Source organism: Neltuma alba, unplaced genomic scaffold, assembly GCF_004799145.2.
Source record: "Neltuma alba isolate B1F8T4 unplaced genomic scaffold, ASM479914v2 tig00012416_pilon, whole genome shotgun sequence".
Lineage (NCBI taxonomy): Eukaryota > Viridiplantae > Streptophyta > Magnoliopsida > Fabales > Fabaceae > Neltuma > Neltuma alba.
Genome location: NW_021636907.1, coordinates 1 through 72,089, shown reverse-complemented (window position 1 = coordinate 72,089; position 72,089 = coordinate 1). Strand labels below are relative to the sequence as shown.

General features: G+C 34.6%; 5 protein-coding genes, 1 long non-coding RNA gene and 1 pseudogene across 7 annotated transcripts; 4 read left to right on the top strand and 3 right to left on the bottom strand.

Annotated features, from left to right (window-relative positions):
• Positions 1-3,973: 3,973 nt before the first annotated feature.
• On the top strand, positions 3,974-6,180 carry LOC114726964 (cytochrome P450 81E8-like). Its single transcript, XM_028913673.1, has 2 exons — positions 3,974-4,864; positions 5,572-6,180. The coding sequence occupies exons 1-2, from the start codon at positions 3,974-3,976 to the stop codon at positions 6,178-6,180; spliced, it is 1,500 nt and encodes a 499-aa protein (XP_028769506.1).
• Positions 6,181-29,957: 23,777 nt separating this feature from the next.
• On the bottom strand, positions 29,958-38,742 carry LOC114726953 (uncharacterized). Of its 2 annotated transcripts, none has more exons than XR_003738544.1 (3): positions 38,658-38,742; positions 30,605-30,667; positions 29,958-29,987 (listed from the first exon to the last, which is right to left on the bottom strand). It is a non-coding gene; the product is annotated as an uncharacterized LOC114726953 (long non-coding RNA). The 2 variants fall into 2 exon arrangements; XR_003738543.1 differs by lacking the exon at positions 38,658-38,742 and adding an exon at positions 31,449-31,476.
• A 2,272-nt stretch (positions 38,743-41,014) lies between these two features.
• LOC114726963 (uncharacterized) lies at positions 41,015-41,689 on the bottom strand. Its single transcript, XM_028913671.1, has 2 exons — positions 41,573-41,689; positions 41,015-41,425 (listed from the first exon to the last, which is right to left on the bottom strand). The coding sequence occupies exons 1-2, from the start codon at positions 41,687-41,689 to the stop codon at positions 41,015-41,017; spliced, it is 528 nt and encodes a 175-aa protein (XP_028769504.1).
• A 5,803-nt stretch (positions 41,690-47,492) lies between these two features.
• On the top strand, positions 47,493-50,108 carry LOC114726961 (cytochrome P450 81E8-like). The gene is made up of 2 exons (XM_028913670.1): positions 47,493-48,389; positions 49,500-50,108. The coding sequence occupies exons 1-2, from the start codon at positions 47,493-47,495 to the stop codon at positions 50,106-50,108; spliced, it is 1,506 nt and encodes a 501-aa protein (XP_028769503.1).
• A 1,468-nt stretch (positions 50,109-51,576) lies between these two features.
• Positions 51,577-54,392, top strand: LOC114726973 (cytochrome P450 81E8-like). Its single transcript, XM_028913681.1, has 2 exons — positions 51,577-52,470; positions 53,641-54,392. The coding sequence occupies exons 1-2, from the start codon at positions 51,577-51,579 to the stop codon at positions 54,247-54,249; spliced, it is 1,503 nt and encodes a 500-aa protein (XP_028769514.1). The 3' UTR covers positions 54,250-54,392.
• A 1,966-nt stretch (positions 54,393-56,358) lies between these two features.
• On the bottom strand, positions 56,359-57,555 carry LOC114726960 (cytochrome P450 81E8-like). The gene is made up of 2 exons (XM_028913669.1): positions 56,923-57,555; positions 56,359-56,439 (listed from the first exon to the last, which is right to left on the bottom strand). The coding sequence occupies exons 1-2, from the start codon at positions 57,553-57,555 to the stop codon at positions 56,359-56,361; spliced, it is 714 nt and encodes a 237-aa protein (XP_028769502.1).
• A 7,533-nt stretch (positions 57,556-65,088) lies between these two features.
• Positions 65,089-67,027, top strand: LOC114726972 (cytochrome P450 81E8-like; annotated as a pseudogene).
• The last annotated feature ends 5,062 nt before the right edge of the window (positions 67,028-72,089 follow it).

The following is a 72,089-nucleotide window of genomic DNA, read 5'->3' as shown; positions in this document are numbered from 1 at the left end:
GTACCTGAAGCTATAGAGGGGGCACCCTCACCCACCTCCAAAAACCCCAAATATTTTATTTAAACAAAATATTACTACCTTCAGTCCTAAATGATGCGTATTCAACTCTACACATACTACTACCAGGTCCAAAGAAAAAAAAAAAAAAAACACTCTACGCATACTACGCAATCTTTTGTTATGGAACTCTAACCTTTTTGGCATATAGATATTAATTAAGACATTTTAAAATTTGAGTACCAAGAAAAATTGAAGAAAGTACTAAAACAACTAAAAATGAGAATTGAAATGATAAAAGTTAATGAGCACTAAAAACGTAATAATTGAAGATGGGTACTGAAAAATCAAAGAGGATGGTCATTTTCGTCAATTAAAAAAATAAATTCTAAATAAGGACATTAGTCTTTACTGAAAAATATTACCTACAATCCTAATTATAAGACCTCGTTAATGAGGTATTATAATTAGAACCGGAGGTAGTAAAAAAGTTATGATCTTTATATCATTATATATATATAAACTTGAATATGAAATCCAGTTCGAATCAAACTCGAAAGGCTTACATTTTCGATCGTTTTTAAGATTTCACCTTCTCCATGTATTACTGCATGCAGGGGTTTCAATCAAGTTAGTTTCATTTCCTAGTGGTATAACCGCTCACAAAATTTATTCTCATGTCAGAACATAAAATTTGCTTTTGTTAATTTGGATTAAGTTATCTCTATCATCATGAAATATTTTTTTCGGTAACACTTAGTATTCTGAATTAATTTGTAGTTTATCTGGTACTTTAAAATATCTTTCTAATAACACTCAACATCCTATAATATTTTTCAGTAATTTTTGATAGATTCAGTACTCTGAAGTACTTTTCTAATAATATTCAATATCTTAAATTTAAGCCGTTCATTGCTGCTAAAAAAATATTTTGAGAAAAAAAATTGCATAAAAACATTTTAGCTACTTGGTATTACTTAGAATATATTTTAGAATGTTAGATTAACCACATATTTGTTTAGAACATCGAGTGCTATTCAAAAATACTTTATAAGATACTTCTTAACCTTGGTATGATAATTTTGACTGGGAGGTTATGCTTCTTGCTGAAAGTGAAATTATCAGCTTCCGTGACTCTAGAATGGGCAACAAAAAATCTACATAATGTCTTATAATCTAACAAGTTTTATGCGTCAATATATTATCAATTTTTTGATGGAATTGAGTCACTTTAATTACTTGTTGATTATACTATAGGTCATATCCACATAGAGCAGCTAGCTAGGCTATGTGAGCTTGATGGCGTTTTTTGAAAAGCAACAAATATAACGAATTCTTTTAGATTTAGTCCTCAAATTTACATTCATTTTGATTTCAGTCCCTCAAGAAGTAAAATGATCTAGATTTTTATTAAATTATAAGAATTAATATTTAAGATGAAATAAAACTTGAAAGATCAAAATTTACAGTTTGCAATTTGTGGGCCAAAATTAATGAGTATAAATTTAAAGAATCAAAATTATATTAACTCTTTTTTTAATACAAAATATCATTAGATACACTTCTTGAACTGAGAATCAAAACAATTTAGATGCAGTTTTTAAGAAATTGATAGATTCAGTGATAAATAAAGAAATGACTGGGAAGACCTCTCGGTGGTCTGCTCGGTCTGATCATAGGCCAGCGACAGAGCCACATGCATTGGAAGGTGGAACGTAGTGCGGACCAAGGTGACGCATCGTTATTGCTTATTACTTGTCCGCTGCTGCTTCTTGTTTTTCCCTGCACAAAATGTTCAGGTGAATTGGGTTTTGAGACTGACCAGAGTTATGACATATTTTATGTTTAAAGAGACTACATACAGAAATATTTATAACTCACTCACCAGTAAGGTAATCCTTATATTAGCAGCTGAATTTGAATTTACTTATGAATCGAATTCTTACTAACTAGATTAGTTCTTATGGATACTTATCTGCTTTCTAGTGTAAGCTAACAGCTGTCTAAATAGTTTGGATAGGTGCGTGTTTGAATTATTGTTTTAAAAGAGTAGTATATAAGAAGAGTTTTATTTTAACTTAAATAAAAGTAAGAAGAAGAAAGCCAAATAAAGTACTTAGATCTCACAAAAATGGATACAATCTTCCTTAAACGTAATCAATTTAAAGTCGTAGGAACTGAATTGATTCTTAACTAACAAAGCCAAAACTCCAAGGAGCAAATTAAGGGATTAATTTTTCCCATAAATTTTATTTAATATAAAACTTAAAATTTTATATAATCACTAATCAGTTAGATCAATATCAGTACATGCATGACCCTCGTCTTCATCATGAGCCGATGTGTCACTGTTGAGAAAGTTCGCAAACATATATATTGTCATTGTTGAGTTACATCAACTCTGCGCTACTTTGAGACAAATCCATTGGCAAAATCTACATTCAATAACCCAACGATAACGATAACGACATAATTAGAAGAAATAGACAAGTTTTGCTCACTCTCAAGCACCAATCACCACGTCGTCCAGCCATGACAAAAGCTGACGAACAATTAACATTATATTTGACCACCCTCGGCAAGGGCGAAGGATTAACATGAACTATCTCAACTTATAGGTTTTAAATTTGAAAAGGGGTGTGCTTTATTTTATAAAGTTCAATTTGAGTTTACCTTAATATTTAATACTCCTCCGATCCTTAATAAAAGACCTATTTAATTAATTTATTAGATTAAGAAAGTTAGATAAGTTATTTAATTCTAAAAAATATGACATGTTTTTCCTAAAATATTATAATCATCTTTCTTAATATCCTGCCTCCTCCTTCTACTTGATTATGGTTGATAGAGTATCTATAGGGGTAATTTAGAAAAAATTGAGAAATATGAGAAATAAGTCTTATATTTAGGATGAAAACCAATTCAACAATTAGATCCTATGTTAAGGACCGGAGGAGTATATCTTTTCTAATTTTGTCTTTAATTATTTATTCTATCTCATTTTTTATTCTTTTTCTTATAACATTTTTTCACATATTCTCTTTCATTCTTTTTCTAATTTATTATAAGAGCATATTTGAGAATAAAAATATATTTCTAATCTATTTATTAATTTTAACTAATTGTTTGTTATTCACGAATTAGTGGTTTGACATTTATAATAAGAATTGGATGGAGTATATTTGACCACCCTATGCAATGTTTTTGTAATATCCTCACTATTCATTATAAGGGCATATTTCAGAATAAAAATGTATTTTTAATCTATTTATTCTTTTTAACTAATTGTTTGTTATTCGTGAATTAGTTATTTGAAACTTATAATAAAAATTGATTAGAGTATATATATTTGACCATTGGCCACAATGGGTTTTAATATCCTCACCCTTTAATATACTTTTTTTGGGTGTAAATTCAAAGTATTCTCAAAGTCCTCGCAACAACAAGTATACTTTTTAGAATTCAAATTTGCATTCCCCTTATTATAAGGGTGAGATTGCTTATTATATCAACTAACATCTTGTTAATAATATTTTTATAACGTCCCCACGTTTTAAATGCTTTTTAATTTTATTATTATATAAAATTAATAATATTTTAATATCTTACCAATATAAATGGATGTCGTTTTGAATTTTTCTAATTTTTTAAGATGTGCATTATAAAGAGTATTAGAGAGTAGGGCATTATAAGCCCTTTGCCCCACATCTACAATATACCACTGCTAAAAATATTCACATGACACTTTATTTTATCTTTATTTAATGATTATTAATCAATATTCAGATCTTATTCAGATTAATTATGTACTTTTTTTTTTTTTTGAAAAAGACCCCAGTGAGATTTTTATCAACGGGTTCTTACGATTCGTTAAGCAAGGTCATCAGCTATATATATATACAACACCAAAACACGTCTCCATGACTCAAATCCATTCAGATCACTAAAGTACTCCACAAAAGAGAAGTACCAAACGATGATGATCATCTTCTTGTTCTATTGTTTCCTTCCTTCTCTTGCTTTCTTCTTCACTCTCAAGCTCTTCGTTCAAAATAAGAAGTTCAAAAACATCCCACCTGGTCCACCTTCTCTTCCCATTATGGGCAACCTCCACCAAATGAAAAAGCCACTTCATCACGCCTTTCACCGGATTTCTCAACGTTATGGCCAAATCTTTTCTGTTTGGTTTGGCTCTCGTCTCGTGATCGTTGTGTCGTCGCCTTCTGCAGTCCAAGAATGCTTCACCAAAAACGACATCGTCCTGGCAAAGCGGCCCCGCGTTCTCCTCGGTGAGCATATTGGCTACAACTCCACCACCTTAGTGTTCACTCCCTGCGACCACTGGCGCAACCTCCGCCGTATCACGGTGGAAGAGGTGCTCTCGAACCACCATCTCAACAAATTCTTGGAAATGCGAAGAGACGAGGTGAAGCGCCTGGTGCAAAAACTTGTTCAAGACTCAAATAATACGGTGTTCGCCAAAGTGGAGATGAAATCAAGATTTTATGAGTTGACCTTCAACAATATGATGAGAATGCTTTCTGGCAAAAGGTACTGGGGAGACGACAATGAGGTTGTGGATGTGGAAGAGGCCAGAAAGATTCGAGAGATTATAAAACAACTAGTGTCTCTAGGAGGGGTAAATAACATTGCAGATTTCTTGCCCATACTCAGGTGGTTTGATTTTGGTCACTTGGAGAAGAGGCTCAAGAGTTTTGCCAAGAGAGCCGATGGGTTCTTGCTAGGTCTCATTGATGAGCATCGAAATGCAAAGCGGAGAGCAAATACTATGATCGACCATCTTTTGAGTCTCCAAGAATCACAACCTGAGTACTATACAGATCAGATTATTAAAGGCCTCATTTTGGTGAGGGAAATAATAAATAAAGTTACACTTTTACCTTTTTTATTGCATGCAGTTAGATATCTTTTGATTACTTTGTATTATAAGACGTGCATGCAACCTATGTTGAAGTTGAGTGGGTACAGTGTATGCTCAGTATCTGCCTCATTCTAAATTTATGATGCTTAATTATGCAAGAATTGGAAAGGAAAAAGGGCTAAATTATACAAAAATTCTCTTGAACTCTATGTCATAACTCATATGTAAATAATTCCTTAAAATTTTATATTTATGTAGATAATTTTCATGCTATTAGTTTTGTTCATTATTTATTTGCAAATGGTTTAAAGCTTAGGGGTTTATATGCATATAATTTTAAGTTAGGGGATTAAATATGAATATAAAAATTTAAAGTTTAAGGGGTAAAAAGTGGATTGGTTTGAAGTTATGTGTAGCTTTGAAAGGCTAGGGGTCTGTTGTTAAATTTTAAAGGTTAAAGATGTTATTTCACATATTCAATTAATACTAAGTAAATAGGGAAAGGGAAATATCTATAGAAATAGGCAGCTCAGCTTGTAATTAAGAATTTGACTTCTCCTTGTCTTGCGGAACAGCGCAAAATATACTATATATTTTAAAATGCTAATTGTGTGACCACTCACTAAATTTAGTCTAAAATTGAATGTAAAATTTGTATTAACTCATTTTACTTTGTTGATTTTGACTTATAGGTCCTGGTCTTTGCTGCAACGGATACCTCAGCCGTAACTTTAGAATGGGCAATGTCTAGTCTATTAAACAATCCTCATGTGTTGGAGAAAGCGAAAAAAGAAATAGACACTCATATAGGACAAGAAAGATTAATCGATGAGCGAGACATCTCAAAACTACCATACCTACAAAGCATCGTCTCTGAAACACTTCGATTACATACTGCAGCACCATTGCTGAATTCACACGAGGCTTGGAATGATTGCACCATTGCAGGATACAATGTTCCGCATGGAACTATTGTGTCAATCAATGCTTGGGCCATCCATAGAGATCCCCAAGTGTGGAGTGATCCCACAAGTTTTAAGCCAGAGAGATTTGAGAAAGAAGGAGAAGCAAACAAGCTAATTACATTTGGGTTGGGAAGACGAGCATGTCCTGGAGAAAGTTTAGCTCAACGAACAGTGGGCTTGACTTTGGGATTGTTGATTCAGTGCTTTGAATGGAAACGAGTAAGTGAGGAAGAAATTGACATGACAGGAGGAGCAGGAGCCACCATGCCAAAAGTTATTCCTCTGGAGGCCATGTGCAGAGCACGCCATCCAGTCATTAACATGGTTCTTTCTTAAAATGTTGCAGAGGATAGCTTGTGCATCCAAAGACATGGAGTTATGGGAGTATGTTGTTGGCAGGAATGTTTCTCTAGAAAGTGAGAGAAGAGAAGAAGAAAAAAGCAATGCATGATGTTTCTAAGCCATAGAGAACATTTTACTTTATGCTTAATTCGCTCCTCATATCCTTATCTTATAAGATGTAAGTTGGGTTTAAATGAATTTTTTTTTTTTTTACAGGATACAATGGAGACCCTTGAATATGAACTGCACTGTTAATACTCAAACTAAAACAACAATGACTTTTACAAAGTGATAAGTTGTTTTTATCTTTACATGCACTTCAAGACAAAAACAATGAGTTTGATTTTGTTGTAGTAATGTGTTGTTGTATGTTTTAAATAAATAAAAGTGAGGAGTATTATATTTATAGACCATGAAGTGATGTCTTGAGGAAATGCCTCTTGAAGCAATAACGAAAGGTTTACTTATTTAGTAATTTTTTCATAAAGGATTACACCTTTTTAATATATAGGATTTCCTTAAAAAATAGCACAACATTTCACACAGTCGTGGTTGTCACGCCTTTTCATTGATGTCTTTAGAAACCAAAGAAACTAATGTTTCTTTTGAAGTTTTAACTCTCCACACAGCACTTCATATAAATTTATATAAGGATTTAACTTTTCTAAAAACACATCTTTTCATTTTAAAAATATTCCAACATTTCTTGCTATATATAAAAAGTCCATTTTTAGTATTTGGTGCAATCTATTGCATTAAGAGAACGGGAACACACACACACACGAATAATTTCCTTCTTGTTCTCTTTTCATGTTTTGCATGAATAGTATTTCGTCCGTTCTTGCCGTCGGTGCCATAACCGGCGGCTTCATCAGTTCGCTGCATTGCATCCATGTATCATCTTCATTGATCGCAGCAATGATGTCCTTTCATCTGTCTCAACTATGGTATGTGTTTCAAGTAGTTAACTGGTTTTCACCTCGTCTTTTCTGCTTTTATTATTGTTTTCATCGGTTTATAGAAAATATAGAAAGTCTAATTTATAACTATGATTTTCTGGTTTGCCAATTGCTAGAGATATATCAGTCGGTGAAAGAATAACTAACTAAAGAAGTTGGATTTGATTGTTTGTTATACATACAAGAGTTTGATGGAATCAACGTCCATGTTTGGATGAATCTGCTATTGAGTCTTGTTTGTCCTTGTTCATTGGCTCTAGAACTTTGTTTTAATTGAAGAAAAAAGGGACTTATGGGAGCATAAGGACAGAAATGCTCCCACAATCACCGCTTATGAGAGTTTAATATTTGTCATAAATGCTCTCAGAGAGAGTCCCAGAACATGCAATTTGGATTTGGATGTTAAAAGATATGAATTTTCAATCATAAGCCAAAAAATATGGAATTGCAGTTCTGGAAAATGAACAGTAATTTTTCTGAAGATCTTGTGGGAAAAGAGGGAAAGATAATGAGCTGAGTTGTATTTTTCACTTATAGATAAGTTAAAGAGCTTTAATTAGAGACTTGAACCACTTTATTCTGATTTTTTTAGATCTAATTATGACTTTTCAAACGTGATCGCAAATTCAAGATTTATCAAGTGGATAATAAATTGAGAATCAATTTGAGTTTTGAGGTTTTTGATTCTTTTATGGGATTTCAATGGCCAAAAGAGGTTATGAAAGTGTCTCATGCTCTTCTAATATGTAATACTCCTAACTCAGCTCACTCCTAATTCCATATGTAAAGCAATAGCCAAGATATGAATATTCAGCTCACTCCTAATTCCATATGTAAAGCACGACCTCACATTTTACACTAAAAAACAAATAGATGATTATGGATGGAATTTAGCAACCAAATTCTTTTCATTGCCAATTTCTTCATTGCAAATTGATTGGCGAAGAAATGTTCACATGCAAGTTTATTTGTCAATTCTAGATTTCTATCTTGTATTACACCTTTCAATATATTGCATATATCTAATAACACATAAAATATATAATAAAATAAATGGTTAAGGCGCAAATTTATCCATTAACTTATACTTAATGTGTGCCAAATACCATCTACTTTTCTTAGGTATAAATCTACTTATGCAAATTTAAAATGGTTGTAAAAATGATAATAATGTTAATTATGATAAACTATTTTTAGTTTAATGGGTCCTACTTGATGACTGAAAATGTTGACATAGAAGCGGATGTGGCACTAAAACAAAAAAAAAAAAAAGAAGGTAATTTGCAGCAGTCAAAATGGCTGATTTGTAGCGGTTTTAACCGCTACAAGTGCCAATTATAGTGGTTATAAAAACCGCTAAAAAAACCATCGATGCAAACGGTTTTGTAATGGTTTTTCCAAACTGTTGCGCAAGATAGTAAACCGCTACAAATATTTGTCGCGGTATTATAACCGCTAGTAATGACGTGATGAAAGAGATGATATTGAGGTAGTTTGCAGCGATCAAAAATAGCTACAAAGGCATGTGCGAATGTGAGAAATAAAATTTGCAAATTTGTTGCAGTTTATTAAATCGCTACTAATGATGGGCATAAAATTTTGTCTGGCGAGAACCAAAAAATTCAATTTGGTGGCAAAATTTGTAGCAATTGAGTAACCGCTATAAATGAAAAATTTTTTCCAAAAAAGATGCTAGCCAGTAGGAATTTGCAGCGGCTGTTTGTCCTTTGTAGCGGTTTAAGAACCGCTACAAATGTTATGTTGAAATTGAAAAAAAAAAGAAATTATTTACCAGATTTGCAATTAAATTTTGAAGTAAAAATATAATAAATTAATTATGATTTACATATTATAAATTTATTATGCTTTACAATTAAATTTTATTAAATTTTATGTTACATAAAGAAATTTTCTAACATTTTAAAATATTTAATAAAAATTACTTATGAGAAGATTTACAATTTTATAATTATAAAAGTTAAAAAAGTTTTTGAAATGTTATTTATGAAGATAAGGAATAAATTAGAAAGAGCAGAAGCTAAAGGTAAATAAGTCCTGCATGAAAAAATGGAAAAAATATTAGCAAATGGAAATTAAATAATATGATAAAATAAAAATAAATTAACAACTGAAAAGACTTACAATTTGATAAAATTGCAATAGAGAAGAGGAGGAGAGGAGTAACAAAAGAGAGGAGGAGAGGAGAAGGAGAGGAGGAGAAGTGTGAAAAATGAGAGGAAGGGTGGAGGTATTTATAGAGGGCGGGTGAAATTTATAGCGGTTTATTTTATTTTTTAATGGTTATTTCTTGTAACAGTTTTTTACCATTTGTATTGAACTTTAAAAAAAAAAAACTTACCAATTTTTAAAAAATGGTTTGGAATGAACTATTGAAAATTTAGTCTTTATCACCTTGCCTAAATGGAGATATATAAATTCAAATAATTAGAAATAATTATAACACATATATATTAAAATTAAAACATCTACTATTAATTAATGTAACAAAAATGAACTAAAATTATATGTAAAAGTAAAATACCTAATAATTGGTAAATTGTCATCTCCTTCGGAGAAGAAATTTTCAAAATTTGTTGGTTGGAAGGGTTCACTGTTACATCTTATTTCTATTATACCTTAGAGTCCATTCAGAATCATTTCAGAAAAAACATAAATAGGGCAGAAACACTGTTCACTTGGAAATTTCAAATTTTCTTTTCAATTTTGAAAATTCGTAACTAATTCTAAAAAATTTGAAATAGAGTGGTTCCAAGTCTTACTAAAAGCTCGTTAAATGCTCTTTCAAGAAAAAATAATGTTATGACCAATTTGGTGTGAACCAGTGCCAAATTTGTACAGAAATTATTATTATGCTATTAGTTAAAAACTTTTTCTAGATTCTAAACCTTAATTTTGAAAAATCACCATAAATCATACAGATATCCAATTTTAAAATTCTACCTATTGATTTGAAGCTCAAGACGGGAACTATAAGCATACCAAATTTTAAAATTTAATTCGTCCAGTAACATAGTCAAAACGCAGCTCCAAGTTGTTAGCTTAATAGGGTTACAGCAACCATGCATATTTATACATATATTGTCAAAAGTCATATGGTTTCACAATAAATACGCCATTCATTCCTGAATTTTCTTCTTCTTCTTGGATGGCTTACCCCCTAGAATATTGAATTACATTTGAAAGGAATGAGATTTTATTGAAATCTTAATAGCAAGATAAATCAACCATCATCAAAGCATTTCAATGTTAGCTATCATTGGAGAACTAATTCTCTCATAATTAGGAAATCTCTAACATGCAATAACCAAGGCAAAATAAAGCAAAGATCAGCCACATCACAATCATCATAGTTCAGCCATATAATAGCAATAATCCATGTATTAATAATCAATGCAATGTTAATACTAAGAATTAATTTAAATCTTGCTACCTCGATCCAATTGCTTCTTGGCTCTTTGCTCTTGCCCCTTCCCTCCACAAATATAAAATCCTAAAATATCACATTGCACAAAAGGGGCAGCCACATTACAATTCAAACCATACAAGACTCAATGACAAAGCTTAAGTAACCCTTTTACCCTTAATTCTTTGAATTTTGGAGCTTTGTTTTCTTTAACCTAAAAATTATTCTCTTAGGTCAATCCTACATAATTTTTCATGTAGAATCCAAATATGAACTTGGTTTCATGAAAAGAAAACTCCTTCCCCAAGAAACAGTGTTAGTTGAATAGGGGGGTTCTTGAAATTCAAAATTTCAACTTTAATTCCAATACTTTCAATGCTTGCTCTTTAGGTCTACCCTACACTATTTTTCATTTTGAACACAATAGAAGCATCAAAACTATGAAAAAAAAAACATCCTAGGATACAGATCTTAGCTTGGCCAAACAGCAACATTGACAACCAAAACATGAAATCTTTGACATATCAACACAAATCCATTTGAAACAACCTATAATCAATGTGTCTTAACTAGGTATAGCATCAAAACTTCCTTCCCCTAACCTATGATAATTCGGCCAGCAATTCCTCAAGGTAGAATCAATATTTTTCAACTAACCAAACCAAGGAAACCAAGCAAGAAACACAATAGAACAACTTACTATCTTAGATCCAAGCTTGTTGACCAAAGCAGATGCCTTCCTCTTGTTTGGAATTCAAGAAATCAATTTGTAAGAACCTCCACCTAGTTGGCTGAAAATCATGTCTTGTGAGAGGGAAAAGGGACTATTTATAAGCCAAGTCCTTTAGATTAGCCCTTCAAGATCTTCCTAATTACAAGTGTTAGGTGTCACTCCCCTATCTCTTCTTACAACCTTTTTCATCATTAATTTAATTCCAAATGCAATTCATTTTTCAAAGTCAAAATCCTCTCCACCCTTGGCTTGACACTTGGTACTCAAATCCTCTCTCAATTGATGGCTTGACAAGTGGCAACTTGTGGGCCAAGTAAAAGACAAGAGAGAGCCTTTTACTTTATCAGTACACTTTGCTATGAGATTAATTCCTATTCTATAATTATAATATCCTAGCCACTGTAATTATTTTTTTGTCAGATCTATAATCCATTCTTCTCATTTTTTTCTTCCAAAAATGCCCTCCTTTGTTACAATCTCAATTTTCTACTAATTATAAAGAAGGAAAGTATTTTCCTTTTCATAGGGATTTCTTTACCTAGGAAGACAATTAGGAAATCTCTGAACATTTAAGGGGATATTTTTAGTCCTATAATCTCTTATAATTCCTTGGGATGCCTAGTAAATTTTCTTAGAATTTTATTTTCCTTACAAATGTTTATTTGGAGTTTTCCAAATAAAAGACCTCAATTTGGCCTAATTCATCCTTAAATTCCTTTATAATTTTTCTAGGGATAGTTTAGACATAAAACCACTTATACACTATTATATTATTCTCAAGGTAATTATCCGTATTTTTTTTCAATTTTATAAGGCTCAGAAATATTTTTCATTGTTAATTTTGACCAATTTTCCTTAATTAGTCAAACTTTCAAAATTGACTGAAAAATCATAATAAATGCTTACCATCAAAATTCTTCCTTTTAAAAATTACTATAATGTTCAAGGGGATTTTGTCTAGTTTTCGTTATTATTCCATAATTTTTAGGAATTTCTAGCATATTTTTCCAAACTATGTAAGCCTGCCCGTAACTCTTAGAAATTATTCTTTTGCCCTAACACTAACATAAATTTTGGGGATTGTATCCTTCTATTTCTTTCTATTATTTTGGGCCTTAAATTCTTAGGAATATCCTTACTCCTAATTATCAGATTACTGGATGTGACATTCACTATCATAAGCGATGTCATCGTCATCATCTTTATCCATGTCATAAAGATCTCACGGCTTGAGGTGAATCATCATACTCCAATCTTTATGTTTCTCGTCCTCAACATAATAAACCTGGTCTGCCTCAAAGGCAAAAATGTATCGCTCATGATCTTTAAATTCTCCCATATGAATGAGCCTAGAGAAATTAACAAATGTGATGCCCAATTCATTAGTAGTGAGTGCACATGAAGTTATCATATTTGCGTAGCAACACTTGAACAGAGTGATAGTGAAAAGTCCTTGATAATTTAAGTCAACAATATCAATTAGCTTTTCGTAGTAAGGAATGCCTCCAAATCATATGTCACTATCACTGGTACTGGCATAACTCCTCATTCCAAACGTGCCAAAAACTCTAAAGTTTTGTGTGAGCAAACCTTGATCACGCACTACTATACGGAACTTGAACCCATTGACATTATATGCAGTAATCCTCCTGGTATCATCAAACGGACCATATGCAAGACTTTAGAGTTCAGCTATGTGGGGATTGTTGTCATTACATATTTGACGTGTAAACCAACTTGAAAATTCTCTGTGGACTCTCTTTTCAACCTCAACAGATGTTTGTGATCGAACCCGTAGCTGTTGCCTAACATATCTTCTACATTCCCTGTGGTTTTATTTGTTAGAGAAGGAAATGATGAAGAAATTTTAAATATAAAAAAGAAAATAAGTGTACAACTTACTAGAGAAAAGGTTCAACTTGAGTGCAATTTATCAAGACATGTCTGTGTGCTTGTAACTTCTCAGTAGAAGTCAGTTTGAAGTATTCAAACACTCCATCTGGTTTTCCAATAGGAGGGAAGAAGTCGCTCAAATTGGAAGGATGTGGTGGACAATCATCAATCCATAGGGGTGGTTGAAAGATGGCTCGATGTCGTCAAAGTATCTAGAATAGAAAGTTAGGACCTCATCTCCAGCATAACCTTCTGCTATTGACCCCTTTGGCCACACATTATTCCTGACATAGGATTTTAATTTTCCTAAATACTTGCATGTTTAATTAATAATTGTCTATAATTGAGATTAAAATGTGGAGAATGGAAAGAGATAATATAATGCACCTTTCAATAGGGTACATCCATCGATATTGAATTGGGCCAGCAAGTTTTGCTTCTCAAACAAGATGGATAGTAAGATGAACAATGACAATGAAGAAGGACGGAGAAAATATCATCTCCAAATGACAAAGCGTCAAAATTATTTTATTCTTTAGTTGATCTAGCTCCCCGGGTATCAAAACCTTCACACATAACTTTTTGAAAAATGAACACAGCTCCATAAAATCATAAAGACATCAGGAGGAAGCGTGCTTCTAAGTGCCAAAGGAAGTAATTGTTGCATCAAAACATGCGATTCATGACTCTTCAACCCAGTAACCCTTTGTGTCACAGCTTACTTATATAATACCTTAGCATTCCTTTAGAGCCATTTCAGACCACTTTGGATGGTCTAAAACTTAAAAATTTCAATTTGGACGTTAATTTTCGGAAAATTACTGTTCACTGTCCAGTTTTCAGATTACAGGTCCAACTTTGAAAAATCATAACTAATTCTAGAAAAATCATATGGATGTGTTCCAAAATTCTACAGAAAGCTCTTTCAATACTCTTTAAGGAAAAAATATTCAACTGAACTCATCCTCATTGAAAACGTACAGTTTATTGGATTATACACATCCAAATGAGGTGATTCACACTCATTTTAAAGCTTGGGATGTGAACTATAAGTATACCAAATTTCCTAGCTTAATTCATTCATATGATAGGTCAAACTGAAGCTTGAAACTAACTGCTCCATGACCTACGTTTTATCCCTTAACATCTCTTTACTTTAATTCTTTTTATTTCTTTGGCATACCTAACATGGGCTTACTTTTGCCCATTCATGCTCATACATTCCTATGCATATCATAAGCTTTATAGTTAAATACATGGCATTCACAACATAATTATAACATAGGAGAATTATACATTGAATATTAGTATCAAACATTAGCATCAATAATTCTCCACTTCTTCTCCTTGCTTCTCATGCCATTAGTGCCCATCATTGATTGACCTAAAGGGTTGGTTACGAAGGGGTGAGATTCGGGGGAATCTCAGTAGCAAACATTACCACATACATGCACAAGATGGATGCTAGTGTATGGTATGTAGTTTTTCATAAACTTAAGTTAACTAGTGACATGTCATCATGCTTTATGCTTGGTATAAGAATGCATGGCCATGGGAACATATTAAAAACAGCATTTCCAGCAACAATCATCATGTCACAACATCATTCAAACAACAAATACAAACCAACGCATGAGCATACCATGTCAAGCACATAAAGGGTAAGTTCACTACCTTGCACCTCAAGCTTTCCTCTTACTTTTCCTTTGACTCCCTTGACTTTCCAACCATGTGGGCATTCGGTCAACATCACCAAACATCCTCTTGGATGTTCCAAAGGTCCTAAACATAACCATAATGATCACACAATCCATTAGGACCATTAGATTACATAAAGTTCAAGACTAGCTTTCTTGAACCTCAACCCTTTCTCTTAGTCTTAGGGTTTTCTTTCTAACTTTTCTAATATAAATCTTATCATTTGCCATCCTTAAGATCCATTTCTTGTCAATTAGGACCACTTTAGATGGCCTTAGATTCAAGAACACCAAATCTGGAAATTTTGGTTTGCGGGTACTGTTCACGCAGAAACTCCAGAATTTTTGCTCAACTTCGAAAATTCATAATTAAATCTAGAAAACTCCAAATCGAGTGCTTCCAAGTCTCACTGAAATATCCTTAAGTTAAATTTAAACTAAAAATAGTTTCAGGAACCAATTCTACGCTGAACAGTACCGGAATTGTACGGAAATCGACACTCTCCCAAAAGTTCAACACTGTTTCCAGATTTCAAACCCTAACTTTGAAAAATCACCATAAATTGTACACATATCCAAATGAAGTGTTCTACCCATGGATTTAAATCTCACAGAGTGTACTTTAAGCATACCAAATTTTAGAACCAGATATGAACAGTAACTAATTTGAAATAGGCATCAAATCAGCACTTAATTCTTCCAATTTTCACATAGATCCACTTGGATCTACCATACTTTGAGGTGTTCTAGCAAGATCTAACAACCAAACTCCCTTCCCCACTCATCAACCATTTTGACCAGCCATCAAAAGAGAGAGAAGACAGATTTTTCAACCTTAAAAGAGAAGGAAAACAAGACAAGAACACATCTAGAACTAAAATCTCACCTTGAATCCTTGATTGATGACCAAAGTGGATAGCTTTCCTTGGTTCTCCTTCCAAATCCCTCTCTTTTCCTCTCCTCTTTACCTTGGACGAAATTCCCATCTGATTTAGGGGAGAGATGAGCTCCTTAGTGCTCTCAAAATATCTCATCTACCACATTTAATGAAAGTCCAAGTGTCAAATGCCTAAGCCTTCTTGAAACCTCTCTCTTAATTAACTTAATTCATAATATAATTACATTCCAAAGTCAAGATCCTCTCCATTGGTAGCTTGACACTTGAAAAGCTTTAATTACCATCCATTAAAGGCTTGACAAGTGGTGACTTGTGGGCCAAGTAAAGTGCAAGTCTCTGATTAACACTTTATCGGTGCACTTTTACTCCGGGTTTAACTTCTTTTCTATAATTACAGTGCTCTGGCCTCTGTAATTATTTTCTGTCAGATCCATAAATTTTCTTTAATTCTAGAGAGTATCTATGAATTTTCTTAGGCCATAACACTTCCTTTAAGCCTTGCATAAAATTTATTTACTAAAATACCCTTTTATCGGCAAAACCGGCTCTTTAATTTATTAAAGCCACTCCACTAGCCTTTTGGTTACGGGACTAATTTTATAAATTAGTACAACCTTCTAACCATTTAATCTCATTTTTATATACATTTTTTGAGGTCTCTTGCTATTTTAAATAATTACCTCAAATGGTATACTTTTTACCAGTAATAACCTCATAAATTCCATTGAAGCTGCTTCAGGGGTATTTTCGTCTTTTCTCTTCACAGAAGAGCCTTAGAATATTATTTCCCATTTTTTTTGGGACTTTCTTGGAATTCTCTGTGTACTCTTTCATTTTTATCCCTGTTGGTCATAATTTTCAGAATTTACAATTTAGTCCCTGGTTGGACTTAACTTCATATAATCCTCTCTTTGAGGCTTCTAGCTTAACCTTTGGCCTATATCTAGTCTCTTTTCTCTCTCTAGGCCTTCAAGACTTTACTGGAGTCTCTGACCTTGATTATATTGAAGCCCCTGAAAGACTTTTACTCTGCAATTTAGTCCCTGAAACTGCTTTGACTTCCTTTCTCATCTTTGGGACTTTTGCTCAAAAAGGGTTTGGTAGCCTATCCAATTCAAGCTACTTTTGATACTTCTAGGCCCAAAAGTTTGGATGTTACACTTTGAGCCTACAGATCAGTACACCTTAAGATGTTGCTGGGATATCCATCAGGGATTTTTATTTTCTTTAATGTTGACAGGAAGATATCCTTGTTCTACTTCATCAATGTGAATTTAGCTGGTTGAAACCTGTCATTATCATCAGGATAAGCATCTGGATGAATTCCAAGGGCTCGTAGATCTTTCCTAGCAAAGAGGTTGTCTTTAAACTTTTCGGGTTCGTTGAGCAACGTGTATAGCACATTATCATACACATTCTTTTCAATGTGCATGACATCAAGATTGTGGCAGATCAAATTAAATTTTTAACAAGGAAAGGGTGAAGAAGATACTTCTTTTTTGCCACTGCATTAGTTGACCATCAGATGTGCCACAAGAACGTCGTCCGGCTCATTCAACTTCGTTAATCTTGTCAAACTCGACATCAACACCCTCTTGCTGTTGAAATATATCCATGCCAGATAAAGTAAGAGGATGATCTCTTTTTTCTTGTTTACCATTGAAGTGATTCTATTGCAATCTAAATTTGTGCTTGGAATTGAGGAACCATTGATGCCCCATGAAGCACCATTTACGACTATGTGAAAGGCACACAGATTTAGAGTCAAAGATGCACTCTGAATAAGCCAATCCCGTATGCACTTTCCAACCAAATAATGTTCCCAACCCAGAAAAATCACTAATCATCCACATTAAGGTTGTGCAGAGGTTGAAAAGCTTTTTCTCATATGAGTCATAGGTTTCCATATCAGTAGTCCACAACTCGATCAATTCCTATATCAATGGTTGTAGGTAGACATCCATATCATTTGCAGGTGCTTTCTTACTAGAAATGATCATAGACAGCAAAAAAAGAGCTCAGTTTTATGCGCATCCAAGGTGAGAGATTGTACGAAATTAGCACCACAGGCCATATACTGTAATTGGTGCTCATGCTACCAAAGGGATTAAAACCATCAGTTGCCAATAAAAGTTAGACGTTTCTAGGATCAGCAATAAAATCTAGAAACTCTAAGTTGAATGCTTTCTATGCCTCAGAATCTCATAGATGTCTTAACTTGCTCTCTGGATTTTTGTCAACATCATGCCACCACATATGCTCTGTCTTTTTTTATGACATATATATTCTATGCAACCGTGGCTTCAAAGGAAAATACCTAAGAATTGAAATATGAAAAAATATATTAGTTTATTAACAAAATAATTTTAAAGCAAATATATTTTTCTGAGTGAATTAAAGCAAATATATTATTAGCACATTAATGATATAATTTTTAAATAAAATTAAAGCAATTATATTATTTTATTAATGGAATAATTTTCAAAAAATTAAAGAAAATATTAAAGCAACTAATACCTTAGAATCTTTGCAGGTTTCTTCTTCTACTTTTTCCCCTTCCTTGTGTGTCTTGCAGCTTATACAAGTCTCCCTGCTTGCATGCTCTCTGTAATATAACATATAATCATTTGGGCAGGCATCAATCTTCATGTAGTTCAAGCCAAGCTTGTTAGTCATCTTCTTCGCTTCACAAAATGATGATGAGAAATTCACATGAGGGAATGCATCTGTCAGTAATTTCAAGAGCATTGATATTGCCTTGTCTGTGATACTGCATAAGCATTTTATATGATATAACTTTACCAAGAATGATAACTTTGAGTAGTTTGTACACCCATGATATAAAGGCTTATCAGCTTCATCCGTCAGGTCAAAAAAACTTCAAGCAGCTTCGTTTCTTAGGAACTTTGGTTTAAGTCCTTGTGCTTCTTCAATTGATATGTGTTCGTAAACCCCAAATGCATCACGCACAGCATCATTGATAAGGTCAGACTCCTCTACTTCAACTCCCATTCAGGAAATTACAGGAGTTGACTGAGCAATTATATCATATTGTTTACCATAGAAAGACCAAAATGTCTAATTTTGTGGGAAAGGCTTTAAAATTGAATGGTCTCTAACAACATCTTGTTGGTGCCACTTATTGAAATTTCATTTAGGACATGAGCAAAGAAGTGTGCCGTTAATAGTTGCATGTGCAGAAGAAAATTCTAAGAAGGAGGTTAATCCAGTCAAATAACATTGGGACGTACGCAGCAACTTGATCCATGTCTTATCTACGATTTATGCAAGTAAGAGCAGGGAAAGATTTTAGAGAAAAGCTCAAATGGAAGTGTAAATGGCATTTGGAACGCCTAAGATAGTTAAAAGGGAGAAAAGTAACGGTTGACAATCTGTAGAGGTTAAGAAACTGCTATAAATTGAAATCAGGCACTATTAAGACCAACAGTAAAAAATTTGTAGCGATTAAATAACTGCCACAAATCTCGAGCGTGGGAACAGTTCAAATTTCAAATTTCCTAGTGGTTGTATCAACTGCTACTAATTGGAATTTGTAGCAGTTAATAAACTGTTGCAAAGTTCAAACAAGGAGGGAAATTTCATTTCAAAATTCAAAATTTCACTACAAAAAAACAGAATTTAGCGACAGATTTTTCTATTTAGCGATGGATTACCGACGGAATTTTCCATCGCTAATTACCAACAAAAAATTTCCGTCGCTAATTACTGACAGAAATTTTCGTCGCAAATTAGTAGTGAAAAAGTTTCGTCACTAACTTGATTTTTGAGAAAAAAATAAAACGCCACATAGCACCTCTACCAGTCACCACGTCATCACCGGCAACGACCTCCACGTGTCCCTATCACCTCAACAATGACCGCCACGTGTTACTGCCACCTCACCTCTGCCTGCCATGTGTGCTACCACCTCACATGTCGCCACCACATAATTCCCTTCTCAAAATGATTTCTCCATTGCTTGAATCCAAGACCTCATCTGTGCGCAAGCACGGCTTTACCAGTTGAGCTACAAGAACCTGTTGACTTATTATATAAAATTAAATATATATATATATATATAATATTCTCTTACACAAACAATTTTATATGCATATATATTATTAAAAACTAAAAATATACTATATGATAATTCTAATCATAGCTATTTTAATGACAGTAATTTTTAAATATTTGTTCTACCATTTATTTTATAATTTTTTATTTTTAAAAAAAATTATTTTTAATATAATTTTATTTTCTAAGGACACTAATTTTGAATTTTAAATAATAAATAATTATTTTATAAATATTTTTTTAATTTATTTTTTAATTAACATTGATAAGATATACAATTTAATTATATATGTATTATATTACATTATATTATATTATCTATATGTGTTTTATATATTTGATGAAAACCATTTGCAATTAGTGATAAAATCTTGTTATTCAAAAAATAACTACTATAATAAAATCTAATAAATTATTCTATATAAAAAATTAAAAGATTTGAATAGATTATGATAAAAAAATATTCTCCCATTTGTATATGTATCCTATATAAATTGTTATTATATAAATTATTGTAATATTATAATCTAAAATCATGAAATTTAAAATTACTGACAGATTAGTGACGGAATTGTGACAGAATAGAATTATATATTTAATAGCTCCCAAGCATTGTTCTTGTTCCTCCGTAGTATCCTCTTCCAGTTTAGCTCATACATAGGAAACAATGTGCATTATCCACCCAGATAAGCCAGATACTGGTTGAACAGATGCCCTCCTATCTCAATTAGTTGACCGTGCTCATTTAGAGGAATTGTAACATGTGCATCCTGTATGTAATGCATGTCCTTCACATTCAGTCTCTTCGTGGACCTATTGCCAGCTTGGTCTACACAATTAAATTGATCATCAAATAATCTCAATAACATTTAATTATTAATAGTAAATAACTTATTTCACTTACCCATAACCTCCACCTCTCAACAGCTCAACCGTCCACCAGGTCGACGCGACTCCTTCTCCTTCTCCGAGCCCCGTACCTCCATCCAAATCATCCTCGAATCCACCGTCATCCCCCTTTAGGTTGAGATCAAAATATTTATCAATCATGTAATCTTCCATGCTGATCATGGGCCCCTCATCCTCCTCTGGCTTCTCAGATGGCCCAGGCTGCTCAGGATGCCAGGAGGGTCTCGTAGGCTCAATAGGGTATCTACTGTGTCGACGAACCATGCTATTTAAGCCACAAATAATTAATTAAACAATACAAAATATAAAATTGTTTAAATATGAATTTAATAAATTCTAAACATTTTATAATTATCTTTGAAACCATAACTAATAATTAAAAAAACCACCTAATTCAAGTTTCTCTAATTAAATAAAATACTAAAAATTGTAATTAAAATAATATCACCCCTAATGTCTAATAAAATTAATTACTAAATAAAAAATTTTTTATCATTGAACATTTAAAAATAACATGTAAACTAAAATTTTTTTGAAGACAATGAGATATATAATCATCACAATTAACTAATTAAACAACCTAAATCACATATAACTAATTAAACAAAATAAAAAATACAAAATTGTTTAAATATCAATTTACTAAAGTCTAAACATTTTATAATTATCTTTCAAATCATAATTAATAATTAAAAAAACCATAAAATTTAACTTTGTCAAATTAAATAAAATTTAAAAAATTGTAATTAAAATAATATCACTCCTAATGTCTAATTAAATTAATTACTAAATAAATATATTTTATTATTAAATAATCAAAACTTACATGCAAACTATAAAAATTAAAAACAATAACATATATAATCATGAAGTCAAACAATATAATCAGCAAACCAAAATAAATATTCAATTAATACAATACTAATTAAATATTTAAAAGATGTAACTACTAAACAAAATAACTAATAAATGAACATACATTTGCACCTAGGTAGCTAGAACTGAATCTAGAGCTACAATGGAATTCTGGAAAAATTTCAGCTGAACCTCCCTACATGCATGCGCCAAAAGTGAAACAAAAAGGGGAAAGGAATTTATATAGATGTTGACTATTTGTAGTGGTTCTCATAAAACCACTACAAATGTCAATATTTGTAGCAGTTTCTAACAAACCACTACAAAATTATGACATGTGTCACATCTGCGTTGAATAATGCAACACTTTCTCGCAGTTGTTCAGGAAATTGCTACAAATTCCGCAACATTTGTAGCAGTTCTTCTATAACCATGAGAAATTTGCATACCTTGTTGCGGTTTAATTCCAACCGCTACAAACATTAAAAACAGTTCGCCTTCTACTTTTTGACGAACCGCTATAAAGGAACCACTACAAATAGTTTGTTGTGGTTATTTTTGATGAACCGCAACTAAGAAACTGCTACAATTATGAAGCCAATCTCCTGCCAATTGGCAGGATGGTTGCGCCAAATTTGTGGCGGTTATTTTACCATAAAACCACTATATTGTGTGACACAAAATGATGGCAGAGCAAATCGATGCAGATTTGTAGCAGCTTTATTTTAAATCGCTACAATTTTTGTATTTTGTATTGTTTTTTTTAATCGCTACAAATAAACCGTTGCAATTTTTAGTTTTTTTTTTTGGTAGTTTGGCCATAATCATATCCTAGTTAGCAATTGGGGGGAAAATAAAAATAAAAATAATCTTTTTTAATGGGAAATGGACTAAATTACCATGGTCAAGTAATTCTTTTATAACCTCCAGCCTTAAATAAAGTTCATCAAAAATTAAAACATTTTTTCTTGAATTTGTCCCTAATTAATGGTTGACATTTTTATATAATTATTGATGAAAATAGGTGTAGTTTTAGTGTTGTCATTTAGCTTTTCTATTATATAATTTTAGTGTTAAATGCCACATTTTGTTTTCAGTGGTGTCTTGTACTACTCTATAAATAATGTGTCCTTTATATTTTCTCAGTGTGGTGTAATGTATAGATTTCCAACTAATGAAGAATTGATAAGTCTATTCAAGCTGTGCGTTTAGATAGTTTTGAGCTATGGTTTTTTAAATGGTATCAGAGCCAGGTTTGGATCTTGTCTCATTATAGAAGACCTGAGATTATGAAGCCCAGAAGACTCGCACAAGAACCCTAAACAAAACTTTGTTAAATGGGTGGTTATCTTCCCATCCTCTCTTTCTGCACCCATTACACACATAGGGAACAACAATTGTTCCCCACATACTCGCTAGGACTGAAATTACACAACATGGTCGCACACGATGCGGATTGCCCTGCTCAGTAAACACAAGATAGGATCCATTGATGACGCGTACAAGAAAAGTGACCAAGAAGAAAGTTTGCATCCCCAACAGGAGCGATGTAATGCCATGGTACTCTCATAGCTGATAAACTCAATTTTGAAAGAATTAGCAAGCAAATCATCTATTTCTAGAATGCTTATGATGTTAGGGTCAAACTCAAAGATAGATATGACAAAAAGAGTGGTTTGCAGGTCTTTGAATTGCATAGAGAAATAAGCTCCCTCTGGCAAGGATCGAATTCCATCTCTTCTTATTTTTCAAAATTGAAGGAACTGTGGAAAGAGCAGATAGCACTTGTAGTGATCCCTTTATGCACTTGTTCAGTGTCTAAGACTTATGCAGATGTAATCCAAGAGCAGAAATTTTTACAATTTCTGATAAAGTTGAACAAAAATTTCAGCCAAGTAAGAAGCCAAATTTTGCTTGTGAATCCACTCCCTACGGTTAATGAGGCCTAAACCATGATTGTGCAAGATGAAACACAGAAATTGATTTCCAATGCTGAGAAAGCCATTCTCACATAAGGAATAGCCATGGCGGAAAAAGGGAGAGGATGCAAAAGAGGAAGAGGCCGAGGGGAGGCTATCCCTAATTGCACTTACTGCTATAAGGGGGTCACGTGAAGGAAAATTACTTCCAAATAATTGGCTCTCTGGCTAATTTCGAGGGCAATTGAGAGAAGCAAAGAAAGGATCCTGGTCAAAGAGGAGCGGAGGCTTCACAAGGATCATATGTCCACTCTCATACTATAACTACAGTTGCTCTAACATTCACACATAAGCAGTATGAAAAGATCCTGGGGCTATTGAAGAGGGACAATGAGCTAGCTATTCATGCATTGACCTGTACAGGTCTGCTCACTTCTATATCTCACTTTAAAACCTTTACACATTAGATTTTGGATTCAAGTACAGCAACACATATGGCTAGTAAATTAGAATTATTTGCTCAATATAGAGAATATGATGGACTTATTAAGTCGATTAAAATACCAAATAGAGATAAACTCCCTGTGTCACATATAGGCACTGTAACTACTAGCAATAACATTGTCATGCATGATATTTTATATGCTCCCCAATTAGAATTTAATCTCATATCCATATCTAGATTCACTAGGAAACAACAATGCATAGTTGCCTTCTTCCCTGATTTTTGTTTACTGTGGGGCCTTCATGATAGGAAGATGAAGCTTATTGGTAGAGAATTTAAAGGATTGTATGTCTTAAGAATGGAAAATGTTTCTGATTTTGTGAATGTTGTTCAAAAGGAGACTAAGATGTCAAAAGTTAGTGATGTTCATTTGTGGCATAAGAGATCATAATGAGATACTGGTATCACATATGCACTAATGTTTCTTGCTTGAATAAAGGATTTGATTGTTGTGAAATCTGTATTCAATCGAAACAGACCAAGTTCCCTTTTAATCCCATTGTTATCACGTCTCAAAAATGCTTTAACTTAATTCATGTAGATGTTTAGGGTCCATATAGGACTCCAACGCATCAACTTTTCTAATTTTTCCTAACTTTAGTTGGTGATTTTTTAAGAGGAACTTGGATATTCTTAATAAGGCATGAGAGTGAAATTGAAATACACATAAAAAAATTTTTATTGCCTATGTGCTGACCCAATTTTCTATGATTGTTAAGAAGATTAGGAGTAACAATAGGATTGAATTTACAAACAACCAATTGAAAACTTATTTTCAGGAAAAAGGCATAATACATCAAACAACATGTCCCTACGGACCTAAACAAAACAAGGTAGTAGAGAGAAAACACAAAGCCATCATGCAAATTACTACAAGTCTCATTCTGCAATCTAGAATAGCTATCAAGTATTGGGAAGAGTGTGTGAAGATAGCCACTCATTTAATCAAAAGAGTTCCATCTAAAGTGATAGGTTATAAAACTCCTTATGAGAGAGTATATGGTGTTAAGCCCGCTTTGAACAACTTAAGAACTTTTGGTTGCTTTGTCTATGCCACTGACAAACTTTAGCCTAGATCCATTCCAGCTGTATTCTTAGGATACCCAAAAAATAAAAAAGGATTATCTTACTTAATTTGAAAAGCAAAAACCTCTTTGTGAGCAGACATGTGAGTTTTGTTGTAGACAAATTCCCTTTTAAAGATATAAGGGATAGTTTTCAAGGGGGAAAGTGCAGTAACCTAAAATCAATATTTTAGTTTAAATCTGAAAGAATCCCAACTGCTTCAAATAATACAAAAAACAATTACAAGAATTAATGAACAGGAACTAAACAATAGTTTACTTATGAACAATACAGAGAGAGTAGGAGCGAATGGAGAAGATAACGACAATAATGATAACAACAACCATCTTGTTTCTCCTCAACCTAGGCTAGTGCGTGAGACGAGACCCCCTATTTGGTCAAATGATTATGTTTGTAATGGTGCAATCTGACTTGGAATGCTCAATAAAAGAAAATGCAAGTATCCAATTGATAATTACCTTTCTTACTCAAATCTCTCTGCTGACTATATGTGCTTTTGAATTCTGTGGGTTCCAATAGTGAGACATCTTGTTATGAAGAGGCTGTGGAAAATTAGGAATGGATTAAGGCTATGAAAGCTTAAATGGAAGCACTAGAACATAACAAGACTTGGACCATAGCGCCTTTACCTAAGGGTAAGAGGCCCATAGGTTGTAGGTGGGTTTATAAGATAAAATACAACTCTAATAGCAGTATAGACAAATATAAAGCTAGATTGGTAGTTAAGGGATACAACTAGAAGGAAGGGATTGATTATCACGAGACCTTCTCTTCAGTTGTGAAAATGTTCATTGTTAGTTGTTTTGAAATTAGCTACTATTAATAAATGAAAATTTTATCAAATGGATGTTCACAATGCTTTCTTGTAGGGAGACCTTGATGAGGAAGTTTATATAAAAATTCCTTAGGGTTTTGAGAAAAACAAGGGAGTAAAAGGTCTGTAAATTCAATAAATCTCTGTATGGTTTGAAGCAGGCCTCAAGACAATAGAATCAAAAGCTGTCAGAGGCACAGCGAAAAGATGGTTTTAACCAAAGCAAGTCTGATTGTTCTCTTTTTATCAAACACTCTAACAATAGAGTTGTTTTGGTTTTATTTTATGTGGATGATTTGCTTATAACAGGAAGCACAAAGGTAGGGATCAATGAAACCAAAAAATTCCTTGACAATAATTTCAAAATAAAAGACCTTGGGATAATGAAATATTTTTTGGGAATAGAAATTGCTAGGTCTTAAAAGGGAATTGTTTTATCTCAAAGAAAATATATATTGAATTTGCTGTTTGAAATAGGTATGTCTGGTTGCAAGCCCTTGACAATCCTAATGGCACAATATCTAAAGTTGTTTGCCTATGATGAAAAGAGAGACAAGAAAGAGGACTTGCTCAGAGAACCGGGAAAATACAGAAGACTAATGGGTAGGTTGATTTATTTGACTATAACTAGGCCTGACATATGCTTCTGTGTGCAGATCCTTAGTTAATTCATGGAAAAACCCACCAAAACACACCTCGCAGCTGTAAAGAGTGTGATTCGGTACCTGAAAGGAAGCCCTAGTTTAGCGATATTCCTTAGTTCAGAAGGAGATCTGGTGTTTGAGTGCTACTGTAATTCTGATTAGGCCTCGTGTGTAATGACAAGATCTATCACCAGGTACTTGCTAAAATTGGGAGGCTCGCTGCTAATAAGGAAAACTAATAAGTAAAGCACTATTTCAAAGTCATTAGCAGAGGCAAAATACAAGGGCACTAAGCATGGCAACATCTGAAGCTGTTTAGGCCATTGGATTGATGAGTGCACAATGACCCAGTAAATATGTTCTATGACAATGTAGCGGTGATACATATTGCTGCAAACCCTGGGTTTCACGAGCAAACCAAGCATAAAGAAATTGATTGCCATTTTATTAGAGAAAAGTGGCTATCAAAACTCATTGACTTGAAGCATGTAAGATCTAACAATCAAGAAGCTGATCTCCTTACCAAGACAATGGTAGGAGATATACAGAAGAAATTTTTAAGCAAGTTGGGGACTACAGACATCTTTAGCCCCAAACTTAAGGGGAAGTGATGAAAATAGGATGTCGTTTTAGTGTTGTCATTTAGCTTTCCTGTTGTATAGTTTTCGTGTTAAATGCTATGTTTTGTTATTAGTGGCGTCTTGTACTGCTCTATAAATATTGTGTCCCTTGTATTTTCTCAATATGGTGCTATGTACACATTTCCAATTAACGAAGAATTGATAAGTCTGTTCAAGTTGTGTGTTTAGATAGTTTTGGGCTGTGGTTTTCTACAATTATATATACAAAAACTCGAATATGAATCATCTTCCTGTTTGAATTAAACTTGAAAGACTTATACTTTAAATTGTATTTCACGTTCTCCATGTATTACAAGATGCGCGAGTTAAAATCAAGTTAGTTTGTACAACCACCCATATTTAGTCTACTATCAAACATAAAATTTATTTTTATTGGCTTGGGATAAGTTAGATTAAGTGCCCTGAAATATTTTTTTTCACTGACACTTAATGTCTTAAATTAATTTGTTGTTCATTTAATTTCTTAAAGTCTTTTTTCAATAATACTCTATCTTAAAGTTTCTAGCAATTTCTTTATATATCTAGTACTCTAAAGTATTTTTTTTTCCGATAACATTCATCAATACCATAAGTTTAAAACGTTTATTGCCGTTGAGACAAAATTTTAAGGGAAATATTGTACCAAAAATACTTTAGAATACTAGGTATTACTAAAACAATATTTTATGGCATTGCATGAACCACACATTAGTTTAATACATTGAGTATTGCTGGAAAAAAATATTTTAAAGATAAATACACCTTAACCCTATCGATTTTGTTTTGTTAATTTTGACTTATAGGTTATGTTTTCTCTCTGCGACTGATTCATCAGATGTGATTTTATAATGGGCAACATATCGTCTTGTTTATTACTAAACAATGTCTTGTAACCTGATAAATTTTATTTGTATTCAAGATATTATCAATATTTTTTATGGAAATTAATCACTTTAATTACCATGGTGTTGATTATACTATTAGTAATATCCATACCTAGGCTGTGAAATTGACGACTTTTTTTGAAAAGCAAGAAAAATAATGACTTTTTTTCCAATAAAACAAATTGTTTGATGTACCTCTTGACTAGAGAATCAAAACAATCTTAGAGGTGTTGGACAACAAAAATATCTTAAAAAATTTTTTCCCGTAAGTCGAGATGAAAGTTTTTCTTACTTATCTTGTTCGCTGTAAACTCATTTTCATAAAAACCCTTATATGCAAGTTTTAAGAGAGTGATAGATTCCAGTAACAGAGATGGAAATGAGTGGGTAGACCTCACGGTGGTCTACTCAGTCTAATCACAGGGCAGGGATAGACCTCCATGCATTGGATCGCAGCGCGGACCAATCGTTATTTTTTTTTTTGAACATAAATGGAAAATACAAAGACTACCCCCTCAAGGCAGCCCCCTCAACGTTCGAAGCATCCTCAAGTAGTCGATTCTGGATAAACTCTGGAGGCTCAAACAGAATCACCAAGTCGTTCGTCAGCTGATATGCTTCAGCAGCTATACGATCGACATCAATGTTTGCATCACGAAGGCAATGTACCAGGTCGATAGTCCATGATCTCTTCAGCATATTTTGAATCTCTAGGAGCAGCTCAAATTCTGGATGTTCAGGGGATAGCTCCGTTTCAATGTCATGAAGGACTTCGTAGCAATCATTCTCCACCACAACATTAGTCAGTCCCCATTCCCAGGCCAACTTTAGAGCCCACAAGATACCCCAAGCTTCAGCTGTGTAGCACAAGCCAGTAGCCATTTTGAACATGAAGCCTCTTATAAACTCACCAGTATGGTTGCGAGCTAGTCCACCACTTGTACACATTCCGGTTGTGGGGTTAAAGGAGCCATCCGTATTGACTTTAACCGTGCCTTCGAGTAGAGGCGTCCAACGGCTCATACAGCTAGGAGAGTCCTGGTTCCTTAATAGATCCCGGTGTCCCCAAGCGAGGCATGCACGTGAGCAGGCAAGGATTTCTTCCTAACGAGGTACCTTCCCTTGGAACACACGCTCATTTCGGACAAGCCAAATGTTCCTACAATCACGGCGAACCACCAGCTTCACTTGACATTGTCAATCCTTGCTGTGAATCTGATGTTCCAACTGATCCATTCGAAGGGAGATCTCGGTAGGAAAAAGTCATTCCACATGTGTCTAGGGAGGATAGCACGCCATAGAGAGTGCATGAGGTGGCAGTCCCGAAGCGAGTGTACAACAGTCTCCTGTTCTTTTCCACATACTTCACAAAGCCTAGTCTCTTTCAAAACTATTTTAGATTAAATCTAACAATTTATTTGAATGATTAACCATGATAGAAAAGAAGAAACCTTAAAATTTTAAAATCGCTATCATGGTTAAAAGAAATAAACTTATAATAAGAGCCACATCGATTGTTACCTTGGGCCTTGACTTCCAAAAAGTCCAGAAATATCATTCAACCATTAGCCCAAACCAAACTTATATTTTCAACCATACGAACTGATAAATCAGTTTAATATAAACTATAGAGCCCATTAGTCAAAAGTTAACACTTTCAAAGGAGCGTTACACGTAGAGTCTAAAATGTCTCGGGCCTCTTCACGACCCTATCATACCACATAGTAGTAATTAAAAGTATTATTTTACATCATGATAGTATATGAGCCCTATGTGGCAATATATAACAAGTCAGCACATAGAACAAAAGCAGGGAGGCTATACAAGCTATAACAGCACACTATGCCTCCGGAGCCTTCCCTGATGGGCCACCACCTGAACTATCGCCTGAAAATGTTAAACCACGGGGTGAGACAAATGCCTCATAACCAACTTTCCAACTCATCATACATACTAACACGTGCTCGTGAGGTGTCAAGTGGGACAGTTATAAATTCTCGAGAACTATAGATATATCCATAGAAATATAATTTCAATCATCCAAACCCTCACTATAGGAGCTAACACACAAGCCACATAAGTCTATCCCTCACTCTGGGGGATCAATCAAATATATGGGCCTATCCCTCACTCTGGGGGACGAATAAGAAGCCACAAAGGCCTATCCCTCACTATGGGGGACGAAAGAAGAAGCCAACCAATGTGCACCAATGGCGGCCTTACCACGTGGTAGGATAGGACTCAATCCAAAATCCAAATAATAACCATCATCACCAATATAATAAAAATGTCTCAATCTTTTCTCAGTATAATCCATAAGATATAAATCATATATCTTTTTCCAAACTTTTCAATCACAATTCCAAAAAATCCCACAAGACCATTTTCATAGCTCAAAAGATATAACATATCTACTCAAGTTCCAAATATCAAATATTATTCTAAAAATAGCAAAATACTCACAAACAACATATTAGCACATATAACAAGTGGAAAGTGGTTACCTCTCGCCAAAACAATACTTAGGATTACCACAAGGCCAATCCTTTGCTCAACCAATAATTAATCTACACAATTAATATAACCACATATAATATAAATAATTAATTAAACTTCTCTATATTATTTAAGTTCTAATTTAATTAAATTTTTACTCTAAATTCCCGAATTCTCATAACTCAAAAATTATTAAGTATTTTAGAAACAACTTAAAATCTAACAAGCCAAATTATTTATTTACCACCTCCAAATTATTACCTTAATAAAAAGGATTTTCATAATTTCCAAATATAAAATTATCATGTTCTAAAATTCTAAAAACACTCTTTTAAGTTTAAACCTCAAAATCAAACTATCAAAAATTTCAATAATACTTCAAATATTTATAACTAAATAATCTAATCAAAACTTTAATGGTACAACTACCATATATATATTTTCCATAAATAATAGACTTTTTAGCTACAATAATTATTTAAAACCTCCAGTCACCAATAAATAAAACTAAACCGACTAAAATCTTAATAATATATCAAACAATCCAAATAAATTATTTGACTTAAATTTAATAGGTAAAAAATATGGTATACCCATAAATAACAATTTTTCAACTAAATAAATTAATTTAAATACTAAAAAACTAACAAATAGAGAAATCTAAACCGATTAAAATTAACAACTGATTACTTCTAAATTTCTTAGTCATCTTTTGTCAAAACTCAATACTTAGATCATATATAAGTCTCAAAATTTTCTCTAATCACTAGGGTAATACTACTATTATGAAGCATAAAATATATATGAAATATTTATGAAGAAAGTTTGATGAAAAGAGATAATTTCATGTACCTAAAATATCTTCAAAGCTTGCCCTCTGTTCACCGGTATGTTTCTCTCGCTCACACACACTTCCTCTCTCTCCTCTCTCGCTCCTTCTTGCGCCTGCCGTCTGCCGTGGGGGGGGGAGAATGGATTGCTGGGGGTGTATTTAACACCCCTGCACCATTTATTGGGGGAGGGGTTTTTCAAACCCAACCCCCAACTTTCCACCGCCCCCTCCCCCAACTTTCCACCGATTTCGGTGGAAAGTTTGACTTTTTTTTTTTTTAAAATTATAAAATATATTATTATATATATTATATTATTTTCAATTATTTCTTTTTCTTTTTGGATATTACAATTCTCCCCACCTAATTAGAATTTTGTCCCCAAAATTTAAACAACCACACACAAGAAATAAAAACAAAAGTAACTCAAAGTGCTTACTAAGAAAACAGGTAAGGGTACTCGTAACGCATCCGTTCCTCTGTCTCCCAAGTAGCATCACCGGGACTCATGTCCTTCCAAAAGACCTTAACAAGACGGATAGTTTTGTTCCTCAATTGTTTATCCTTAACATCCAAAATCTGCTCTGGTTCTGCTGGATAGGTCAAATTATCTCGCAACTCGACCTCTTCGGGTTTAATAACATGAGACGGATTGGGATGATACTTTTCAATTGTGACACGTGGAACACGTCATGTAAACTGGAAGATGTGGCGGCAGCGCAATTCGATATGCAACAGGTCCAATCCGCTCCAAAATCTCATAAGGACCCATAAATCGGGGTGTAAGCTTCTTGGCTTTGATAGATCTACCAACACCAGTAACAGGTGAAACCTTCAGAAATACATGATCACCCACTTCAAATTATAGGTCTCCTCCGACGGTCTGCATAACTCTTCTGTCGACTTTGGTTTGGGCCATCAATAACTTCTGCTTGATCAGCTCAATCTTCTGGTTGTGATGTCCACTAAATCTGGGCCAATAATTGTTCTTTCACTTAATTCAGTCCAACAAAGTGGAGATCTACATTTCCTCCATATAAAGCCTCATATGGTGCCATCTGAATACTAGCGTGATAGCTGTTGTTATAGGCAAACTCTGCTAATGACAAGTGAGTGTCCCAACTACCCTTTAGCTCTATAGCGCAAGCCCTCAACATGTCCTCGAGAGTCTGAATCGTCCTCTCAGTCTGTCCATCAGTCTGAGGATGATAAGCAGTACTAAACTTGAGCTTAGTGCCCATGGCTTCATGTAATGACTGCCAGAAGTTCGATGTAAACCTTGGGTCCCTATCTGAAATGATAGACTCCGGTACTCCATGAAGTCGAACAATCTCATCTATATACAACTTTGTCAATCGTTCTAACGAGTAAGTACTCTTGATAGGCAGGAAGTGCGCTGACTTAGTCAATCTATCTACAATTACCCATATCGCATCATAGCCAGCCGGGGTTCTTGGCATACCAGTAATGAAATCCATAGAAATGCTATCCCATTTCCATTGGGGAATATCGAGATTCTTTAATAGTCCTGGTGGTCTCTGAGGTTTCTATCTTGACCTTTTGACATGTCAGACACTTCATTACAAAATCCGTGACATCCCTCTTCATTTTTAGCCACCAGTAGTTTTTTCAGGTCTTGGTACATCTTGGTTATCCCTAGCTGTATCGTGTAATTACTTCGATGCGCCTCTTCTAGAATAGTCCTTTGATTTCCTCATTATTAGGAACACAAATCCTCTTCTTGTACCTCAGGATTCCTTCTTCACCAATTTCATAATCAGGCACACCATGGGTCTCCACTTCCTCTCGGATGCTCAGTAACCTTTCATCATCCATCTGTGCAGCCTTCAAGTCTCGAAAGAACTCATAATCACCCAAAATTGATTGTAGAGTGGCTGGAGCCTCATGCACCACTTGGAGATCTCTCAATCTCTCTAAGCAGTAGTGTTCCTCCAGACTCATGTGATGTGAAACACATACACCGTTTTTCTACTCAAAGCGTCTGCAACCACATTGGCTTTACCAAGATGATACTTAAGCTCAAAGTCATAGTCCTTGATGAATTCCATACACCGGCGTTGTCTATTATTCAATTCCTTCTGATCTATTAAATACTTCAGGCTCTTGTGATAGCTGAAGACTTCAAACTGTGATCCATATAAGTAGTGCCTCTAGATCTTTAATGCAAAAACCACCGCCGCTAATTCCAGGTCATGTGTAGGATAATTTTCCTCATGTGGCCTTAATTGCCTAGATGCATATGCAATCACCTTTCCTTCCTGCATCAGGACACACCCTAAACCCTTAAGTGAAGCATCAGTGTAAAGGGTGTACGGTTTACTAGGATCTGGAATAGTCAACACTGGAGCCGTAGTCAACTTAGCTTTCAGTTCTTGGAAAGCTGCCTCACACTTTTCACTCCAGATAAACGGTTGGTCTTTCTTAGTCAACTTAGTTAGAGGCATGGCGATCTGAGAAAATCCCTTGATGAATCTTCGATAATACCCAGCTAAGCCCACGAAACTTCTTACCTCCGTCACAGATTTTGGTGTTTGCCATTGCAATACGGCATCGACCTTGCTAGGATCAACAACTACTCCCTCATCAGATACTACATGGCCTAAGAATTTCACTTCTTTAAGCCAGAACTCGCACTTGCTCAACTTAGCATATAACTGATGATCCCTCAATATTCGCAATGCAATGTAAAGATGCTCTCGGTGTTCTTCCTCATTCTTAGAGTATATCAGGATATCATCTATAAACACCACAATAAACTTGTCCAAATACGGCCTAAAGATTCGGTTCATATAGTCCATAAACACCGCTGGAGCATTCGTCAAACCAAAAGGCATTATTAGAAACTCATAATGTCCGTATCTAGTACGAAAGGCCGTCTTCGGGATGTCCTCTGCTCTAACTCTTAATTGATGATATCCCGACCTTAAGTCAATCTTGGAAAACACCGCTGACCCCATTAACTGATCTAGCAAATCATCAATCCTAGGCAAAGGATATTTGTTCTTGATAGTCACTTTGTTCAACTGCCTGTAATCTATACACAATCTCAAGCTCCCATCCTTCTTTCTCACAAACAGTACTGGTGATCCCCATGGGGAGACACTTGGTCTAATAAATCCTTTTTCAAGTAACTCTTCGATTTGCTTTTTCAGCTCTGCCAATTCAGAAGGTGACATTCTGTACGGTGCTTTAGAAATTGGAGCTGTCCCTGGTACTAGCTCAATGGAGAATTCAACTTCCCTTTCAGGAGGTAAACCGGATATTTCCTTAGGAAATACCTCAGGAAACTCCTTTACTACCTCGATTTGCTCTATACCAACTTCTTTATCCGTACGAACAGAAAAGAAAACAGTATACGCCTGACAACCCTTCTGAATACACTTAGTTGCTTGAGTAGCAGACAACCCCAAACGACCATTAATAGCCTCAACTATCGTAGTGCACAGAGGAAGAGTTACTATCTTCCTTTTGCAATCCAGAATGGCATTATTTGCTGATAGCCAATCCATACCAATAATCACCTCAATACCCTTGAGGAGTAGACAAATCAAATCAATCACAGACTCACGATTCTCAAATTTAAGCACAAGACTTAAACACGCCTGTGTGGTTAACACAGTGGCTCCCGCTGGAGTTGACACTTTCAACATGTAAGACAAATCATGCATTGGAAATTTAAACTTTTGAGCACATTCCGCAGCAATAAAAGAATGAGTGGCACCAGAATCAAACAACACAGGTATATCATGTCCTTGAAGAGAGACATACCTCTAATCAGATTAGGAGACATACCAGCTTCCTCTCTAGTCAAAGCAAAAAAACTCTCCCTGGCACCGTGGATTTGAAACTAGGAGTTTGCTGCTGCATCTCTGGACAATTGCGAGCTTTATGTCCGAACTTATGGCATCGGTAGCATTCCCAACACTGTCCTGGGTGATTTCTCCCACATCTCATGCAAGGACCACTAACACTTGGGGTGGATCTGGTAGGCTCATGGTGGACACTTCGATCTCCCCCTATACGGCTCCCCTGAGCCTGTCTCCTTTGCATAAAGCCTCCACGGGCTGAATTCTTCTGATTCTGGCTCTTGCCTCTGCTTGAGTTACCTGAGCTCCCATAACTGTAGTTATTCTTTTTATTGATTCCTCCCATTGGCCTCATAAAACCAGAGAATCTGCCCTGGTTATCCCGACGTCAGCTCTCCTCTACCTCTCAGGTTCTGTGAGCTGTCATCTTGAGTTTCGTGCAGGCATCCTCGAAACTCTTAAACTCATATAAGGCCATTTGCTGCTTCAACTCTGGCCTCGCCCGTTCTATCAATTGTCGGGCCATCCACTCTGGGTTATCATTATGCTGCAGATAGGTAACATGCTTGGAAGGTCAATATACTTGGCAATAAACTCATCCTCATGCATGTTCTCTTGTCGAAGAGCATAAAAAGCTGTTTCTTTTTCTTGTCTCATGGCTGGGGGAAAGTAGTGATCAAAGAACATCTGTTTGAATTCGTTCCAAGTAATCCCCGAGTCATCTATGCCGCTTACGCTCCTCCACCACCTCTTAGCTCGGTCCCTCAGTAAAACTACCGATGCTTCTACCTTTTGGTAGGTATTACAGCCACAAGCTATAAATATTGTCTCCATGTCATCTATCCAAGCCTCAGCTTTATCAGGATCCATACCCCCATCAAACGTCTTTGGGTGATGCCGCTCTATGTCCTTCCATATGCTTTTAAGGTTCACCGCTTCTTCTTTCTTTTCCTGGTCGCCTTTGTGAACTACTCTCTTCTCTGGTTCCTTTAATAGAATCCTCTGTGGGTGACAGAATTTCCCACAGATGGTCCAGGAAGCCCACTCCCTTCAAACTCTTCCACAGCTTTCTTGACTCTCAAATCTTCCTCCATCTTTCGTACTCTCTCATCTACCACCGTAACTACCACTTCCCTTAACTATTGCAGTAAAGTCTCCTGGTTAAACTGCAAAGGATTCGGTGGTTGATTAGGTGGGTTTGTGGATTCATCCCCACCTTGATCAGTTTGTCGGGATCACGTCCGTACCATCCTCCCCACCTAAAGATGGAACCCACCAAAAGAAACACAAAGTAAGGACAAACACAGATACAAAGTAACAGGGAAGGTTATGTGAGATTATTATATATTGCCACTAAATGCAATGTAATGCAACCCACTTCACAGAATCTTTAGCTCTGATACCAAATTGTGACAACCGCTCTTTCAAAACTATATTAGATTAAATCTAACAATTTATTTGAATGATTAACCATGATAGAAAAGAAGAAACCTTAAAATTTTAAAATCGCTATCATGGTTAAAAGAAATAAACTTATAATAAGAGCCACATCGATCGTTACCTTGGGCCTTGGACTTCCAAAGTCCAGAAATATTATTCAACCATTAGCCCAAACCAAACTTATATTTTCAACCATACGAACTGATAAATCAGTTTAATATAAACTATAGAGCCCATTAGTCAAAAGTCAACACTTTCAAAGGAGCGTTACACGCAGAGTCTAAAATGTCTCGGGCCTCCTCACGACCCTATCATACCAGATAGTAGTAATTAAAAGTATTATTTTACATCATGATAGTAGATGAGCCCTATGTGGCAATATATAACAAGTCAGCACATAGAACAAAAGCAAGGAGGCTATACAAACTATAACAGCACACTATGCCTCCGGAGCCTTCCCTGATGGGCCACCACCTGAACTATGGCCTGAAAATGTTAAACCACAAGGTGAGACAAATGCCTCAGTAACCAACTTTCCAACTCATCATACATACTAACACGTGCTCGTGAGGTGTCAAGTGGGACAGTTATAAATTCTCGAGAACTATAGATATATCCATAGAAATATAATTTCAATCATCCAAACCCTCACTATGGGGGCCAACACACAAGCCACATAAGTCCATCCCTCACTCTGGGGGATCAATCAAACATATGGGCCTATCCCTCACTCTGGGGGACGAATAAGAAGCCACAAAGGCCTATCCCTCACTATGGGGGACGAAAGAAGAAGCCAACCAATGTGCACCAATGGCGGCCTTACCACGTGGTAGGATAGGACTCAATCCAAAATCCAAATAATAACCAATCATTCACCATATAATAAAAATGTCTCAATCTTTTCTCAGTATAATCCATAAGATATAAATCATATATCTTTTTCCAAACTTTTCAATCACAATTCCAAAAAATCCCACAAGACAATTTTCATAGCTCAAAAGATATAACATATCTACTCAAGTTCCAAATATCAAATATTATTCTAAAAATAGCAAAATACTCACAAACAACATATTAGCACATATAACAAGTGGAAAGTGGTTACCTCTCGCCAAAGCAATACTTAGGATTACCACAAGGTCAATCCTTTGCTCAACCAATAATTAATCTACACAATTAATATAACCACATATTAATATAAATTAATTAATTAAACTTCTCTATATTATTTAAGTTTCTAATTTAATTAAATTTTTACTCTAAATTCCCGCAATTCTCATAACTCAAAAATTATTAAGTATTTTAGAAACAACTTAAAATTTCTAACAAGCCAAATTATTTATTTACCACCTCCAAATTATTTACCTTAATAAAAAGGATTTTCAATAATTTCCAAATATAAAATTATCATGTTCTAAAATTCTAAAAACACTCTTTTTAAGTTTAAACCTCAAAATCAAACTATCAAAAATTTCAATAATACTTCAAATATTTATAACTAAATAATCTAATCAAAACTTTAATGGTACAACTACCATATATATATATTTTTCCATAAATAATAGACTTTTTAGCTACAATAATTATTTTAAAACCTCCAGTCATCCAATAAATAAAACTAAACCGACTAGAATCTTAATAATATATCAAACAATCCAAATAAATTATTTGACTTAAATTTAATAGGTAAAAAATATGGTATATCCCATAAATAACATATTTTCAACTAAATAAATTAATTTAAATACTAAAACTAACAAATAGAGAAATCTAAACCGATTAAAATTAACAACTGATTTACTTCTAAATTTCTCTAGTCATCTTTTGTCAAAACTCAATACTTAGATCATATATAAGTCTCAAAATTTTCTCTAATCACTAGGGTAATACTACTATTATGAAGCATAAAATATATATGAAATATTTATGAAGAAAGTTTGATGAAAAGAGATAATTTCATGTACCTAAAATATCTTCAAAGCTTGCCCTCTGTTTCACCGGTATGTTTCTCTCGCTCACACACACTTCCTCTCTCTCTCTCTCTCGCTCCTTCTTGCGCCTGCCGTCTGCCGTGGGGGGGGGAGAATGGATTGCTGGGGGTGTATTTAACACCCCCTGCACATTTATTGGGGGGAGGGGTTTTTCAACCCAACCCCCAACTTTCCACCGCCCCCTCCCCCAACTTTCCACCGATTTCGGTGGAAAGTTTGACTTTTTTTTTAATTTTATAATATTATTATATTATATTATACTATATTTCAATTATTTCTTTTTTTTTATTTTTTTTTTGGGATATTACATTTCCACCTAGCACTATTAGTCAGGATCCTGTCATTAGCATACAACCAAAGGAAGGCGCAGTATCTCTGGGGAACCTTAAGCTTCCAAATCTGGTTCCAGACCTTACTAGTGCTCGAGATGTTTTGGCTGCTAATATGATTGTAAGCCGACTTTATCGTAAAAACACCATTAGAAGACCAACACCATACCAAGATGTCCGGCCCATTGTTCATCATGACACTCGCTCCAGCGATAGCCTTATTCACATACTGCAGAAGGAGGTGCCTAAATTTAGGCCAGTCCCAAGCACCTGATGCCGTAACACAGTCTGCTACTTTCCATTCTCTGGCCTTGTGGGGGACTTTAACACTTGATATGTTCTCCAATTTGTCAAAGGTGAGGGACCCATGTATCTCGCCAGAAAGAGACTGTTTGTCCCTCTCCCATACGCCATGCTAGACCGTCCCTGACTTTGCCCCAACTAGAGCAAATGCCCGACCAAGTCCTGGAAGCTTTCCTTTGGTGTTCAACCTTAGGGACGATATCATTCCCACATTTGTACTTCTCGCGCAGAAATTTTACCCAGAGCATATCAGTCCTTTTGATTAAAGCCCACCCAAGTTTCATCATAAAAGCTTCATTCTGGGTTCTCATCTTACGAAGACCAAGACCCCCATTTGCCTTACTTCTGCATACGTTCTCCCAAGATAAGAGGTGCACCTTTCATGCGGACATAGTGCTTCCCCAAAGGAAATCTCGATATTTCTTACTCATCTTGTCACAAGTATCCTTAGGCAAGAGGGTAGTTTGCATGGCATAAGATGGCATAGCCACGACGACCGAAGAGACTAGCATGGACCGTGCTGCCAATGAGAGTGTGTTCACCTTCCAAGTAGATAACCGAGAGCTCATTTTGTCTAAAATCCCATTATAAGTGGATTTTGTCACTCGTTCATGAATTATCAGCATGCCCAAGTACTTTCCTAGATCAGTGGTGGGGGTGAAGCCCAGGAAATCACTGATCTCTGTCACCCTCGTATGGTTTATGCACGGCGAGAAAAAGACCCGTGTCTTATTAGTGTTGACTTTTTGCCCTGAAATAGCGCAAAAGTCATTCAGGATGGCTTTTATGGTACCTGCTTGCTCCATATTGGCCTTCGCAAATAAAATGAGATCATCCGCAAAAAATAGGTGAGAGATAGCTATGCCCCGCTGGCTTAGCCTGAAAGGGCGCCAATCACCACTATTAACTGCATCTTGAATTAGATGCCCCAGACGCTCCATGGCGACGACAAACAGATACGGTGACAGTGGATCCCCCTGACATACCCCTCTAGAAGGGCAAAACTCATCAGTCTTCGCACCATTCCAAAGAAGTTGCATAGCTGGAGTGGAAACACAGGCTTCAATCACCTTCCGGACGTACATAGGAATGTTTAATTCTGTCAGACAATCGAATATAAAATCCCACCAGATCCGGTCATAGGCTTTTTCAAGGTCTATCTTTACTACCATGAATCCATGTTTATTCCTTGTTGTGCGCATAGAGTGAATGATCTCCTGAGTGAGAATAATATTGTCGGCACTTTGTCTGCCTTGAACAAAACTGCACTGGTTTGGGGCAATTACTAGCAGCATGAACCTTTTGAATCTATTGGAGATCACCTTTGAAATAATCTTATATATGACATTACACAAACTAATAGGTCGAAAATCACGAATGGTTTGAGGGTGCTCCATCTTTGGAATAAGCACGATTTGCGTTCCATTTATCTGTCTAACACAGGAAGGTTCCTGAAACACCAGCTTTACTTGTTCAATAATGGATTCTCCAACAGTGTCCCATTGACTTTGATAGAAGAGAGGGTTTAAACCATCAAGGCCGGGTGCCTTGAGGGGGCCCATATCGAACAAAGCTCTCTTGATCTCTTGGTTATCAATGGGGCTACCGAGTGACTCCAAGCAAGTGTTGTCAAGGGAGGGGAAGCTGTATTGGAACTGAAGATGGCGAATGTTTGAGCCTTCCTCAGTGTAGAGTTCTTTAAAAAAATATTCTCCCCACATTCATAATCTCAGCTGCATCGTAGGACCATTCACCCGAATCAAGCTGCAGGGCTTCTATTCGATTCTGTCGTTTTCTGTAACTAGCCATAGAGTGGAAATACCTGGTATTTCGGTCACCATGATGATACCATTTGCACCTGGAAAACTGAATCCACATAACTTCCTCCTGTGATAATATCTCCTCTAGTTCCATCCATAACTCGTTTCGAAGCTTCTCAAGATGCTCACTCCATCCTATAGCTGCTATTTTCCTGTTCAAGTCGTCTAACTGCCTATAAAGATGATCTTTCTTCCTATTTATGTTGCCATAAACTTCCCTATCCCACTGTCTCAGTTTCTCAGTGAATGAGGAAACAGAAGAGGTCCAATTTGGCAGTTTTACCCAATTCTGTTTTACGAACTCAGCAAACTCCTAGTGCATGACCCACGGTGCAAAGAAGCGGAATGGACGACCGTGGCCTCTTGAGCTCTCATTGCTGTCAAGGCTAAGTAAAATTGGGCAGTGGTCTAATTTATATTTTGGCAGATGAGTGACCTTTGCATGAGGAAAGGTAGCATGCCAACCATCATTCACCAGGACACAGTCCAACCGGCTTTGACTATTTCCCCTATTCCAAGTAAACCGTGGGCCATGGAAATCCAAGTCGATCATACCGCAATCCGAAATCCATAGTTTAAAATATACATCTTCACTTGAGTCATTACAGGGGCCTCGTGTTATGCGTTCTTCTGGGCGTAGGACTGCATTAAAATCATCAACCACACCCCACGAGCCCTCAACAGTGTTTCTTATTTTCGCCTGCTGTTGCCACAGGACCCTTCAAAGGCCAGAGTTTGGATGCACGTATACCACCGTCAAAAACCATTCATCTTGTCCACCATGATTCACAACTCCAAACACAAATTGATCCCCTGTTCGCGAGACCTTGAACTTAACGGTATCACTCGAAAAGACCCAAATACCACCACTAAAGCCACGGGTTTCCACCACATGAGAGTTCTGCCAACCCAGTTTCCGTGCTAAAGAGATTGCCTTTTCTCCTTTCTGTCGTGTTTCAAGGAGGGCGACCGAGTCCAGGTGATGCCGAGCTCGAAGGTCATTCAATGGGCGACCAAACTGCACTCCACCCACCCCTCGGGCATTCCATGTAAAAAGCTTCCTGGGAACCATAAAGTTAAGGAGAAGGAGTAGCACTAACAGTAAAGCAGTAACTTACAGTTGTATGGCCCTGACCAGGCCCTCATCCATAGCAAGCTCTTCTTGCTCGATGCTCATAAGTAACGGGTTCGAGTGTATAACAAAGCCCGAGGCCTCTTCAGCTCCAGGGTCGATTGGATTGGATGCGCTTCTCGGAGACGTCGTTGTTTTCGCGAGAGAGACCAGTACCATGGCCGACTCAGGCTGGGTGATCTGCGGAGAAATATCCCTGTCTACTATCATGCTGTCAACAGGAGCTGATGGCAGCAAAGTTAGTTCTGTTTTAGTCTTCCCTGTAACATAGAGTCTTTTTTTAACGTTCAGATATGCGTCGATTGGGCTCCCCATTTTCCTGCCTCGGCCCAGTTCAGTTTGGCTTGGTCTAACTCATGGGTCCAAGGTTGTCATTCTACCCATGGGTTGTGCACGTGACTTCAAAATCTTTTGGCTCACCTGATGATCGTTACGGATTCCATGCAAACTCTCATGCGATATCGACATCGGGATCATAACATTCTCATAATCATTTTCTCTCCCCTCAAGCACTGAGAATCTTGATCTGTTAATTGTTTGGCCAGATTACTGCCTGCTATCACGCCTAGAATCCCTCCCCCTTGATTCCACAGGCGCCGATGGTCGCCTTTGGTTTCGACGTCTACTCGGCGCCACCATCCACTCCCCAAACTCCTGAGTGTTAACACTATCACCATCTCTATAGGACTGAAGCACGACTGTGTTAGAGTGCCCACTTATAGCTTGGCCATTTCTGACGTCAACTCCACCGTTGCTGCACTCCGTGCTTCGGTTGGGGCAGTGATCCCTATCGTGGCCGTACTTGCTGCATGTAAAACATATTAGATGCAGGCCTTCATACTCTATTTTCTTTTCTTTCCCATTGATCCGAATTGAAGGGAGCAGTGGAGCGTTCAGGTCCAACTCTATGCAAATTCTAGCAAAGCAACCTTTAACACGAAGCAACGTGTTTGAGTCCACCCTTAGTACCCTTTCTATCTAGTTGCCAACAATGTTGAGGATACCCTCATCATAGTAGTCAAGAGGGAACTTTGGTATCCGAACCTAAGCGGCAATTTTTGTGACTACTTCATCATCAGGATCGAAATCAGGTTTCCAAGGTTGGACAGCAAGATAGTGACCCATGATCATCCAGGGCCCACCGGTTAAAGCGAACTCATAGTCCTCTGCATCGCTTAACCTAGCAAAGAAGAATCTCGACCCTATCTCCACAGTTTCTACTAGGGGTGTTCATGGGATGGGATGAGACCGGGACAGGCCCGTCCCGGTCCCGTCCCCGTGAACAGGGCCAAGACAGGGATTTTGTCCTGTGTCCCGTCCCGTGCGGTCCTGTCCCGATCCTGTCGGGACTGGGACGGGACCGGGACGTCCCGCTTCCCCTTTTTTTTTAAAAAAAAAAAGATACCATAATTTTTTATATAAATTTTTTTATGTTATAATACTTATTTTTTATTGGGCTTTTAAAGATAAAAATATTATAAAAAAATATTATGTAGAAAGCTTAATTATATAGCATAAAAAAGGTGTAAAAATAATACTATAAAAAAAATATCATAAAAAAAAACTATATAATGACTTTATGAATTATTTTATTGAGGAAGGAGATTTTGTTGAGATAATACTACAACTTAAGAGCTACAAATCACCATAAAAATAAGAGTTATTATTAATAAATAAATTGAATAATCTAATAATAATTATTAATAAATAATTTTTAAAAGAAAAAAAAATCCCGGGACGGGACGACCCCATCCCGCGTCCCGTCCCGTCTCGATTACTGTCCCATCCCGTCCCGTCCCGAGCTCACGGGGACCGGGACTGGACAAATTGAACACCCCTAGTTTCTACCTCACCCCCATAAACGCTGAAGCTTATCCCCTAAGTGGTCCTCCCGTACCATACGCCCTAACAACCGTACAATCAGCGTTGTTTGCCACTTTTTTGCAAGCCTCTTTTTGAACTCAAGCAGTACAACTATGTTCGGCCCTTTTTTCGACCGTTCAATCATCACCCTGTCCTTCCATCTGTCTCCTTTCCACCATTCCAGGTCCTTCTCTTCAACGCTCTCACTATTACCACTATTGTACCCATTGGAACAGGCTTGCTTATACGACATCCTCACCGGGGCCTGCTTGTCTTGCATCCACTCTTCTTCTCGCGGGACTACCGGCCGTCCAAGACTGGGTTCTGCCCCACCTTCCATTTGAACCTTTTTCTGGCTACGTTCCAAAGCATCGGTCTCCTCTTGCGATGGCTCTGTCGCTCCTCGCTCCTCGCTCATCTGTTTCTTCATCGTTATTACTAATTACTCGTCCTCTTCTTAATGCAAGTTAAGAGCAGGCCGAGATAAATTAAAAAAGACAAATAAATTATTTAATCTCATACAATTGACTTGATATATCAATTTATTATACAAGTTAATTAGGGAAGCTTCATAGACATGAAAAATAAAATAGATTAAGAGATTTTACATTTAGGATTAAAACTAACTGTTTAATTAATTCTTACACCTAGGAGCATAGGTATTCAAATACATAGTACACAATGTATATACGTCTAACCATATGTGTGTGTGTATCAGATATATTATGAATGATGTATATTATTTGTGGTCAAACTGATAGGCCTAAATCATGAAAAGCTTTTTGCAAAATATAATTAATATTAAAATAATATAATTATATTCTTTTTCCAAGCACTTAATGAACGCAATAATAAAACATTGAGTCTATACAGGAAAATAACATTTCGCGACTGACTGAATGATTATTTAATTCTGTATATGGGGAGAAATGTTTTTATAGTATTAAAACAAAACTTGACCCTATTTATTTGAGAAAATTAATCATTTAATTCATATAACTTTCATTTAATTAAAACTCAGTTACTGAGTTTTGTATCAATATAATTTAGTCCTAATAGATTGTTAATCGGTTAATATATTAGTTCTTGCATTTCAAAAAACAAATAGGGAAAATGACATAAAAAGAGGTTGATAATTGCAATATTCCAATTCATGTACCTAGGCGTTCAAAATCCTAGAGGAGAAAGTGATGCTTGATCTGGTATTTTATAAATGTGATCAAATAACTAAAATACTCTTGTATCAGATTTTTTTTTCCTTAAAAAAAAAGCTATCAAATTTGTCATTACTAATATGTTTCTTGTCATTAATTGTTTAACACCTGTCATTGTTAGTTCACAACTTATTAACTTGTCATTGTCAATATATTTTTTATCATTTGTTGTTCAACACTTATTATTATTAGTTCATAACTTATTAATGAACTTTTTGATATATACAAGGATATTTTTATCATTTAACTATATTTGCAAAATACCTAATCAAGCATCATTTCCTCCCCTAGATTTTGAAGTCTTAGGTGTTTGAATTGGAATATTATAATTTTAAACCTTTTTATGTCATTTTCCCAAAATATTATAAGGATTTGTGTTATTTGTTGAGCGTTAAATACGAAAAGCCTTACGGTTTAGTGCTGTGGGGACCCTTTTACAAGTAGAAGGTCATACATTCGATGTTGTTCGTAGCCTAGTGTTTATCCCTTTAATTAAAAAAAAGATGAATGTTTTAAACACTCACAATTAAGGGATTAAATTATACTGAATCAAAGTTTAGGGACTAATTTTAACCAAGTTGAAAATATACAGAGAATCAAAATTTATGAACTTATTTCGAACTAAGTCAAAACTCCAAAGAAGAAATTAATTAAGTGATTAATTTTTCCTATATATTTTATTAACTACAAAACTAAAAATAAAAATAATTTTTTTAATCAATTTAAAAATTATAAATTAAAAATTCTAAGTCTAAACCATTTAGCATCAAATTTACATAATTAGATCAATATGAGTTCATGACCCTCGCCTTCATCACGAGCAGATGTGTCCTTGTTGAGAAAATTTGGAAACATATTTGGCATTGTTGAGATGTGTTGTGTTAACATCAGGATGTGATAGGTGATAGTAGTCTGAAAACTTGAAGAAATAGACAAATTTTGCTTACCCTCAAGCACCAATCGCCCCTTCCTCCAGCCCTGACAAACTTGGAGAGTTAATTGTATATTTGACCACCCTTAAAGCAGGTTTTTAATACCCCCACTCTCTATTGTCTTTTATACCCTCTCAACTATTTAAATATATTTTTTAATTTTATTATTACATAAAATAAAATTAGTGATATTTCAATATGTTTCATGTATAAAATAACACCGTTTTAAATTTTTGGAAAATGACTAAAAACACCTTAAAAATAGGAAATTTGAAAAAGGGCAGCTAACAGTTTCAAGTAACAAGGAACAAGAGCAAGCCTTATGTGAAGCTCAAAAAAAAAAAAGATGTTATTATTATATTATTTGAACTTGTTAATTTATGTTTCACTCTTGTTATTTTCAAATTAAATTTAGTCATTTTCCTAAATGAATAGATGTTTTTGTTCCCTGAGAAAAGGATATTGTCATTTTGTATTCTAAATTAGTTAATTTATGTTGCAATCCCAAACCAATACAAAGGCATATTAGTCATTTTACACATTTTCATCTAACTAAAATTCAAGCTTTCCCTCCTTTCTTTGCAAATGTTAGCTATCCCTTTTAAATTTCATATTTTCAAAGTTCTTTTTAGTCATTTTCTGTTAAATTTTTTATGACTTTTTTTAGAAAAATAAAACCACATAATTTTAAAGTAGTATTTTTAAAAATATAAAGAATTAAAAATTGTATTATTTCATAGTAATAAAATATTAAAATATCACTTTATTTTGTATAGATTCTAATAATCAATAAAAATAAATATACATTTAAAAAGTTAGGACATAGGATATTAGAAAGTGGGGTGCTAGAAATCCCTTGCCTTACATCTAGATATTACTTGCTAAAAAAACTTACATGACACTTTATTTTATCTTTATTTAATGATTGTCAATCAATATTCAGATGTTATTCAGGTTATTGTATAGTACTATTTAAAAAAAAGTTAAGATACAAATTTGTTTTGAAAATCTTTTTCTAAAATATTGAGTACCTAAAAGTTATTTGGGTACAAATTTTCAGGTGTCTAACATTTCTAAATAAATACTTCCAAAAACACATTTACACTTTAGTCCAATCAACAGGTCAGCTATATATATAACACCAACGCACTTGGCTCCATGCCTCAAATCGATTCGCATCATTAAAAGTACTCCACAAAAGAAAAGTACCAAACAATGATGATCGGCTTCTTGGTCTATTATTTCCTTCTTTCTCTTGCGTTCTTCTTCACTCTCAACCTCTTCGTTCGAAATAAGAACTTCAAAAACATCCCACCCGGTCCCCCTTCTCTTCCCATTTTCGGCAACCTCCACCAACTGAAAAAACCACTTCATCAAGACTTTCATCGGATTTCTCAGCGACATGGTCAAATCTTTTCTCTTTGGTTTGGCTCTCGTCTCTTTGTGATTGTCTCGTCACCGTCAGCAATCCAAGAATGCTTCACCAAAAACGACATCGTCCTGGCAAATCGGCCCCGCTTTCTCACCGCTAAGTATTTCTCTTACAACTGCACCACCTTACTATCGACTCCCTACGGCGACCACTGGCGCAACCTCCGCCGCATCACCGCGCTTGAGGTGCTCTCGAATCACCGTATCAACAAATTCTTGGAAATGCGAAGAGACGAGATGAAGCGCCTGGTGCAAAAACTTGCTCAAGACTCACATAATAAGGATCAGTTTGCCAAAGTGGAGATGAAATCAAGATTTGCAGAGTTGACCTTTAACACTATGATGAGAATGGTTTCTGGAAAAAGGTATTGGGGAGACGACAACGAGGTTGGGGATGTGGAGGAGGCCAGAAAGATTCGACAGATTATAAAGGAATTGGTGTCTCTAGGAGGGGTAAATAACACTGCAGACTTCTTGCCCATACTTAGGTGGTTTGGTTTTGGTCACTTGGAGAAGAGGTTCAAGAGTTTGGCCAAGAGAATCGATGGGTTCTTTCAAGGACTTATTGATGAGCATCGATATGAAAAACAGAGAGCAAACACTATGATCGATCATCTTTTGAGTCTCCAAGAATCACAGCCTGAGTACTATACTGATCAGATTATTAAAGGCCTCATTTTGGTAAGCGAAAATAAAGAATGTTTTTTCGTTTTTTATTGCATGCCGTTAGATATATCTTCAAGTTGCTTGAGCATGCTCAGCATTTTGCTACATTTTGTTGTACTTGTAGCTGAATTATTGACGGTTAATTATGAAAAAATTTGAAGGAATAAAAGCTAAATTATTCAAAACCTTACTTTATGTCTTGTGTAAATAATCTTTATGGCCTTTGAAACTTCATAATCGACCTCCCTGAATTCTTACACATAGCTCCAAGTTTTATGGTTTATGTATGCATATAAAATAAAGTTTGAAGGGTATAAAATTGGTATTTTGAGATTATTTATTCCTAATTCCAATTTTTAATGTAAAAGCTAAATACCTAATTTGTGGATATTAAAAAAATTAGTTGAGCTGGTTATTATTTACAGCAAATGTGTGTTGGCTTTTCTAAATTACATTTTAACAATGTGCACTGGAACTACCTCTTTGTAGGAAGCTTCTCAATTAATACATACAATCAATAGGGATACTTTGAGAGAAAAAATATAAACTTGGGAGACAAAGTAAACTGGGTCTTATTTTCAGGATCAAATCTAAACCCCCTAACTAACTCTTATATTAAATACCAGAGATAGTATAAAGTTTCCAGGGTGAGGAGGTTATTTGTACGTAGTTTTAATTAATAGGATTGTGTAAATAGAGTAAGGGAAAATATCTAACGAAATAGATAGTAAACGTGGGACAGTTTTTAATTGGATTTTGGAAATACATATGGATCGGATTCCATGATAAAAAGAATAGTGCAAAACTATGCCTTCCGAGTGGTACGAAACTAATCATCGTATTATTTCATAATGATCCCATATATAAAAAGTGTACTTTTAGATCACTTAACTTGTAAGAATTTGCGTTTTCCTTGTATTCCAACATAGCGAAATATAGTACCGTAAACTCGTACTTGTGTGGCACTCCTTAAATTTAGTCTGAAATTGATCATAAAATTTGTAGTAACTGATCTTACTTTGCTAATAATTTGATTTATATGTCATGTGACGCTCCTTAAATTTGGTCTGAAATTGATTATAGAACTTGTAGTAACTGATTTCACTTTGCTAACTTAACTCATAGGTCATGGTTTTTGCCGGAACGGATGGTGCAGCTGTGACTTTAGAATGGGCAATGTCAAGTTTATTAAACAATCCTCATGTGTTGGAAAAAGCAAAGAAAGAAATAGACACACATATAGGGCAAGAACGATTAATAGATGAGCCAGACATCTCAAAGCTACCATACTTGCAAAACATTGTCTCTGAAACACTTCGTTTGCATCCTGCCGCACCATTGTTGGTTCCTCATGAGGCTTCGAATGATTGCACCATTGCTGGATATAATGTTCCTCGTGGAACTATTGTGTTAATCAATGCTTGGGGAAACCATAGAGATCCCCACTTATGGAGTGATCCAACAAGTTTTAAGCCAGAGAGGTTTGAAAAAGAAGGAGAGGTAAACAAGCTAATTCCATTTGGATTAGGAAGACGAGCTTGTCCTGGAGCAAGTTTAGCTCAACGAACAATAGGCATGACCTTGGGCATGTTGATTCAATGTTTTGAATGGAAACGGGTGAGTGAGGAAGAAATTGATATGACAGAAGGAGCAGGAGCCACCATGCCAAAAATTATTCCTCTAGAGGCCATGTGCAGAGCACGTCATCCAATTATTAACATGCTTTTTGGTTAAAATTAATGTTGATCTAAGTTAAGGAATTGCATCCACTGGTGTGGAGTTGTGAGCGGGAGTTTCATACTATGAAAAGTGAATTTTTAGTCTTTGGCACAATCTGTGGCAATCAGCGAACGAGAACATCCATCTTTATGTACACCAATAGTTCCCATTTAGTTCTCTTTTTCTTGGTTATTATAAATCATATTGCTTTGTTCGTGTTCGCCGCCAAGCATATACCACAAACGTACGGGTCGTTACAAACAGTGAAGTTGACTAAAGTTATTCTTTCCATGAGGATTAATGCAAAAACGGGTTAAAACTTGCCATCGAACCTTCATTGCGGTTGATATATATTAATTCATTGTTATTAAACTTACTAAAAAGAAATTCTTTAGACTATCGGTGTTTAACTCAATAATGAAACTTAAAAATGAAACTTCTACTGTAAGAGTGTAGATTATTTCTCCCCTATTTACTCTATAACAATTGATTAATTTCCTCTTCAATAGATTTTTAATAAAAATATGTGTTAGTTTAAGATTAAGAGCACTTGAAAAAGCTCTCTCAAATTGGAATCATGTTTATATACTCTCATCAAATTGCACAATCTCTTAATACAACTAATAAATTCAATAGCAACAACCTTAGGGTGACAATGCAAGGTTAATAAAAACATCTCTATTTTACTAACAGAACTATCCATTCAATAAGTAAATTTAATTTCAAGTCAAGAATGATTTTATTCAATTTCTACACCTAGATTATCTCTCTCAAGTATAACGCAATCAATGACCAAATCAATTTAAATAGTGGCCAAAGACTTAGAAGCATTTATCACAAGACTAAATCAATCTAAATGTTGAGAAAATTTGCATAAATATTTGGCATTGTTGAGAATCAGGTGAATTGTCGGTGGCCAATGTGTTAGCATCAGCTCGTGATGACAGGTGATAGTACATATGCAGTCTGCACTACTTTCAGACAAAATCTACATTCAATAACGCAGAGGCAACGAAAACGACACAACTACAAGAAATAGACAAATTTTGCTTACTCTCAACCGCCAATCACCAAGTCGTCGAGCCAGGACAAGAATTGAGAGGAGAGCACTAAACAAATATAACTAATTTAAAGAACCCAAATAAATATCATATCGTCTTTCTAAGATATTTTCATATAACAATATTATTTTATATTTGAATATATAAATTAGGTAAATTAGTTTGGAGGAAAATAATAAATATGAGATAAAAAATGAAATAACATCTTATATTTAAGATTAAATCTAAATCTCACACTGGCTCATATATCAGTGACTGAAGTTAGCTGGAACTTTTGGGTCTTGAACGACATGTATCCTTAAGATTAATTGAAAGCATTAAGTGAGCTCAAATGCAAAGCCGCTCTATATATAATACCAACACACACGTCTCCATGACTCAAATCCATTAAGTACTCAACAAAAGGGAACTACCTAAGAATAATGATCACCTTCTTGTTCTATTATTCCCTTCTTTCTCTTGCTTTCTTCTTTGCTCTCAAGCTCCTTCTTCAAAATAAGAAGTTCACAAACATCCCACCTGGCCCACCTTCTCTTCCCATACTCGGCAATCTTCACCAACTAGAAAAGCCACTCCATCAAGCCTTACACAGGATTTCTCAAAGTTATGGTGAAGTCTTTTCTCTTTGGTTTGGCTCTCGCCTCTTTGTCATTGTCTCATCGCAGTCCGCAGTCCAAGAATGCTTCACCAAAAACGACATCGTCCTGGCAAATCGCCCCCGGTTTCTCATCGGAGAGTATGTTGCCTACAACTGCACCACCTTAACGTTGGCTCCCTATGGCGACCATTGGCGCAACCTCCGCCGCGTCACAGCGCTTGAGGTGCTCTCGAACTACCGTCTCAACAAATTCTTGGAAATGCGAAGAGAGGAGGTGAAGCGGCTGGTTCAAAAGCTTGCTCAAGAATCAGTACACAAGGATCAATTCCTCAAAGTGGAGATGAAATCAAGATTTTCAGAGTTGACTTTCAACATTATAATGAGAATGATTTCTGGCAAAAGGTATTGGGGAGACGACAACGAGGTTGGGGATGTGGAAGAGGCCAGAAAGATTCGACAGATTATAAAGGAATTGGTGTCGCTAGGAGGGGTAAATAACAGCGCAGATTTCTTGCCCATACTTTGGTGGTTTGATTTTGGTCACTTGGAGAAGAAGCTCAAGGGTTTGGCCAAGAGAGCCGATGGGTTCTCTCAAGGACTCATTGATGAGCATCGACGCGCAAAGCAGAGAGCAAATACTATGATCGATCATCTCTTGAGTCTCCAAGAATCACAGCCTGAGTACTATACGGATCAGATTATTAAAGGCCTCATATTGGTAAGTGAAAGTAAAGAATGCTTTTACCTTTTTTATTGCACGCAGTTAGATATCTTTTGATTACATTTTATTAAGATGTGCTTGCATGCAACCTATGTTGAAGTTGATAACTTAAAAGTTTATGTCATATGTAAATAACCTCCCTAACCTTTAACACCTTATAATGAATCTCCCTGAAATTTTGCATTCATGCATATAATTTCCATACCATTAACTTTATTTGTTATTTATTTGCAAATCAACTAAAATTTATGGGTTTGTATGCATATAATTCCAAGTTTGAGAGGTTATATATGCATAAAAAAGCACTCATCTAGTCCTATTTAATGGGCAAAGAAAGAAGATATTTTTTTGTCCTCTTTATAGGGCACTAAGAAATTTTTTTTATACAGATATATAATTTTATCTTTTATTTATTATTATATTAACTTTATTTACATGAGGTATAATATATATTAAATAGGAACAAAGTTGAAAAGTTGTTGAATTTTAAATGAGTTAATAAAGGTTGGAGTTTTCTTTAGTCCATATGAAACATGTTGGAAGTAAATATTTATAAATAGGACAAGAAGAATAGAGTTTTCTTTGATTAGTTTGAAGTTATTTGCATAGACCTGATAGTTTAGGGGGATTTGTTATTAAGTTTCAAAGGTTAAACATGTTATTTGTACATTTTTAATTAATATATCTCGTGAAAGGTTTTTTTGGCCAGTACATATATTGTGAAAGGATTAAGTAAATAGGAAAAGGGAAATATCTATCGAGATAGACAGTGGGTGTGGGAGAGTATTTAATTCGATTTTGGAAATACAGATGGACCCCAGGATAAAAAGGGAATTGCATAACTGTACATTATGAGCAGTGCAAAACTCTACAACATTATGTCTTTGTACACACACACACAAAAAGCCCAGATAGAAATCATCGCACAATTTGATATTGATCTCGCAGAACATGTACTTTTTTTTTTTTTTATGGTCAAGCAGAACATGTACTTTAGATCACTTAGCTTTTAATTAAGAATTTGCCTTCTCCTTTTATTGCAGCATAGCGCAAAATATACTATATACATTAAAATCGTAATGTGACCACTTACTCAATTTACTCTAAAAGTTGATTATAAAATTTGTATTCCCTGATTTTGATTACTTTGTTAATTTTGACTTATAGGTCATGGTTTTTGCTGGAACGGATACTTCATCTGTGACTTTAGAATGGGCAATGTCAAGTTTATTAAACAATCCTCATGTGTTGGAAAAAGCAAAGAAAGAAATAGACACACATATAGGGCAAGAACGATTAATAGATGAGCCAGAAATCTCAAAACTTCCATACCTGCAAAACATTGTCTCTGAAACACTTCGATTGCATCCTGCCCTACCATTGTTGATTGCACATGAGGCTTCGAATGATTGCACCATTTCAGGATATAATGTTCCTCGTGGAACTATTGTGTTAATCAATGCTTGGGCTAACCATAGAGATCCCCAGTTATGGAGTGATCCAACGAGTTTTAAGCCAGAGAGGTTTGAGAAAGAAGGAGAAGCAAACAAGCTAATTACATTTGGGTTGGGAAGACGAGCTTGTCCTGGAGAAAGTTTAGCCCAACGAACAGTGAGCTTGACTTTGGGATTATTGATTCAATGCTTTGAATGGAAACGGGTAAGTGAGGAAGAAATTGACATGACAGAAGGAGCAGGAGCCACCATGCCAAAAGTTATTCCTTTAGAGGCCATGTGTAGAGCACGCCATCCAATCATTAACATGCTTCTTTCTTAAAAGGTTATCCAGGATAACCAAGTTGAGGAATTATGTATCCAAAGGCTTGGAATAGTAGGAGTTTCATGCTATATAAATGGTTCATTTTTAGTATTTGTTACAATCTATTGCAATAAGCGATGGGAATATCTACATGTACAAGAATAATTTCCTTCTAGTTCTGTTTTCTTTCTTTTTTTTCCCTGCACAAACCACAGTAATATAGTATTAAAACTCAAGTTTGGAAGTACATAGAATTCAAGAAAGGAAGCAAAACAAAAATTAATGCAGCCCAAGATATGAGCAGACAGAACCAAGTCGAAATACAAAACCATGAACAAGGGTAGCACAGAAAAAGCAAAAGAAAGAGGACAATCCAAGCAACTCCGAGCCACCTGGAAAAGGTTAAGCAGGGATGGGGGTTTTGTAACCCAATCAAGAGAGCACATCCCTTCAAAAGCTGTGTAGGAGACATATCCCACAGGTGAATGAGTTAATCTAGGATTCCACTTGAAGCTACCTAGAGCATCAAAACACCGTTTGAAAGAGCATGGAATGCCTATTAAGTATCAGTTTTACTATTAGTCAGTAATCACAACATCAATCTCCATTGGCTCTCTCACCGCTTCTCACCTCTGATTTCTTCTCTCCGACCACCACCTCCATTTCATTCTCCATTAACCATTGTCACTTCCGGTCCGTTCTCATCTTCCATCTCTTGCTTCGGTAGCTGCGATGGCTTTGGAGGGTTTGTTCTTCGGTGAAGCTACAGACCATGCTATGTATGGCCAAAATCCCATTCATTGGTGGTGAAAGACGAAGCGATAGGTAGAGTTCCATGGACGGATAGTGTCACGTCCTAAAAATTTAAGGTAGACCAGCACTAGTACAAAATATTATATTCGTCGTCAATTAAAAATGCATTTCTGCTACTGCATAAGAGATATAGTAGAAATTGGAGTAGGAGAAAAAATAGATATTACGGTGTTAGGGAACTGACATCGATAAATGAATTCATTTAACTTGATAGTTATACTACCATTTATAATATCATGACTATTATATTATAATAACTTTAAGCATGTATATACCATTTATAATTCATACATATAAACATATTGTTGGCAAATATTTATATATATATATATAAGCATATTTCTTACCATCAAATTATTAAGCATTTATAAAATTTTCTGCAGAACCTTTACTATAAGTTGGACTTTCCCAAAAGTTATATGATAGCTTGTTGTTAAGCTTACAAAATTCATATTATTTCAACACATTTTTCTTTAGTTGTTATAATTTTTTGGTGAATTAATGCATACTTGGAAGTGCTTATGATGGGAAAATATGCATAGTTAATAATTGGGCTAAAGTTCTTAACAAACGAAAATATTGTTTGCTAGGAAGAATAAATGAATATAGTGCATCTATTTTCATCTTTTCTAGGACAAATATAAGGTGTCTATTTTTGTTTGTTTTAGCCGGAAGCCAAGAACAGACCAAAATAGGGTACTATATTTTCGTCTGTTCTAGCTGGGATAGACAAAAATATATATATATTTTTAAAATAAATTGTGAATTTTTTATATTGGCAATTTTTATGTAACTTGCAGTTGTAAAAAACACGTGCAAAATCAAAATAGACAGCAGTCTAACAACAGTGACAGCCATTTAACATAACCAAATCATATGTCACTTTCCATCTAAATAATCCACAATTGTAAGAGTGAAAACAGTGATAACAAGTTTATATAACATCCTACAGTAACATCCTAATTAAGCATCCTAACACAAGAAAGTAGTTTAATTAATATAAAAAGCCGTAAAAATATTGTTATAACCATTATGGGATATTATTCATGCACTTATTGTGCTCCCAAAAGTATAATCTACTCCTATTTATTAAACTTTGTAATATGATCTGTCCTTAGTCTCGTAATACCGAATTAATGTCATTGCCATTTTCCTTAAACTCTAAGAATTTGTAAAAGCCATTTAATAATATAAAAAACCTTTTGCTACCTAAGTTGTAATAGTTTAAACTAACAGGAAAAGCTTGAGCTTAAAACCCCTCCCTTTTTTTATATAGATAATATAGTGATAAGTTCATATAGTAATCGAGTTTTGTCACTCAGGATTGTTTAATAGAGAAGACATTGTCCATTCTAAAGTCACAGTTGATGTATCCGTTCCAGCCAGAAGCATAACCTACAGGAAAAAATTAACAAAACAACATAAAAAATTAGACTTAATTTAGTGAATGCTCACACAATCAGGATTTTACAGTTACTACATTTTATTAATAATACGATGACTTTTGCGGCTGATATAAAGATTTGTAGCTTAGCAATTGTCCTTTGCTGGGAAAAAAAAAAGCTTCGAAATGGATCTACACTTCCAAAATCCAATCAAATCTTGAAATAATTCCTTTTCTTCATGTATTTAATCCTATCATAAGCAAAATAATATTTGAACAGCATTTAGATCCTATAATTTTTTTTTTTCATTTTCACTGTTCTGTTAAGAAGTTATTGCAGCATTCTCGAATTCTTCCAGGTTTCAAGCACATCTCAAAGAAAAGAAACTAAAAGATATCACATTTGTTAGAATTAAGTAGTTAATTTAGTTTTCTTAATCTACTCAAATCAGTTAAGTAAATCTTACCTTAAGCATTGAATGAATATTTCTTACCCATATGAGGCCCTCAATAATCTGATCTCTATGGTACTCAGGTTGTGATTCTTGGAGACTCAGAAGATGATCGATCATAGAGTTTGCTTTGTGCTTTGCATTTCGATGCTCATCAATGAGCCCTTGCAGGGACCCGTCTATTCCCTTGGCCATACTCTTGAGCCTGCTTTCCAAGTGATCATAATCAAACCACCTCAATATGGGCAAGTAGTCTGCAGCGTTATTTGCCCCTGCTATTGGCACAAACTCATGCATAATCCCTTGAAATTTTCTTCCCTCTTCCACATCCCCAACCTCATTGTCGTCTGTCCAATACCTTTTCCCCAAAATCATTTTCATGAGAGCGTTGAAGCTTATCTCGGAGAATCTTGATTTCATCTCCACTTTGGTGAACTCTTTATGTGAGTCTCGAGCAAGCTTTTGCACCAGGCGCTTCATCTCGCGTCTCTTCGCATTTCCAAGAATGCGTTTAGACGGTGGCTCGAGAGCATCTCGACTACCGTAATGCGACGGAGGTTGCGCCAGTGGTCGCCATATGGAGCGAAGTCTATGATGGTGCAGTTGTAAGAAACATACTGTCCGGTAAGAAAGCGGGGCCGATTCGCCAGGACGATGTCGTTTTTGTTGAAGCATTCTTGGACTGCGGACGGCGACGAGACAACGACGACAAGACGAGAGCCAAACCAAAGAGAAATGATTTGGCCATAACGTTGAGAAATCCGGTGAGGGGCACGATGAAGTGGCTTTTTCAGTTGGTGGAGATTGGCGATAAAGGGAACAGAAGGTGGACCAGGTGGGATGTTTTTGAGCTTCTTATCAATGGTTTGAAAGCCGGACCGGACCGGACGGTCAGACCGGTCCAACCTTCACCCGTTCATCTTCCCGGTTCGGTTGGGATGTTTTAACCGTTCAAAGGATTGGACCGCTTTAGGCCGTCCTGAGCCGGCATTTGAGCCGGAATCCGGATTAAAGCCGGAAGCCGGAACGGTTTCAAGAAAACCAAACGAGTCTGAAATTTCTGTTGCTCACCACTTGCTTCGTCTTTTTTCTACCGTCAAGCCAACTCATTTTTTCCCTTGTTCGTCTTTCTCCATGGGTTCGTGGTGGTGTTATGGCAAAAATTACAACGATGAAGAAGGAAAAAGAAAAGAGGATGGAGATGATAATAAAATCGAAGAACAAAAATTAATAAAATTTACCAATAACATTTTCTTTTCCTTCTTTCTCCATAGATGCAAGTTGCAACCTCCATCCATGCCGTTTTAGACCTTGCGAAATTCAGTAGTCGACATTGTGGGAGTGAAGAAGAAAATAGTTGCAGAAAGTGGACAGCTCAACTGCTTAGGGGAAAGTGTCTGATCGGCTCACATAGGGAAGGGAAGATAACTTTAAATGTTGCAGACTTGTGGTAAAACGCGTATTGACAAGACTTTACACATTTTACTTTTGATTTTTATTTTTTATGAGTATTTTTAATATAAAACATGTCATGTAACAAATCTCAACGTAATTATAAATGCATATTTTATAGTTGGCAAAAATAATAAACGTATATTTGATGATGATGATTATTATTTTCCAAGTCATCAACTTTTTTTTATTCTTTGACTTCTTAAATTACTATTTTTTTAACAAATAGATAACTATTTAATCACCTTAGTTTACATTATATATTTTCATCTCTCTTTTTTTAACTATTTTTTCTGAATAATTTTTTAAAGACATTTTTTTATATATTTCATCACAATTACAAAAGTGACATTAAATAAATTGTAAACTAATTCTTGGTTTATTTAAAGATAAATTAGAATCAGTTTTCATTTATATTAAAATTAATTAGCGTAACATTGATAATATTTTAACTATGATGGGTTGAATTGCTACTAAAATGATGAAATTGAACTATATACTTATATTTTCAAATTATCTAACAATTTGATTTTTATTTTTTTACACACATATGTTATCATATGTTTATATAATATTATTTTTATTTAATTATTATGTTACCAGTCTGACCAGACGGTTCAACCGATCTGACCGTTTGAACCATGACCCGTTGATCTTTCCGGTTTGATATCCGGTCCGGCTTTTAAAACACTGCTTCTTATTTTGAAGGAGGAGCTTGGGAGTGAAGAAGAAAGCAAGAGAAAGAAGGAAATAATGGAATAAGAAGGAGCTCATGATTTTTCGATACCTTCTTTTGGGAAGTTTAGTGATAGGAACGGGTTTGGGTCAAAGAATACATGTGATATTTACGGCTGCTTGTGTCTCGTTTGAGCTTACGCAATACTAAGTATAACTAATTTGCAATATTTAAAAAATTAGTTCAATTAATTATTTATAATAAATTAGTATTATCTTATCAAAATATCTTTATTAGTCATATGTAATATAATGAAAACTTTGAATATGTGCAATCATTATGGGCATTACTTTGAAAAAATGAATGAATATAAAAAACAAAACAGATTGAAATCTTATATTTAGAATCAAATTAAATATTCAATTAGCTATTATATTTAAGATCGAAAGTAGTATCTAAGTAAATGCTTCCATTAATCTTAGATCTAAGGAATGTCCTACAAAAATCAGAAGTTCAAGTTACTTCATTTGATACACATATATTATATATACTTTTTTCTTTTAATACATGAACTAGTTAATTAATTTATAAATATAAAATAAAATTAATATGAATTAATTATTTGTAAATGTTATTTTTTTTATAATACTAGTTTAATCATCTTCATTGAAAACTCTACCTTTAATTGAAATTTTTTTTAATAGGTGTAATCAATAAGTAGAATTCATAAAAAAAATTACAAATTTAAGGCAAAATGAATTAAAATCTTATATTTTACAATTAAAGTAAATTTTTTAACTAACTCATGTGTATTTAGGACATAGGATCGGGAGGAGTATGTGTTTATTATTGCTCCTTAGTTAAATTAAGGTTAAATTTACTAACAAGTTATTGGTTGAGATGGTAAGGGATCTTATCCCGTAAGGAGAACACAAATTTGAATTGTGCTCATCACTCAATAAGCACTTTAGACCATCTAGATCTGATCTGGACAGTAGAGATTTAATATTTTTAATAAATTATTTTTAAGTAAAAAATTATTTTTTAAGAAAATAATTAAGAGATTATCTTTATTTTAGATTCTATATCCACTAAGATAATTGTTTTAAAAAAATAAAACAAAAAATTTCATTTAACCTCTCACTAGATAATTAATATTAGTCAACTCTCAAAAAATTCTAAAATTTCATTGCACTCCCAAGGACCAAAATTTTATGATTGAAAAGATAAAAATACCCTTGTTTTATTTTGGAGTTGTTAATTTTCTTATATTTCTTACAAATCATTGAATTTTTGTTGTTTGAATTGTTCACTTATACCAAAACAATAGTATTTTGGGGTTGTGAATTTTGTTATATATTTTTTATAAATCATTAAATTTTAGTTGCAAATTGCTTAACTTTTATTGTAAATCGTCAAATTTTGAATTTTGATAAATTTTAGAATTTTTTGTGAATGGACTAATATTAATTGTCTACAGTAGCAATTGAATGAAATTTAACCATAAAAAAGAATTCAATCTGAACAAAACAAATTTTGATAAGTTTAGTTGCTCATTCCTACAAATACTGATTGCGCTCGTGAACATGGATCTGGTGGATTGGTTGTTAGAATATAGAGATGAACTCTTCTTCGACTTTTGTCGTGTCGTGGCGTGGCGAGGAGCTAAAGGCTCTTGAGGGTCGGCAAAATTTGTCTATTTCTTGGAATTATGTCGTTTTGGTTTGCGCCGCGTTATTTTGATGTAGATTTTGACAAGGGTCTTATCTTGTCTGAAAGCAGGGCAGACTACCCAGTGCCTATATATCACCCTATCACGTGCTCTGTTCAAACTGGGTCCCCCACAATTGACACAAATCTCACGAATAATGCCAAATATTTTTGCTACTTGGATTAAAATAAGTTAAGTCTTTAAATTTTTTTTTTGAAAAAATAATTATCAACTTAGAACTTAGAGAAAATTGCAAATAAGGACTCGATCTCAAATTGTAAATATAAAATCTTAGTGAAATGTCTGAAATACCCCTCAAATAAAATGTGATTTGGCTTACTGAAATTGTTATTCGCTAAAATGAACTTGTCAATTTTCATAGTCAACTTGTTATTTTGCATAACCTCAGTCAAGTTGTGATTTGGTCCACTGAAATTGTCATTTGTTAAAGTAAATTTGTCATTTTTCCTAGTCAACTTGTTATTTGACTGAGGGGCATTTCAGACGTTTCACCAAGGTTTTATATTTACAATTTGAGATCGGGTCCTTATTTGTTATTTTCCACATTAAAGGTCCCAAATCATAATTTTACATATTTAAAAGTCTTTATTTGTAATTTTCTCTAGAACTTATTATTATAAACTTTTATGTTGTTATTGAGATTTTTTTTCATAATTATGCTTCTTATCTAAAATTTTGTACCAATTCTCCTAATTTTTAACTCAATACAATCTTTTCAATTCTAAATGATTAAATCTTTAATAATGTCGAAGAAATAGTTTAGTTTTTATAATATTTTCTAAAATATAAGAATTAATATTTTAAATGATTTAAATTTAGTGAAATTAAATTGCGCAAAATCAAAAGTTAGGGACTCAATTTTAATTAAATCAAAATTATAAAGATTAAACGATTATTTTGTTTTAACAGATATAATGTTAGGCATTTTTATCAACACTATAAAAAATTTCTCTCAATATATAATTAAACAATCATTCAATTCGTCAATTCATAAATAAATGTTTGTTAGAGTTCTATTTCCGGCCTGCTTATCAGTTAAGAGGTTAAACTTGGCCATATTGATATTTAATTTATCATGTTCGAGCAACACACCTAATCAGTTAAAAAAAGGGGCGAAAAAGTGCATTATGCTACTCATGCTCCAAGAAATTAAATTGATGAGCACTATTCTAACCATCCAAATTAAAACTGGAAAGTTCAGATTTAATTTAATGTTACCTAATGTTTATATTTTTAATATGTTTTTATTTTTAATAGATATAGAATTTGAAATAAAAATAATCTTTTAATTATTATTTAAAAATTAAAAATGTTAAATATAAACCATTTAAATCGGGTTTAGATTATTCATATTTGACCACAATTGCCTTAAAGTTACTATAATTTGTAGAGCTGGTAATATGAGTTGGACCTGCGGGTCCAACCCGCCAACCCACCAAAAAAGATGGGTTGGCCAGCAAATAAAATTTTTAACCCGCATTGTTTAACCCATAACTTACCGCAAGTTAGCTCACCAACCCGCAGATTAACCTGCGTTTATTTTTTTGGTATTTTTTTGATTTTATTACTTATTATAATTATATTATTATATTTTATATCCTATCTAAAAAATTAAAAAAAAAACCATTATCATTTATTTGGTGTTTTCAATCAAATACTTAAAGGAAAAAAAATAAAAATTTCATTATATTTTATTTACATTGTATAAGAAAAAATATTTAAAAATGACAAAATTATTTTTTTTAAAAAAATAATAGTTGGCAAGTTGGCAACCCACCATGACGAGAAGCCAACCCGTTATTACATGGGCCTTGTCAACCCGCGCGACTTAACCTTTTGTTGGTTGGTCCATATTATCACCCTTAATAATTTGTCAGTTTCTATATATGTGTGCGCGTACGCACACTTCGAACTTTGGTCATTTCAAAAGTGAAAATGTGCATGTTTACGTCTTATTATTATTATTGGAATAAAAGACGGCGTGAAAATATTTAGAGTCTAGCTTCCTAAAGAGAGCCTAGGAATACAATTTTCTAAGGCGAGAATGGCTTTGTATTCCACAGGAGCAACATTTATAATGACAGTTTCATAACATCCATTTGATAACCTTGGCCGGCCAAAGAATCGAAGGCAAAAGTCTTGTCACATGTTAGGAGGTTGTGAATACATTTGATCCAGCCATTGAGAGGATGACGGTGAGTTAGGTTGCTATTAATAAATTGCAATGCTTCTGCACAGTGGCTAGAGACAATTTCTTTTCGGTAATTGTGATTCCAACTTAGGTGCATTCCTTCATTGATTCCCATAATTTCCGCAGCAATATATGGGGAGTGTATCCTCGTTTTTTAACAAAACAAAGTTTTCAAACTGCCTCATTGTCTCAGAGCGGGTAGCTTCATCATTCTAACACACCTACTGCCCAATCTCAACCAACTTTTTTGAGGAGGAATTCATATTTAGAGAGTCAGTATAGGATGGGTCGAGGATGTTTTTAAGAGATTGAAGCTTCTCAATAATTCTCTAATCAATATTTTTTTTTTTTTTTTATGGTAGTCCTTGTAGTAGTTGTGCATGTTAAATATTTTATCAAATTATAGTTCTAACTAATACATATAATTAGTAAGGGTATTTTATAAAAGACAACACCTGTTTATTACAAATAACTAAATTAATTTTTAATCTACTTAAATTAATTAACTAGTTCTCAATAAGTACATGAGGCAATACTAAGTATCCTTTCATATGCCCGAGCACACATGAGCGAAGAGCTTTTGCCAAGGGATTTTCCTGAAATTTACAACTGCCCATCTCATGTTCATATATCCTTATATTAAGGTGAGGGTGCTGAAATTTCATTTCAATATAAATATATACACACACGGAGTACCAACATGCCATATTCATCTAAAATATACTCAGAAACGGAGTATCAATTCATTAATCTACCTATATACAAATGAAATCCTAATTTAAATCATCAAGAGGACACACATTCATGGCAAACTTTGCATTTACATGGTTCAACCCATACTCCTTTTAGATAAGCCGAAGCCTAAAGCTTTGGTCCTCTCTCAAGCGATATCCTACCCACCTAAATCTAGATAGGAGGGGTGATGAATGTTGGCAACTAATAACGCATAAAATATAAATCAAATCATTATTTAAAATTCAAAGCAACTTATTTTTTAATTTAAATAATATATATTAGCACATTAAAGTGTCAAATTAACAAAATCATTATTGATATATGTTGCATCATGTTAGATCATGTAATTTTATAAAGGATTAAAATGATTTTAAGTGAATACAACCTAATAAACAAATAAACAAATATAATTATCAAAATGATTTAAAAATACCTCAAACAATTATAATATATATTCAGGTTTAAACAGGCTGGATCTTGACAAGCTTCAGGGTTAACGGGTCAGGCCTAAAGCCCATTTGGCCTAAAATCATGTTTTCTTGAAAGCCTAGCCATTGATATGCTTGGGTTTAAATTGGCCGACATGATAGATTCGACCCATTTTTTTGGTCTCTAATTCCATGAGAGTACACAGTAATTTCCCCTTAATCTTCACTTTTGAATTGGTTAGGTGATAGGTATTAACCGAAGATGAATATTGGTGCAGTTATTATTATATGCTGTATATGAGGTAATGGAACTTGGGAATGGGATCCTCTATATGTCTATCATCAATCAAAACATTAAATAAGATCAAACCCAACACATACACGCACACACATTACCACGTTGTGTCTTCATGGCTCAAATCCTACTATTTTACCCAGCCAAACGAATTTCTTTCCTCTCTTCCTTATGACCGGAGTGGTATCTATTATTTTATCTAATCCATGCATAACCAATAAGCACATAATCTACAGCAATTTAAGGCGCAAGGGCGGAAGGAAAAAGAACGTGAAGCTTTATCTAATAATTAACTGTTCTGGTGCGTTTGTGTGTCTTACTATTTGTGTGAAAATTTGCTAAGTGTTTGGCAATGTCGATATGTATGAACGCTGCGGGGGTCAATGCAGACGTGATATAATACGTACATACTAAACACAAGGGAGATTGCAGAATTTGATTTTTAAGGTGATAAGTATTATCTCCCACATGAATATCAACATAATACAGTGAGAAGCATCGAGTGAGCAACAAGAAAAACAAAAGTAAACGAATATTACGTATTGAATGACGTAATTGGAAATCGGGGAACAAATCCTTTACAATATTTATTAATGCAAACATTGTTCAAGATCATACGCTACACAAGGTCTTCTTATAATATATAACAGCCACGAACATACTTGTCTCCATGACTCATCCAAAGAAAAGTACCAAACAATGATGATCATCTTCTTATTCTATTATTTCCTTCTTTTTCTTGCTTTCTTCTTCACTCTCAAGCTCTTCGTTCAAAATAATAAGAAGTACAAAAACATCCCACCTGGTCCACCTTCTCTTCCCATTGTCGGCAACCTCCACCAACTGAAAAAACCACTTCATCACGCCTTTCATCGGATTTCTCAACGTTATGGCCAAATTGTTTCTCTTTGGTTTGGCTCTCGTCTCGTGGTCCTTGTCTCGTCGCCTTCTGCAGTCCAAGAGTGCTTCACCAAAAACGATATCGTCCTGGCAAACCGGCCCCGCTTTCTCCTCGGTAAGTATCTTTCCTACAATTACACCGGCTTAGTGTTCGCTCCTTACGGTGACCACTGGCGCAAACTCCGCCGCATCACGGCTGTTGAGGTGCTCTCCAACCACCGTCTCAACAAATTCTTGGAAATGAGAAGAGACGAGATGAAGCGCCTGGTGCAAAAGCTTGCTCAAGAATCATGTAACGAGTTTGCGAAAGTGGAGATGAAGCCAAGGTTTTCAGAGATGATGTTCAACACTATGATGCGAATGATTTCAGGTAAGAGGTATTGGGTAGATGACCATGAAGTTGGGGACGTGGAAGAAGCAAGAAAGTTTGGAGAGATGATAAAGGAGTTGGTGACACTTGGAGGAGCAAATAATCCTGCAGACTTCCTGCCCATATTGAGGTGGTTTGATTATGATCACGTGGAGAAGAGGCTCAAGAGTTTCGCCAAGAGATGTGATGGGTTCATGCAAGGACTCATTGATGAGCATCGAAATTCAAAGCAGAGAGCAAATACTATGATAGATCATCTTTTAAGTTTTCAAGAATTACAGCCTGAGTACTACACAGATCAAATTATCAAGGGCCTCGCTTTGGTAAGTAGTTAAAACTGTTTTTTTTTTTTTTTTGTGCTTTTTGCTTTTGTGAAATCTTTTAATTTGTTGATCTTCTCTTTGAGGTGTGCTTGTAACGTATGTTAAGCTTGCGAATAGTAGATGTAGAGTTAATGATGGAAGAATTTGAGAATGCTGCAATAAATTCCTAGCAGAACTGCAAAAAGGAAAAATAATGATAGGATTTGAATGCTGCTGCTATATGGGGGTTTTCCAAAAAAGCACTATTTTGAAATTGATTTTACTTCGCCAATTTTGACATGTAGGTCATGCTTCTTGCTGGAACGGATACATCGGCCACGACTTTAGAATGGGCAATGTCGAGTTTATTAAACAATCCTCATGTGTTGGAAAAGGCAAAGAAAGAAATAGACACATATAGGGCAAGAGAGATTAATAGATGAGCCAGACATCTCAAAACCACCATACCTGCAAAGCATTATCTTTGAAACATTTCGATTGCATCCTGCAGCTCCAATGTTGGTTCCACACGAGGCTTCAGATGATTGCACCATTGCAGGATATAATGTTCCACGTGGCACTATGGTATTAATCAATGCTTGGGCAATCCATAGAGATCCCCAAGTGTGGAGTGCTCCTACAAGTTTTGAGCCAGAGAGGTTTGAGAAGGAAGGAGAAGCAAACAAGCTAATTACATTTGGGTTGGGAAGACGAGCATGTCCTGGAGCAGGTTTAGCTCAACGAACAGTGGGATTAACTTTGGGATTGTTGATTCAATGCTTTGAATGGAAACGAGTAAGCGAGGAAGAAATTGATATGACAGAAGGAGCAGGAGCCACCATGCCAAAAATTATTCCATTAGAGGTCATGTGTAGAGCACGCCATCCAATAATTGATACACTTCTTTCTTAAAACGTTATAGAGGATAGCTATTTAAAGGTCCCTTGCCCGGTTGTCATTGTCCTCAGAGGCAATGGATTGATTAGTTCTTAATACTCATTGGCCCTCAAAAAAGCATGAGGACAGGATTCTCTAATAAATTGTAACCGTGTATATCATCTTCCTTGATCGCGGCAATAATGAGGATCTCCTTTGATTTGTTTAAGCTATGGTAAGCGTTTCAAGTAGTCAACCCGCTGGTTCTCACCTTATGTTCTTTGCTTTTGTTATTGTTTCTATCGACTGAGATTTCAAGTTATTAGATATAAGATAGAGATGAAGAAAAAGTACCATTTTTCACGTTTGTTTAAAGTAGAAGTAAAAATATGAAGTACTTATTACGTTTTTTCTTTTTATGTCAAACCAAAACAAAATAAAAAGTCAGTCAAAAACAGAGATAAAAAGACTGTGTCATAGTAGTAGTGGACTTTGTTGTCCTATTTGATACGAAACATTAAAAATGAGAGATAAAGCTATAATTGTAATTGAAAAAAGTCACTAAAAAAGTCTTTAACATGAACAATTACTTATTACATGGGATTAGGCAAACCATGAAGTAGAATTAGAAAATATCACTTTCCTCCATGATATTCCTCAATCCCACATATATGGGTTTCTTTAATCTCATATAATAAGCAATCTCTCATACCTAATACTCTTTTAATAGATTTTTTTCAATCCCAATTCCAATTCTTTATTTTCAATGCTTCATACCAAACTATGCCTGAGTATTGGGACCTCTTCAAATAATTACTTTATGTTCTACGAGACAAAGTTTCTATCTTATAGCACAAGAATACTTTTTGTTATTAGGTTAATCCAAACTGACACTCAATAGCAAATTCATCCAAATCTAAAAATTGATTCCATCAAAATCTTGTATAAATAGTAAAGTCCAAGTCCTTTAACTAGTTTTTCTTTCGCCAACTGATATGCAGCAACATTAGCAAACGAGAAAATTGCGTCTCGTTTAATCTTGTTCGTTGGCTTCAGAACATTTGTTTTCAATAGAAAAGGGATTTAGGGAGCATTTCTTTCTTAAAAATGCTCCCATTGGTACTCAGTATGCTTGATCTTTCTTTTTTTTTAATACTTATGTTTGAATTTTCAAATGGTCATTTTTTGTACTGAAAAAAATTAAAAGTGAGTTTTGAAAATAGCAAAAGTGTAACGCAAAAATCAAATGGGTAATGAAAAAGATAAAGGTTGATTACTAGAGAATTTTAAAAAGAAAAATCTCTGAAAAAGACCTTAAATAACCCAAATTCTTATTTGGGTTATTGAACTTATCAAACTCCTAATTAGGTCACATGACCCGAAAAAGGATTTTAAAATTTTATGAAATGACTCTAATGTTCTTTCATTAGAAACCTAAGGAAATGAGAATTTTCTATCATTTTTAAATTGGTAATTTAAAATTCAAACGTATTGACTATGTAATTGAACTTGTTAATTTTTAAAGTTGTATTGTGATCATTTTTTATTTAAAAATTTATTGAAAGTGTATATTGAAGACAAAAATTATTAATTTAGAATTAAAATATATTAATAGTGAAAGTAACATGTTACTTTTTAAGGTTATATTATGATTAAGTTTTATTCAAAAGCTTACTACAAGTGTTATGGGGACATAAAACTGTTAATTTCGAACTGAAACTTGTTAACTACGTAATTAAACTTATGAATTTTTTAAGATTGTATTATGATCAAGTTTTATTTAAAGACTTGTTACAAGTGTGTTATGAAGACAGAAAGTTATTAATTTACAATTAAAATGTGTTAACTATAAAATTGAACATGTTAATTTAGAATTTTCTTTTGATTTCTAATGAAATAGACATTATAGTCGTTTTATAAAATTTTAAAATTTCTCTTTAGGTCATATGACTTGATTAGGTATTTAACAAATTTAATTACCCAAATAAGAATTTGGATTATTTAAGTGTCTTTTTAAGAAATTTTTTCATTTTAAAATATTATTAATTATTAAAAATTAAGATATTAAATATGAAGGAAATTAAAAAGGGCCTTGGTCTATTTGAAACTTAAAAGCTCTAAAATTCAAGGTCTTTATATGAAATTCAAATATCATTTCCCCTGGTACATATCCAGTCTTGCCCGCCCCTCGCAATTTAGAGAACAAAGTGGCAACAATATATGTAAGCGAGATAGACTAATGGGAAGATGACGGAAACATGATTTGGATTGATTTAGAGAAAACAGAAGAAGGCTGGGGGTGCAAAGCAATTCAAAGTCCCGGTACGTCTTGAGTTGGAAAGATGATTGATTTACTTTTCTTTTCCTAATAAAATATTGCAATTATATTTATTAGGCGAAGAAGCAAACTGACATATTGCAACAAAATTTAGTTCGGCGATGTCTTTTGTCATTTTCTCCAGCTTTTCATTCTTTTCCACAGCCTTTTTTAAAGATATTATATCACACAGCCAAAAATTTCAATATGCACCAGTGCACCTTTTGTTTTTTTGTTTTATTTTAAACCGCAAGAGCAAAATTATATAACTGGCATATAAAGTTATTTTCAAAGGTCAATTAGTGCCTAGTTTGAACCACGATGACGATTTCTTATTTATGAGGTAGCTGGAGAAGATAATGGTGATGGTAAGGAGTTTGAAGATGGTGGAGCTGATGATCAAAACAGAAATTTCAATAAAGTTCATTATAGAATTAGTGAACATGACCAATCTCAAACACTTAAAAGACAATGTCAACAGAAGTTTTCAAATACTTTGATTACTATCATCTCTGTCATTTTCAAATTCCTTACCATCACCCTTCGCTGCCATAGAATTATTAATATTTGACTTATTTTTGTTTATATTTGATAGTTTCAAACCACCAAATATGAAAGAATTACTTGACAGTTCTTTGTTAATAACTATTAAATAAGATCATCTTATTTGAAAATGAAAAATAAAGCGGCTTCATTTTTTATTATATACAGTTATTTGGTATTATTTTGGTTTTTATTTACGAGACAATATAATCATTGATAATAATAAGCGAATATAATATTAAATAAAAAAATTATATTTATGGAATTCAAAATCCAACAAATTATAGATAAACATCATACATTTAATAAAAAATTAATCACTTGAACACTCTATGCAAAGGAACATTGTCTCTCCTTTAGAATTCTAAAAGAAAATTCCACAATAATGTAGAAGAACATTGCCACAGTCCATGGATCATGTATTAGTACTTTCAGTCACTTCGATCATAAAGGCAGAATCATCTCAGATACCTTCATAATAGTACACTATTTTATTTGATTCATCTCAGTATTTTAGATTAGTAAATCTGAAGTAGTGATTTTCTTCTCCAGCTACCTGATAAATAAGAAATGGTTATCATGATTCAAATTAGACACTAATATTTTCTGACCAAAAAAAAATTAGACACTAATATTTGACCTTTGAAAATAACTTTGCATTCTAGTTACATAATTTTATTTGTTCTCTCGATTAAAACTACAAAAACAAAAACAAAAGCTGCATTGGTGCTAGTGCACATCGAAATTTTTAACCATGTGGTCTCTGTGTCCCTTAAAATCTCATAATATCTTCACAAAAGTCACGGAAAAGGATGAAAAGTTGGATAAAAGGACAAAGGATAAATAAATTTTGCCACCATGTCAGAGTTTGCTTCTCCTATTATAGTTTCGTCATACCTTGGATCTTGTGTTAAAAACACAAACAAAAACTATGCCAAACTTTGTTATCCTCTCAGATCTTTAATGTGTATCATATTGGGAAACAAAAGTAAATCAACAATCCAGCTTCTAACAATCTAAGGTTATAAGTAAATCGGACCGCCACCTGCTATCTGTAGAAGAGCATTCATTCTCTTCCTATCTCCGTCTCAAGACAAAGAAAGACTAGCATACAGAGACGTAGAGTTACGAGAGGGTTGGGGATGTTTGGTTTCTCCCAAAAATACTCTTTACAAACACTTTTGGTCAAAATAAAATTTCTTTTACGTATTTCATACACCATAAAATATTTTTAAAATTATGATTTTGTTTTCGTCCAAACACTTTTTAGAGCAAAAAATATCAAGAAGGAGGTGAGGAAGAAATAAGAGGCTTTGAATGGATCAGGTAAGACATCCAAGGATTAAAATGCACTATGAATTGCAAAAAACGCAGCATTAAGATGCATTTTTTACAATTATAAGCCAATATATCACTCATTAATCTCTTTTTTCAACAAGTCCATGATGAAATTTCATAACAGAATTTCAAATGCAAGAACCGACAAAGCAACGTATCCATACAAAGCATGCAAAACTAAAAACTAGAAGGGAATTGTTGGTATACATGTAGATGTCCCCATTCACTTATTGCAATAAATTATATCAACTACTAAAAATGCACTTTTTTAGCATGAAACTCCCACCCACACACAACCCCACGCCTATGGATGCAATTCCTTAACATAGCCTTCATCTACAGCATTTTAAGAAAAAAGCCCATCAATGATTGGATGGCGTGCTCTACACATGGCTTCTAGAGGAATAATTTTGGCATGGTGATCCCTCCCCCTCTCTCATATCATTTTTTCCTTACTTGCTCGTTTCCAATCAAAGCATTGAATTAACAATCCCAAAGTTAATCCTACAGTTCGTTGAGCCAATCCTGAGCCAGGACATGCTCGTCTTCCTAACCCAAATGGAATCAGCTGTTTGCTTCTCCTTCTTTCTCAAACCTCTCTGGCTTAAAACATGTAGGATCACTCCACACTTGGGGATCTCTATGAATTGCCCAGGCATTGATTAATACCATAGTGCCTCGTGGAACATTATATCTGCAATAGTGCAATCATCTGAAGCCTCATGTGGAACCAACAATGGTGCAGCTGGATGCAGTCGAAGTGTTTCAGAGACAATCCTTTGCAGGTATGGTAGTTTCGAGATGTCCGGCTCATCTATAATCGTTCTTGCCCTATATATGTGTCTATTTCTTTCTTGCTTTTTCTAACACATGAGGATTGTTCAATAAACTAGACATTGCCCACTCTAAAGTCACAGCTGATGTATCCGTTCCAGCAAGAAGCATAACCTACATAACAAAATTTACACACAAAAAAAATCATCATTACAACTAGACTAAATTTAATGAATGCTCACACAAAATCAAGATTTTGCAAATCTGCTACAATGGTGGG

What these genes read in the sequence shown, in the direction of transcription:
- LOC114726964 (XM_028913673.1), top strand. Translation starts at nt 3,974, where the DNA reads ATGATGATCATCTTCTTGTTCTATTGTTTCCTTCCTTCTCTTGCTTTC. An exon ending in TTATTAAAGGCCTCATTTTG is followed by an intron (nt 4,865 to 5,571) that starts GTGAGGGAAATA and finishes TTTGACTTATAG; the next exon opens with GTCCTGGTCTTTGCTGCAAC.
- LOC114726963 (XM_028913671.1), bottom strand. Translation starts at nt 41,689, where the DNA reads ATGATCGACTTGGATTTCCATGGCCCACGGTTTACTTGGAATAGGGGA. An exon ending in CTACCTTTCCTCATGCAAAG is followed by an intron (nt 41,426 to 41,572) that starts GTCACTCATCTG and finishes TTCGTAAAACAG; the next exon opens with AATTGGGTAAAACTGCCAAA.
- LOC114726961 (XM_028913670.1), top strand. Translation starts at nt 47,493, where the DNA reads ATGATGATCGGCTTCTTGGTCTATTATTTCCTTCTTTCTCTTGCGTTC. An exon ending in TTATTAAAGGCCTCATTTTG is followed by an intron (nt 48,390 to 49,499) that starts GTAAGCGAAAAT and finishes CTTAACTCATAG; the next exon opens with GTCATGGTTTTTGCCGGAAC.
- LOC114726973 (XM_028913681.1), top strand. Translation starts at nt 51,577, where the DNA reads ATGATCACCTTCTTGTTCTATTATTCCCTTCTTTCTCTTGCTTTCTTC. An exon ending in TTATTAAAGGCCTCATATTG is followed by an intron (nt 52,471 to 53,640) that starts GTAAGTGAAAGT and finishes TTTGACTTATAG; the next exon opens with GTCATGGTTTTTGCTGGAAC.
- LOC114726960 (XM_028913669.1), bottom strand. Translation starts at nt 57,555, where the DNA reads ATGCTTCAACAAAAACGACATCGTCCTGGCGAATCGGCCCCGCTTTCT. An exon ending in TTATTGAGGGCCTCATATGG is followed by an intron (nt 56,440 to 56,922) that starts GTAAGAAATATT and finishes TTTTTCCTGTAG; the next exon opens with GTTATGCTTCTGGCTGGAAC.